Here is a 71,582-nt window from a genome sequence, read left to right on the forward strand (position 1 = left end):
TGAGCATCTACCGGGGTGCGGCAGAGGCGGCAGTGGTCGGAGGGGGTGAGACCACAGTGAACACGGTAGAGACAGCCTCATCCTCACGGTGGACCGTCCAGTGGAAGAGCCAGGCTTTAGTCAAACCATCTGCAAATACCTAATTGCAAAACCAAATATCTAGCTTAGAAAGTTGTGGTTAGGCAAAGGTTCTTCCAACAACTTTTTAGCAGCAGAACCCTTTGTTCAAATAAGGTCTTACACAGAAAGTGGGCATGGAAAATAGATCAGAGGAAAGCAGCTCGGGGGGCTCCGGGGGCGGGTATGTCCAGGACCCCAGGCCTTCTAGGAGCACGGCTGGCAACTGTGCTGGGGGGGGGAGGGGAGGAAATGTCTACAGGTGGCCGAGCGGTCCTGGCCCGGGTGGCACTCGGGGATCAGCGTTGTCATCCCTCTCTCTCTAGGGGAGAAGAGGGCGGCACTTCAGATGGTAGTGGGGGCAGGGGTGCTGGGTGCCAGGGCAGACTCAGCCCCGCAGCCCTGTGTCTCTCAGCTGGCCAAGGGTGCCCTGGAGGCTGTGAGTCGGGGTCACCGGGGGGCGGGGACGCATTGATGCAGGGGGACTCACGCTGGAAACCAGCTCCCTGCAGTGGCCGATTATCTGATGGAACGCTTCCTTCATCAGCGCTAATATCCATGTAGTGAAACAATGAAAGGGTTTCCTATCAGTTCCAAATAGGACGTGAAAAACTCTCAGTGCTAAGAGTAGAGGATGCTCGAATAGGGCAATGGGAAACGCCTGAGTCACCAGAGGGCTCTTTGATTCCAACGGCCAATCGGTGAAAGGAAAGAGAGAGAGAGAGTGGTTCATCAGTGGTCACGGGGAGGACAGGAAGGACGGTCTTTCACGTGGGACCCCCGAGGGACGACAGCGGAAGGAGCCCAGCTGTGAGACCGCCACCTGGAGAGCGGAACGGAGCCCCCAGCTTCACTGGCCCCCACCTGCGCTCCACAGCAGCTACGGGGTCCTCGTTTAAGGAGGAACTTCCAGGACATACTCGTCTCAGAGCACCGCTCACCCTGGAGCTGGACGGCCGCAGGGCTGACCGGGGCCAAGGAGGCCAGTCCGCCCACTGCCTCGTCCTGGGGCTCGGGGCAGTCCCCGGGGCCTGACCCGCAGCTCAGATTTTCTGCAGGAAAAACGGGAGAGTTCCTCAGGCCCGATTCCTGCCCAAACCTTTCGGAACCGACCTCCCAGCTCCCCCTGGCTGGACGCGGGCCGTCTTCTCCCCCGTCTCTAAGATGGCACTGGGCCATTTTTCCAGAAAAGGCGAAGTGTGTACCTGCCCAGCAGGGCAGAATGGCGGTTAGCTTCGTGGCTGCTGCGGGCACTCAGACCTGAGCTCCCAAAGTTAACTGTCTATTAAAGTCAAACTATAGGCCCGGCTAACAGCCTGGGAAGTGACAGGGGTGCCTGGCGTGGCTCGAGCCTACGGGAACCTCGGCCTTCACTTCGCTTCAAGGAGCTGGCCCCCTCTGGGGCTTGCGTGGCCCAAGGAAACGATGCAGGCCAGAGTCTTGCTTACGAAATGATTCTCTCTGGGGTCAGAAATTACTGTAATGAATGACTTTCCCTTCCTTGCTGGTGATGTTAGACTGTACCCACCTTTAAGCTTCCCAGTGAGGTGAGAATGTTTGAACCTGCCTGTGGCCATATCACCTGGGGGCCTGCCTACACCTAGGTGCCGGGGAGGAGCCAGCTCTGCTCTGCATCGACACCAGCTCGTAGGAGAAACATCTGGGTGATCTGCTGGCACGGGTCCAGGTCCTGTGCACAGGAGGGGCTTTCTGAGCGCACATCAGAGGAACCTGAGCCAAAGGGAGCTTATTCAACACGTGTCATCCAGGGTCCCCTTCCCAGGGAAATGGCATGTCGGGTGGAGGGAAGGCTCCTTGGGCTCCGTTCCAGATCAAGCTGGAGGCTCCTGAGAGAAAGGGGCCCAGCTCAGCTTCGGGCTTAGAACAATGCCGAGCGCTCAACATGGTGCAGGTGTGTGTGTGCTGGAAACTCATTCCCGAAGTCTCTGAGGTCAGGGGCCAGGGCCCAGCGGGCTGGCTGCCTTTATTGTCCACTGTCCTGGCCGGGACAGGAAGCACCCTCCGTTCCCGATTGCTCGGGTGGATAAGTTACAGTGGGGGCTCAGGCTCAGCATGCCAGCGCCTGCTTTCTCACCGAGAGGCCCACTTCCGGACTCGGGGGCCTTCAGGACGGGTCCCCCTCTGCACAGATACAGCCTCCCCAGACCCCCCCACCGGCTGCCCTCTCTGCCACGCTGGCCTGTGGGCCACCAGACCTGCTGGGCTGTGGCTGAGGCTGCTGTTGAGCCCCCCGTCCACGGGGGACAGTTCAGCCGCCTGGGGTACATGCCACACCGGCCCAGGAACGAACAAGGACCACCAAACCTCACAGACCACGTCCTCCCTTCTGCTGAGGACCCAGTCCCGTGCCTGGATCGGCTAGGTGACGCACACACGCTCCTCCCCTTTTCACTTGATGGAGATTGTGTGTCCCATTTTACAGACGAAGAAACTGAGGCTCAGAGAGGCCACTACCCAGGTCGTAAACGGAAGTGCTGGGGTTCGAGCGCAAGTCTGTCCAGGGCCCTGGGTTCTCCTGCAAACTCAGATGCCTCCAGGGTCCAGGCAAAGCACCCCATGGGGAGGTGCTGGCCGCGGGCAGGCACAGGGCAGTGGGTGAGGAGAGCCTGCTGCGACCCTGAAGCAAGGTAGGCCTGTGTGGCCAGACTTCTGTGTGGAACCTCCACGTTCCCATGTTAGTAACTGGCACTAAACACTGGGTAGGTCAGAGTAAGCCTGTGCGCCGTACCAGTGACAGCAGCGTGTACCTACTATATGCACCGTGGTCCCTCGGCCTCTCCATGCCCCCCTGCAGCTGGTTCCCTATCAGACACACAAGGAAACTGAGGCCAAAGAGGCAAACCAGCTGACCGCGGGCACCCGGCCAGTCCCGGTTTGCTCACTGCATTCCTGCCTGATCATATGGACATCACGTCCATCTAGAAACAGGGGCAAGTTTAGGGGTCCGGCAGAGGATGGGGACGCCGACCTGTTTCCGTAGGTCATTTTCCTGTTCCTGGGACTGGCCCTGAGGCCGGGACCCAGAGCCCACACTAACCGCCGGCTGGCACCACCAGGACTGGCCCAGCAGAAGCTCAGCTCCGACTCCAGTGGCCCGAGATGGCGCCAGGCTCCTGTTCTCTGCCCAGAGCCCCTGCCCCTGGCCCGGCCTCCCCCAGCCCGAGGCAGGGTGGGTGCAGCACCGCGGGCCCGGCCCCAGGCCCGGCCGCTCCCCTGAGTGACGGGCTGCCCTTTGTGGAGGGGGAGATCAGGCGCGAGTGAGGGGCCGCGCAGCCCTCCTGGATGACAGGGGCCGTCAGCCCTACACGCCACGCAGCCCGGAGCGAGGGAGTCTTGACAGGCCTGGAGGGGATCCAGGAGGGAGTGCGAGGGGGGTGCACCCCTCAGCACAAAGGCCAGGCCTGTCTTCACACGTGCGGGAGGATGGAGCCGGCTGGGGGTGCGGGAGTGGGGCTGGGGCGCATGAATAATTCGCTCTGAAAGAAGCATGTCACGGGCAGATAGCTCAGCCAGGCACTTCAAATAAAGGCGAGCAGCCACGGTGACGGGGGACATTCTTTCCCACCGATGCGCTGCTGGGACCTAAGTGCTGGGATGTCGTGAAAGAAAGGCGTCTTGAACCCTCCATGGTTAGTTTTATTAAAAAAAAGAAATGAGCGCCAGAGAGAAAGAATGAAAAATACCACCACGATGCAGGGATGAGCCTGCAGCCCTGAGAAAGGCCAGATAACAAGCGCGGCGCCTCCGTTCTGCCTTTGCGGGGACTCTGGCGGTTAGGGTTAGGCCCGCCCACCCCGGCGCCCTCCCCAACCCCCGGCCCAGACTTGCAGACCAGCCCCGGTGACCCCTCCCCTCCCGCTTCTCAAGGACCACCCGGGTCAACCACCCCACCTCCTTGCTCCCCCCTCCCCGGACACCGTCATGTGGGGCTCAGGTGTGACCCCGTCCGCCCAGCCGAGCCCTCACAGCAAGGGTCCTGTTGCATTCTGCTCCATGTCCCCCATCACAGCGCAGGGTCCTGCCCACAGTGGCCACCACTAAATGTCAACCGATGGGGACAATGACAGTGGTTTCTTTTTTCTTGGGAGAATGCGGAAACGAGGCTACAAATAACAATACTGGAGTGAAAAACCGACCCTCTCAGGGTCCATTCATAGAGGAACTAGAGCCCAACTGGGGACCCCTCTGGGGACCCTCAAGACTGAGGCAGACCTGTGTGTGTGTCCACGTGGATGGAAGGCGTGTGGGGGGCTTCTCCCCACACCATGGCCTGGGGCTACCTCTGCCGAGTCAGGATTTAGTGGCAGAAGGGGGCTGAGGGACTTGCACTTTTTATCATAGGCACTTGGGTATATTTTGATTTTTTACACGGAGTGTGTATTACTTTTGTAACTAAAAGTATATATTCTCAATCCCTGTGGTTTAGCAAGAGCTAAACCCTTTCCCAAGCTGGGTTCCAAGGCATTCTTTGCTGGCGGAAGAAAGAGGGGTCTGAAGATGGTGGCTTTGCATCCACCGTCCTCCAGCCGTGATGCCTGGCGGGGAGGCCGGGAGGCCAAGACCCTCGTCCTCAGGAGGCTCCAAGAAGCCATCCTTCTTCCTTGGTTTCCTCCCTCCCACTCCAGCCCTATGGGATCCCAGGTACGGGGAAGGGCCTGGGAGGAGGCCTGCAGGATGTCCAGTGCCCAGCGTCCAGCGCGAGCCCCTGACAAGAGCTCTTGTGGGAACCCAGCGGGCAGGGCCGTGAGGTTAGGGGTCCTTTTTATCGAAGTCTTGCTTTCACAAAGGACCTCGAGCTTAGACTTCTTTTACGTTAACTCCAGATTAGGTTCCACCTACAGAAGCCTTTTTGCTGGGGCGTTCATCTTTGTTATTTAAACAATTCATCACACTCTGTTCTCTCTTGTCTTCATTGTTAGTATTCTAGCAGGTCCCTCACTCCTGGAGGGAGCGGCCTTGGGACACAGCTCCCAGGGTTCCCAGAGGACACTTGCTGCTTGTACACAGGGGACCGTCGGGACTTAATGCTGTGCCCCTGAGGCCAGGCCCGGAGCCACCAGACAACCCCCCAGAGAGCCGGGAGAGATCCGAGCCCAAGTGTAGTGATACCGAATTCTCCTTTTGGGGGGAGGCTCATCCCCAAGCCACTGTCCCTTCCAAGGCCACCAGGCCGGCCCTGGATGTAGAAGGTGGGGCCCAGGGCGCCAGCAGCTGCACCGGGGCTGGGCCGTCCCTTCCCTGAGCGGTGGCTGCCCCCAAGAGGACAAACACGGGCGGCCAGGCATTTCCGGGGCAGGGGAAGCTGGCCGACGGGAGACGACGGGACGAAGGGCCCGAGGGCCGGACACACTGGGCTGTGAAAGGGACTGAGCAGGGGCCCTTCACCTCACTACGGCTGTTATGGGAAAAATTAAAACATGCCACCCTGTGATTATGCTCACACAAGGTAAGGAGAAGATGTACAGAAATACGTGTATATATATATATATTTGTTAATTTTTAATTTATTTTTGGCTGGGTTGGGTCTTCGTTGCAGTGCGCAGGCTTCTCATTGCGGTGACTTCTCTTGCTGCGGAGCACGGGCTCTAGGCACACGGGCTTCAGTAGTTGTGGCTCACGGGCTCTAGAGCGCAGGCTCAGTAGTTGTGGCGCATGAGCTTCGTTGCTCTGCGGCACGTGGGATCTTCCCGGACCCGGGCTCGAACCCACGTCCCCTGCATTGGCAGGCGGATTCTTAACCACTGCACCACCAGGGAAGTCCCAAAGTACGTGTATATTAACCTGGAGTCGCTCTAAGGAGTGAGTGCAACTGTGGAACACGAATCAGTGGAAACGCTGAGTGAGGAACAGCATCTTCTTTCATCCCTGTCACTGGGTTTCTGCAATTGTGTTCAACCTCGTTTTTGTTTTTGTTTGTCTTTAATTTTTAAACGGCTTTAATTTTTGAGCAGTTTTAGAGGCATAGCAAAATTGAGTGGGAAGTACAGAATTGTAACATGGCACATTTGTTACAATTGATGAACCCACGTTAACACATCATAAGCAGCCAGGGTCCATAGCGTACATGCAGGCTCATTCTTGGTGACGTACATCCTATGGGTTTTGATAAATGTATAAGGACACATGTTCACCATGACAGTATCATACAGAATAGTTTCATTGCCCTAAATTCCTCTGGGCTCCACCTGTTCATATTTCCCTCCCTGCAACCGCGGGCGGCTACTGACCTTTTCACTGTCTCTACAGTTTTGCATTTTCCAGAATGAAATATAGTTGAAATCACACAGTGTGCAGTCTTTTCTGATTGGCTTCTTTCACTAAAGAAGTGTAGGTTCACTGATTGTATCAAACACTCCACTCTCTTTTAGTGAAATGGACCACAGTTTATATATTCATTCACCTGCCGAAGGACATCTTGGTGGCTTCTATAATTATAAATAAAGCTGCTATAAACATACACATGCAGGGTTTTTGTGGACATAAATTTTCACCTCCTTTGGGTAAATACCAGGGAGCATGATTGCTGGATAGTATGGCAAGGGTATGTTTAGTTTTGTGAGAATCTGCCAAATCGTCTTCCAGAGTGGCTGCACCATCCTGCATCCCCACCAGCAATGAAGGAGAGTTCCTATTGCTCCACATCCTTGCCAGCATTTGGTGATGTCAGTGCTCTGGATTTTGACCACTCTGACAGGTGTGCAGTGGTGCCTCACTGTTGTTTTAATTTGCCTTTCCCTGATGACATATCAGGTGCAGCATCTTTCCATGTGCTTATTTGCCATCTGTAGGTCTTGTCTGGTGAGGTGCCTGTTCAAGCCGCTTGCCCGTTTTTAAGTTGGCTTGTTTGCCTTCTTATTGAGAAGAAGAGGGCTCTTATTGAGCCCTCTGTGTATTTTGGACAACAGCCCTTTACCAGACGTAAACCTTTTGTAAAGGTTTCCTCAGTCCGTGGCTTGTCTTCTCACCCTCTTGGTATTTGACCTCTTTCAGGGAAAATGTTGAAAGTTTGAGTTTGAGACCCACCCACATGCAGTATCAGTGGGATCCCCGCCCTCCTCATGCCCCGTGGTCCGTGAGAGGAGGGGAGGGGCCTGTGAGGAAAGATTAGTCCTCACGGGGAGGCACAGAGATTCCTCCCTTGTGGGGGACTGGACGCGGGGGAGAGTTGGGCCTGGAGGAAAAAGCTAAGTGTGAGGAAAGGGAAGTAAGAGGGTTGGGGGTATGAGGGGACACTTGGGATGGGCAGGGAGGCCGGGTGGGAAGCAGAGTCCCGGAGGCTGGAGTCCTGGAGACAGATCCACAGTGACTTTCCTCTGCCAGGCCGGGAGGACCCTGGAGCCGGGGTCCTATGCTGTCACTAGGGGGCCCTAGCGAGCTGCTCCGAAACCTTGTCAAGGTGCCCTTGTCAGCTGAGACGGAGTGGAGAGGCCATCCCTGGTACTTTCAAAGGTCAGAGCCTAAAAGGGCCCGTAACCAAATGCAAGGGTCAGATTTTGCTATGTTCACCCATGCCACGCATCCTGGGCATAAACCAGAATCCAAATTCAAACCATTCCTGAGGCCCGAGTTGGTGGGTAGCATTCCAGGGAGAACCTTCACGTAAATATTCCCTGACTTGACAAAACAGGCCGCTTTAAGGACGTCCACGAAACTGGTGGCATTTGATTTCCCTTCTCAAAACCCATATGACCAAAAATAATCAAAGAGGTAAACGTAACGCCAGGCTGGAGCCCAGCTGGTCTCTGCAGGCCTGAGCTGTTGCCAATTTCCCACAAATTCATCAGCTGTCAAAGCAGAACTGTGGCTCTATCTCCACCTCCCCAGGAAGAACAGAAGTCGTCACCAGGCCCTGATCATAAGATCTCAAATCGGAAATCTTAGCCAAATTTCCTCAGCTCCCAGGTACCGAGAAATAAGCCCAATAAGGAACCTAAATTCTGACAGTCCTGGTTCAGGACGACTTTTTCGAATCATTAGGCCCTGGAGGTCCTCACAGGACCTCAGGTTTGGTCCTGATCACCGGGTGGGAGGATGTAAGAAGGAGAAGCTGGAAAAAGTGAAGAGCAAAAAGGAAGTAAGATAAACACGGAAGAGCATCTGAGTCACCAACCTGCAGATGTCACGGGCAGGAAGCACACTGATACCCACCCCCCCGCCCCCGGACAACTGGGCAGAGACCCCTGGGCCTCCGGGCACCTGACCTCTGTGGGGACCTGTGCCCCCAGCAGCACCCGGAGCCCCGCCCCCAGTGCTCTCTCGGTGCCTGTCCTGTGCCCAGCATCCCATCACTGAAGCCTCTGATCTCCTCTGGGACGCACACAGAGACACAGGAGTCCGCCCACACGGACACAAATAAGAGACGGCTCAAACAAGTGACGGTGCCTACATCACAACGGAACGTGACACAGCTGTAAAAGAGAGGGAAGAAACTCATTATCGGTGGGTCTCCAAGAGACATCGTTCAGGGAAAAAAAATCAAGGTGCAGAACCCTGGTGTAAGAAGCGGGGAGACAGAAATAGTATTCAGCCGTAAAAAAGAAGGAAATTCTGCCATTTGCAACAACATGGACGGACCTCGAGGGCGTTATGATAAGTGAGATAAGCCAGAGAAAGACAAAAGCCTGTATGATCTCACTTATATGTAAAATGTTAAAAACAAACAAACAAACAGAAAACCTGAACTCATAGCAACAGAGACTGGTGGTTGCCAGAGGTGAGGGACGGGAGGGTGGGCAGACTGGGTGAAGGGGGCGAAAAGGGACAAACTCCCAGGTATAAGATGGGTCAGTCCTGGGAATGTAATGTGGAACACGGTGACCATAATTAATAATACTGGGCTGCATATCTGAAAGCTGCTAAGAGAGGAGAACGTAAAGAAAGATCCCAAGAAAAAAAAATCTGTAACTATGTGTGGGGATAGGTGTTAACTAGACTTACTGCGGTGATCGTTTCGTAAGATATACATATATTGAATCATTATGTTGCACACCTGAAATGAATATAATGTTGCATGTCAATTACATCTCAATTTAAAAAGAGGATCTAGGGGACTTCCCTGGTGGCGCGGTGGTTAAGAATCCACCTGCCAATGCAGGGGACACGGGTTCGAGCCCTGCTCCGGGATGATCCCACATGCCACAGAGCAACTAAGCCCCTGCATCACAACTGCTGAGCCTGCGCTCTAGAGCCCGTGAGCCACAACTACCAAGCCCGTGTGCCACAACTACCGAAGCCCACGTGCCTAGAGCCCGTGCTCCGCAACAAGAGAAGCCCGTACACCGCAAGGAAGAGTAGTGCCTGCTCGCTGCAACTAGAGAAAGCCCGTGCACAGCAATGAAGACCCAATGCAGCCAAAAATAAATAAATAAATAAACAAATTTATAAAAAATAAATAAATAAAATAAAATAAAAAGAGGACCTATAGACACATACGCTTGTTCCTAGGAGAGCTGTCTCTAGAACTCACCAGGGGCCAGTGATGCTGGCTGTCTCTGTAACTGGGACTGTAACTGGGGGACAGTGGGGGGAGGGGGTTTTCCACTGTGTGTTCTTTTGTACCTTTTGGATCTTAGGTCACATGAATGTGTTACCCTTTAAAACATATTTGGATTTTAAAAGGAAGGGAATGGAAAAGAGCTCCGTGGAGAGACATTGAGAGTGATACAGATTAATGATTAAATGAAAGCTGTTAACAGGGTGTCCAGGGTGCATCAACCTGTGTTTAAAAGAAAGAAGGAAAAAAAAAAAGAATATTCACAGATTTTCCTTCCTTTCGGAAAATCAAATTGATGGAGCAGGATCCTGTAGTCTTTGAGGGCGTCCCTCCCGCCGGTTCCTAGAGCCCCTTCCCTTTAAGGAGGAAACACCCAGAAAGACAAAACTGTTCACCTAAGAACATCACCAGCACGTCCCTTTACAGGAGAGGCCTCACTGGGGCCGCAGTTCCTAACCCTAAAGAACACTTCCTGGCCCACACACCCTCCATGTGTACACGTGCTCACCAATGCCACAGTCCCCACCACTCCCTGTTGCACCCTGACACTGAAGCTGAGACACTGTTTTCATCTCTAAAAGCCTTTACACAGTTGCTCTTCCTATGGTGGAGACACAGTTCGTGGTACCACATCTCCATCAAAAATTGGAAAATAGAAAGTACCATGGGTGTTACTTTACGGACATGAAGAATATGCACGTGGAGTCAACCTGCACACACCGTTCTGTTCCTTCTTACCACGTGCATCACCAGCTCGGCCAGAGCTGCCTCATCAGGTTGTCAAGATTGTGCACTGCTCATTCCAGGGGCCCGTCCAGTACAGTCTGCCCGGAGGGCAGCTCCTGGAGCCCACTACCTGCACGGCTGACACGGCAGAGGTCCAGGTCTCAGCCCCTATCCCCGGTCGTGTGCTTAGGACTGTCTCTCTGTGTGCTCTACACTCGCCCTCCGTGGTGCGCATCTGTCTCACGAGAAATCCCAAGGCGAGGCTGAGTCTGGCCATGTCGGTCTCTACTGGGCCCTCGCGCTTCCTGAAACGGCCTCAGATAACGCAGTGCAGATGATCATAGCGATAATGAGGCCTGCGACCTCGGCACTTCCCATCAGCCTCTGAAAAGTGATCTAAGATACAGCTTCTGATCCGTGACACCCCACACGCAGCCTCCACAAACGGGAATTCCCTTGTTTAAGGCTGGGCTTCGCATGAGAGCTGCCGGGAGCCACCTGGAAAACTTTTTTTAACTCATCCCCCTTGCCTTGTTCACCTATTTCTGGAAATCTAGCCTCAGACAGGCATAAAAAGAAAGAAAAAGAGGAGAGAGGGAGGGAGGGAAAGTTACATTCATGAAAACGTTCGTTGGGCAAAAACACGCCCAATGGTCACGGCGGGCATGTAGTTGTGCGGGCAAAGATTTTGTTTATTCATTTTGCTCCTATCTGAAAACTTTCTGCAATGTTATATAAGTTTGATAATTCAGACTAAATCGATGCAACCTTAGAACCTGATGTGTCTTAAGGACTCCAGGCCGCCCACGGTCCCCGAGGGCAGGACTCCGGAGCTGGATGGCCTAGGCCCCTGGCAGCTCCTCCGCTCCTGGGCCGAGCGTCTCCAGAAGGTCCCTGACATCTCTTTGGCTCGGTTTCCTTATTTTCAAATGGGCACAATACCAGTACCTACCTTGTAAGGTTGCTGCTAGCACCCAGTGCGTTAATAAAGGTGAAGGCACCGGCGCTAAATAAGTCCTTCTCAGCTGCTGTCAGCGGTGACAACAATGGGTTGTGTCGTCGTTCCCGACCCACCGGCTCTGCCCAAACCCCATCACCCCCCAGCACCAGCCTGGGCATCCTCCAGCCCCAGGGTGGCCCAAACACAACTCTCCCATGAAACGCCCGAAGCACTGGCCTCCAGCTCCAGGTGACTGCCCAGGAGGGAAGACCCGGTGCCGCAGGGCCGCCCTGCACCCCCTGCCGCCCCCTGCAGGGCCCTTTGCCTCCTCCCCACTCCCTGCACCACCTCCTCACCTCCCCACACCCTGCCTTCGACCAGCCCCCCCGCCCCCGTTCAGAGCGTCCTCTTCCTCAGCCTGTCCCCAACCTCATGACTTATGTTCACAGCAGCACTATTCACAATAACCAAGACATGGAAGCAACCTAAATGTCCATGGACCCAGAGATGATCATAGTAAGTGAAGTCAGTCACACAGAGAAAGACAAATAGCATATGACACCACTTATATGTGGAATCTAGAATACGATACGAAGGAACTTACTTGCAAAACAGAAACAGACTCACAGACGTAGAAAACAAACTTATGGTTACCACAGGGGAAAGCAGGGAAGGGATAAGTTAGGAGCTCGGGATGAACAGATACACACCACTATATACAAAATAGATAAGCAACAAGGACCTACCGTACAGCACAGGGAACTATATTCAGTACCTTATAATAACCTGTAATGGAAAAGAATCTGAAAAAGAATATATATATATAACTGAATCACTTTGCTGTAGACCTGAAACGAATACAACATTGTAAAACAACTATACTTCAATAAAAAGCTGTTTGTTTTGGAAAAAATACATCTATATAAGCGACATTCACATTTTCTCCAAAACAGAGGAAAGGAGTCAGATGCTGCAGGCTGTGTGGTACGCACACTCTGTTATTTGTGGAAAGATCCGCAGCCATGGATCTGAGCCCAAGATGTGCAGACCAGCTAGGCAAGCACTCAGAGGGCAGCAGTGGGCGTGGGGCGGTCGTCCCCAACAAGAAGATAGAAAAGGGGGTGGGCCTTAGCCTAGTCAGCCCTTGGGACTTGCCACAAGGACGGGACCTGGGTCTGCTGGGACCATCCTGACTTCAAATGCTGCCTCTGTCACTCTTGTCAGTGACCCAGACGTGGCCGGCTGGGACCCCAAGCTGGGCCTTGCCAACTGCATTGCCATAGTTTGGGCATGCGGCCACGTGGCCCCCATAGGCCCTGTCCTCCCCTCGGGCCCACGGAGGAGGGCAGGGCTGGCCCTGGGCCTGGCTCTGGACCTTTGCATCAACCCCCGGTGCTCCAGCCTAGCCTGGGCAGTGCTGCCTGGGAGAGTCTTGCTGAGCAAATGGCCCAGAATCCTGGACGCTGTGGGGAGCGTGTCCTGTGCCAGCCAAGCCTGGGCCTCTCTATCGCATCCCACCCAGACCAGGCCTCTTCACTCGTGGTTGGCGGGAAGCCTGCAGAGGAGATGGGACTGGCCCTCCAATCCCTGCCCTGCTCAGGCGCCCCTACTGGCAGAGGGGCCAAGACCTATCAGAGGACTCGGGGGAGCAGGAAGCAGAATGGGGACCCCTTGACCTGCCACTCTTCACTCCCATCAGTTGGGGCCAGAATAACAAAGAAGCTTCTTCTCAAGGGCGCAGTCTGGTGGGTGGACAGTGCTGGCGGAGCACTGAGCTGAGGAGGATTCTGAGGCACTGTCCGGGCTTGAAGGAAGGAGCACAGTGCTGATCTGTGGGCCACGTCTGCACGACATGGAGTGGGAAACCGGGAATGTACAGGCCATGCGTTTCCATCCCCAAAGCGGGGTCTCTCCATTTCCCCAAGTTGTAAGCATGATCTCAAGTCGGGGGGGTGGGGGACTTTAGCAGAATTATTGCTCCGGTGACTCCTGTTACTATTGTACTGTTACTACTACTGTCCTCACTCTCACCATAGCTCGTTGAGCAGGACTCCGAGGCAGGCACTTTACAGGCGCGTCCCCGTAACGGTCCTAAAAGTGTTAAGAGAATTAACGAGGGCTGGGGTCTTACTGCCTCTAAGTATCTATCCAACTGAGGGGTGAGCATCAGAACCCCATTTCCAGCTGCAGCAGTGGAGACTCACAGAGCACTTGCCGGGGTCCCACTGCAGCGGGGGGTGGATCGCAGAGTGGACCCCAAACCTGGCTGCTTCCCCTACTGCCTCTCCCCCGTCCACCCTTCCCATCCCAGGGCCTGGCCCCCGGCTGCCTCTCCTGAGCCCCTACCCTGGGCCTGAGCCCCCTGCAGACACGGGGGACGTCTGCCTGCAGGACCTCGGGTGCCACCGGGTGGGGGGGGGCGGGAGCAGCAAGATGGGCGGGGACTCGCCGCCCCTGCAGGCAGTGGACCGGGCCTCCCTGCATCCGTTACGGCCCCCGGCCCAGGCTCTGCCCACCACACAGCAGTGATAGATAGTTTGTGAAATACCCCGAGTTTGCGGTTGACCAGAATTCTGAAATAATTCCATTGAGACCGGAATTCATGCAATGTTCTGTATCCTGATGTGGTAAAGAAGGCAGCCCGCGGCGGGGGTGAGGGCATGTGAAGGCCAAGCACGGCGAGGCAGCCTCCAGGCCCTGCAGTAGGGGCTCCCGCCGCCCCCCTTCGCCCACGGGCTCCGGAAGGCCCATCTGCCAGGAGCAGAGCCCTGATAAGCACCACCTGACCAGGAGGCCCCAGGCAGAGAGATTAATGCACAAATTGCCAACAGCCTCCCGCTGCCCCCCACAGGGGAGCAGCGGCAGGTGGGGGGCACGCCGGGAGAGGAAAGCCGGACGGGGCCTCGGCCCAGCCTGCCCCACGTCTCAGCCTCGGCCTGGCTACCCGGCCTGCAGCACCAGCCCTGGCACCCCGAGTGGGACGAGGCCAAGGTGCGAGGCCGGGTGAGCATCACGGCAGCCCCGGTTCGCTGCCCAGCTGGCCCTCACTGCGCATGGGGAGGGGTGGGAGCCGGCAGACACCCCCTCGGCCTGGAAGCTTCCCGCGGCTGGGTTGACGCCTGAGCCTCCGTGCCCAGCACTGGGGCCTCAGGCCGACCGGGGCTCCACCAGGCCCTGCCAGCTCCTTGGCCAATGTGCTGGACGGGGATGGGGGCGTCTGCTTGGCTGGGTCCCCCTGCCAGTGCTGCAAAGCACCCCTCTACCTCAGCAGCTGGGCAGCGACCCCGGGCCCGGACTTGACAGGAGAAGGGCAGGCCCGGAGTGGCTCTGGGGTCACCACGGTCGGGGCCCCCCTCACAGCGGTCGATGGTTTCAGGCCAATGACACCTCCTCTCCTCGCCGGGAAACCAGAAGCCTGAGGGCAACCCAGTGGGTTTTCCGTAAAGCAAAACGCATTCATGCAACAGGCCTCCCTGTCCTCTGAGATTAGGAGTATCCCTCTCTTTAGGGAAAAAAAAGAATAAAACCTTTTCTCAGAAGAAAAGATGGTGCTAGCCATCAGACATGGCAAACCGAAGGCCCACTGGTATATTTAGTTTGCTACGTGGGTAACTGGGTTTCCGTCTTTAAATCTTTGAGTCCACTCTTAAGTTATATTTCCAGCTTTGTTTTGGAAGCTCTGAGCCCCAGGGCCCACCTCAAACTTTTAGGGAATATCTCCTGACTTTTTTGTGTGTGTGTGGTACGCGGGCCCCTCACCGCTGCAGCCTCTCCCACTGGGGAGCACAGGCTCCAGACACGCAGGCCCAGTGGCCACGGCCCACGGGCCCAGGCGCTCCGTGGCATGCAGGACCCTCCCGGACCGGGGCACGAACCCGCGCCCCCCCGCATCGGCAGGCGGACTCCCAACCACTGCGCCACCAGGGAAGCCCATCTCCTGACTTTTAAATGTGGATGATGAACTCAGCTTTCCATAGTGATAATAACATTTCACAAGAAAAGAAAGCACATCTGTGTCCAGCAACAAGGTGATTCACCAGATCCCAGGCTACACACAGCCAATCGGTGTCGTGAGGACGCAAAACCAGCCCTAGCAACGTCTTCTGAGCATCTTCTGAGCAGCCCTGGGCACCCACGTAAGGCAGCCCCCATCCCAGGCCTCGGGAGGTAGGCATGGAATGGTGGACAGAGACAGATCATTTAAGAGCCGTGAAACAGCGTGAACATTCTTGTGTGGACGTGGAGAGTTTCCTGGGGAATTTACAAGGAATCGCTAACAAAGTTTTCCCCTGGAAGGGAGGTTGGCCCCTGGGGGCTGGTAAGAAGGTGGGAGCTTTCACTTTTCTTTTCGACACTTCTGATCTGCCTAAATGTCTACCACGAGCGGGTATTACTTTTACAATTTTTAAAATACAGTATACGTTTTTTAATGAAGCTGAATGCAAACCAGTGCAGCGATACTGTTGTGACACTGTAACTCAGATGTACAGAAAGCCCAGCGAGGCAGTAACTGTCTCCATATAGGAGAGAGGAGGAGAGTGGCATTAAGCCTTCCCAGGGGCAATGCTGGCGGCTGGGTTTTAGAGAATGAATAGGAGTTTTTCCAGGCAGACAAGGAGGGAAGCTTCCTTGCAGGCCAAGGAAATCAGTGGCTATCAGCCACCAGATAAGGTTTCATGGAGTTTATGGAGGGGCAGGCTTCGGCGGGACCTTGGCAGATACAGAGGACTTGAATGAGAGCGGTCAGCGTGGTGGGCACAGACCAAGCATGGACACAGAGGGAGGAATGAGCCTGGCACATGTCAGGGGCTGTGGGCTCTAGCTGGGCTCCAGGAAGGCCATCTCCCAGACCACCTATTCCAGCACCGAGCCTCCAAGCTACCACAGGGCAGTTCCAGAGCAGGAACCACAGCCTGAGGACGTCCCTAGGTCCCCACAGGACCTGGCCCAGAGCTGCCACACGGAGTCCAGGAGGCTGCCTCAGGCACTCTGCCCACAGGTGTGTCCCGGGCTCTCAGGGGAGCCTGGGTCGGCAGCATTGGTTGTTGCAAAGGCCTGAGCAGTGTGGCATGACCAGCCCCCAACTGGGAGCCGGTCACTGGGCCCGAATCCCAATGGGACCCATACTCACTGAGCTGACTTTCCCTAACCTCCAGATTCCAGGTAGGACCCTCCGCCCGTGGGGGGCAGCTGTGAGGACCCAGGGGTATGAGGATCCGAGTTCCCACTGCAGGACCTCGCCTGGAACAGGCGCCCAGTAATAACTGCTGACACGTACCCGGCGCCCACCCCCTAAGGGCTCCACCACCATCGGCTCGTTCCATCTGCACAGAGGCTTGTGAGGCAGCTCCAGTGACAATCCTAGGTGACAGGTGCGGAACCAAGGCAGAGAGGGCTGCACACAGCTGGTGAGTGTGCGAGAGGACCCGGCGGTCGCCACCTCACCCGTCGGGCAGGCACCACGCTGCTTCACCCTCCAAAGTAGAATCCGGCACCCCCCACAGAGCTCCTCGGGGGCGGAGGGCACAGCCCCCGCCGGCGGCACAAAACGTGCGGCCCCTGCGCCCTGGGCTGCTCGGCCCTCCTGTGGGCACAAGCGTGGATTTCCTGGGCGGGGGCGCCCTCTGGAGGCCATGAGGTCACAGTCCCCGCCGGGTCTTAGGAGCAAAGAGAGGCGAGTCCAGCCCTTACCAGAACCTCGCTCACCACTCAGGGGTCAGGGTCCAGCCGCCCCACCTTGCAAAGGGGAAACCCAGGCCCTGAACACCGAGCAGTAACTCTGTCCAGAGCCACAGAACACGCCCCTGGAAGGACGACAGGAAGCCAGATGGGTGTCCAGTGGCCGGCCTGGGGGGTGAAGTGAGACTCCAGCGTTTATTGAGAGCCCACTGTACGCTCTACAACTATGGCCTCCATGACCCCTACCAAGGAAAAAATTATTCAAGGCCCTCGTTAAAGACAGTAAGGAAGACTGTTATCAACAGGCCCCTACCATGGGGTCTTGCAGTGGGAGAGTGATGGGGCCTGACCCTGAACACAACAAGGAAAAGGGAATTTACTGCCAAGGAGCAGCTGGGGGCAGTGGATCGAAAATGGCCAAGAGGAAGCACCGGGGGACCGGGTTTCTGGCTAAACCAACCTCACAGGATTCTCGCTGAAGGCGGGCCAGGTGATCAGACACCAGGTGAGGGGTGAGGAACCGATCAGATATCCAGGGTGGGGGAATTCCAGCTAAACTGACCTAGCAGGATTCTTGCTAAAACGGGACAGTGCAGAGAGGGACACAGAAGCCCGAAAGTCAGGGCCTAGGTGAGAAGAGGGTTCAGAGGACCCCAACTGGAATCTGGTCAAGGAGAGGGTCCCTGTCGCACCCACAGCGATCCTGGGAGTATCCCATCCTATGACTGAGACCCAAGGCTCCGAGGCCAGGCTCCCAGAGAACCGCCTCTCAGCTGCCCCTGTGTCCCCAGGGTGCAGGGGAGTGTGGCACACGACAAAAGGGACCAGTTCCCCTCTGCAATGGCAGCTAAGTTAGAGGGTGTTTGGTCAGCAGTCGACTCCCCCTTCACAGCGGTGCCAGGTGCTCCCACCCCCCAGTCTAAACGTTCCCATAAACAACAGACCCCACCCAGCACTTACTATTGGCCACTGCCCAGCCTGTCAACTCCTGTGAGCCTCATAGCAACAATGAGTCTCAGAGGTAGGAATGACTATTACCCCATTTTACAGATGGGGAAATCAAGGCACAGGGCAGTTGAGTACCTTGCCCTTGGTCACACAGCTAAGTGGTGGCAAAGCCAGCAATTCACCCCAGCAGCCTGCCTGGCGCCCTCTGCCATATCGCAGCCTCCTTACTCCGGTGGGTCTCTAGCCTAATTTAGTTTCAAATGAAAGCTTGTATCTGTACCCTAGTGGAAAGCCAGTTTCACTTGCCTAAATAAAAAGTAACTGTAAAGAGATACTGTGTTGCCAGGTGTGAGACTCACACTGCCCCAGGGTTTCTTCATGTCACTCGGGTGCTGCACCCCCAGACTCTCTTTCCCAACAGCGGGCATGGCTGCTCTCTGGGGACCCCGATACTTCAGAGCAGCCAGGAACTTTGCAACGGCGCCCCTGTCGTGGGTCAGGCAAGGCGCAGCTCCCAGCGCTGGGCGGGCAGCAGCACGTACCGGTCATTTTGCAAGTCCCTGCTGCCAGCCTGGCGCCTGACCTGCCTGATGGTCATGTGGCCCCAGAAGAACCACCTGTCCTCCCTGGGGTCCTGTTCTCACTGGAAATGGAAATGAGTGACACCCCCCCCCAGGTCTGCTGTAGGGACTCAACAGATACAAACTGCACAAAGCAAGGGGGACACGGCTGAGGAGGGGGCACACCGTGGCCATGCTGGCAGAGCCTGTGAGCTCCCCATCCCCTTCAGCCTCCTGTGGGCAGAGGGAAGATGGACCCAGCCTGAGAGCGGGAGCACATCACTGCAGGCTGAGTGGTCAAGAGGCAGAGGAAACACAGCAAGATACTCTGGGACAGAACATCCCAGATGTACACACGGCAACGTGGATCGACCCAAAAACCTGACACAAGTGAGACCAGCAAGAAACAGAGTGAGCTCTAGAGCCAAGTGGACACACACGCGCAGAGACACGCCACATACTTCACCAGGGTGCACGCATGCCTGCACCGTGGGCCCTGGGTAAGGCCATGTCTCCGGGTACCTGGGTCCACGTCTGTCAGATCAGAGCCCTGAGGCAGGGCTGCTGTCTGTGCCAGGTCCACAGGCAGTGACTCTGGGACCTGAGTAACAGGTGGGCTGCGCACCTAGAACCAAAGGACGGCCACGCTGGGACGGGCCTTAGAGACCAGCTCTGCCAGGACCTGCAATTCACAAGCCTGGAAAGGGCCCCAACACCCTCCCCCGACACACACACAAATAAGTCACAACTGCCCTGTCAAGACGCCTGCTTGCACACTTTTCACCCTCGTAACACAGGTATTATGTGGTCTGTAGCCTGAGTCAGGAAATGTGTGCAAAGGACCCAAGTGACTTGCAGAACCAAGACTCAACCCCAGACAGGTCTGAGGCTCCCCCTTCCAACTGGCCCAGCTGCTGCCCACAATTTGGCAAAACAAACAAAGCCCCGTGTCTCCTACCTCCTCAACAGAGGCTGGGCCAGCATCCATCCCAGAGTCAGGGCAGGAGGACCCCCAGACGTGGGCTTGTGCAGGAAGACTTCAGGCCGGGGAGGGGAAGGCACTTGCCCAAGGAGAGGCAGCGGGGGGCACCCCGAGGGAAGACTTAGAGGCAGGAGGTTCTGCCGCCACCAGGGCCTGGCTGGGTGGAGCACAGCAGACGCCCGCAGGACGCAGCAGGACTTGGGGGGTTCACTGAGCCCTAGCGCCAACCCTGCCGCCGCCTTCTCCATGCCTGCTTCCTCCTCCCAGCGAGCCTCCCTAAGCCTGCAGGCTAACCCCACTGATCACATCACCCTATTTTATTTCCTCAGTGGCACTGCCCGCAGTGATTTATTTTCTAGTTTCTTGTCCTCCTGAAAGTCACACAGGACTTTGCCTACTTGCTGTATCCCCAGTGTCTAGAACTGTGCCTGAGAGAGAGTAAAGATATGTGTGAAACGCATCAATTGCAGCCTCGACGTGCTGCCTCTTCAGCCCCGCAGAGAGAGAGCTCCCGGGCTAGGGCAGCAAGCAGTCGCTGCACCTCAGAGAGCAGGGCCGATTGGTGTAAGGTAGGGGCCTCCCAGCCACCTGGGGAATCGGGAAGGTCACCTGGGAGGCAAAGCTGGACGGGGTCTCCCCCGCTTTCCTCCACGGAGCGGGGGGGAGGCACAGCCAACTGCTCAGAGATCGCCCTTGAAATCCCCGTTCAGTCCTCAATCCCGTCCAGTCCTGCTGTTCGGGACTCCTTCTCTTGACCGGCGCCTTCTCTCCTGGATCTGCGACCCTTCCCATGACCTCCTTCCTTCCCTCCAGCATTGAAAGGGGCTCCTGTCTTTCTCATCTTATCTTTATTTTTTTTTTTTTTTGCGGTACGCGGGCCTCTCACCGCTGTGGCCTCTCCCGTTGCGAAGCACAGGCTCCGGACGCGCAGGCTCAGCGGCCACGGCTCACGGGCTCAGCCGCTCCGCGGCACGTGGGACCTTCCCAGACCGGGGCACGAACCCGTGTCCCCTGCATCGGCAGGCGGACTCTCAACCACTGCGCCACCAGGGAAGCTCTGTCTTTCTCATCTTAAAACATACCTTTCTGGATTCCACCTCCTGAAGGAAAGGCAAAAAGGGGGCTGGAGTCTGGGCTCCTCCCTCCCCACCATCCCCACCTGCAACTCCTCCAGGCCCTTTGACCACTCCTCTTAACTGGGTCCCATTCGGCCTGCTCTTCCCCACGGCCAATACCGTGGCCTTCTGTTCACTTCTCTTTCCCTGCAGTTGGTTCTGGGCCTGTCACAGTGACCATGGAACCAGCGACGGCAGGGATGCTGGGAATGTAAACAGCTGGGTCGGGGGCACCACGAGGGCTCGGCCATGGGAGGGAGAGGCCGCCCTTCCTCTGGCTCAGGTCAGGCCCAGGCCGCAGGCTCCATCTTCCCTCCGTGTCACCTCCAGGCAGGTGACGGGTGGGTCCCCAGGTCCGGGTCCCGGTCTCTGGCCACTGGGCTCCAGTCTGGCCCCGCCATCGGGGCAGCAGCCGGCGTAGTGAGGCCGCGGGCCGGGCGCGGGGGCCTTTCCTGTCTGGGCCGCGGCCCCAACCGCTGGCAGCGCTTCCGGCGGGGCTGCGGCCGGGCTGCACTATCAGCTCGGCGCCAGATGCCCGGCCAGGATACTTGTGGTGAAACTGTGAGGGCGCACTTGGCCCTCTGGGGTTTCTCCGTGTCAGCCTCCAAGACAAATGGAGGGGGAGACTGACACCCGGCCCTCTTCTTCAGCCACCTTTTCCTCCCTCTGACCATCCGCGGCCGTGGGCAGCTCGAGGGCCGTCCGTGGAGGAGGCAGGCTGGACGATGGGGCTGGACAGCGGGGCTGGAAAATGGGCTGGACAGCGGGGTTGGATGATGAGCTGGACGGTGGGGTCGGGTGATGGGCTGGACGGCAGGCTGGCCTGGGTGCCTAGACCGCACGTGGCCCAGGAGCGCCCACTCCCCACTGTGGGCCCAGGGAGGAGGCTGGTCCTCGACCAGTGAACGTGTCCGTGTCTGGGGCACCTGGCCGTGCACCACGGGCCAGGCCAGTCCACCCTCGCCCCGGGCTTAGGAGGGGGAACCAGGCCCCGCTGGCCACTGGGGAATCCAGGACCAGGTAGGAACAGGGGGGCCCGCACCCCAGAGCTGGGGATGTGCAGAGCTGGGGCAGCGGGCGCGCAGGCCTAGCCCGGGCCCCGCTGGGGTGATGGACGAGGCCCGGGCTCCGGCCGGCCCAGCGCAAGTCTGGTCCAGGCCGGGCGGCGACTCCCGGCCCCCGCCCCTAGGTGGCACCACCGCTAGAGCCCTCGGCTTCACCGTGGGTGCGGCCTTGCGCATGCGCGGCTCCCCTAGCCGCGTCTCCCCGGCGGGCCCTCTGCGCCTGCGCACCCGGCGCAGCCCGTGTAGAATCGGCGGGTTTCCGGGAGTCGCGAGGGCGCCGCGCAGCTTGCTCCGCGGCCTGCGCGCGGCCCGCCGGCCCAGCAGAGGGCGCCCGCCGGCACGACCCTCGGTTTCTGCCCCCGGTTCTTCCCTTCCCTGCTCCGAAGTGTGGGATTTATCCGAACTAAGCGGGCGGGGAGGCTGGAGGAGAAGCTTGCCTAACAGCCGGCCGAGGCGGCCCGCGCCTGAGGGGAGCCCGCCCTGCAGCCCGGGACCCCGGCCGAGCGCAGCCCCGCCTGCGGCCTCGAGAGCGGTACCCGAGGACCCGGCGCGGCCAGAAGCTCTTCGGAGGAGCCAGCATTAAGGCCGAGGGAGCGGCCGCGAGGTACCGTCACCTGTTCCCTCCCGAGGGCTAACCGAACACCGCCCGTCGGTCTCCCAGGCTCCCCGAGACCACAGTGCCGGTGGGACCGGGAGTCGTGCAGCCCCGCTCTGGAGCGAGCGTCTTCCGTACCCTCCCCGCCGCCCGCCTCAAGCCCTCACACCGTCCTCCATCATTTCCTCTTCAGCCTCCCCCTCCCGCCGGACACTCGGCGACGGCAGTTAACACACCTGAACCCGCCCATCCTCAACCTGTCAGTTGCACCGGGAAGCCTCCCCGCGGTCCCGCGCCCGTCCCCACCGCCCAGCCACGCAGCTCTGCAGTCACCCCCTCAACGACCCGCTCCGAAACCCCACAGCCTCCTCTTGGTCGACCCGAGACACACACTGCCCGAGTCCACGCAGTCCTGCGCTCCCTTGCCGCACCCGCCGCAGCGTCGTGCTCCAGGCGGCCCCGGCACCCTGGGGCCCTAATACTCAGTCCTGGGTCTCCACCACCCCTACCCTTCCCCGGCAGCGGACCCGCAGCCTCCAGCTCGCCGTTTCCGCAGCCGTCTCCACGCCGAATATCCAGCTCCCACGGACGGTCCCACCGGGCGGCTCAGGCACACCCCCCCTCACCAGGTCTGAAACAGAATTCATCACCGTCTTCCTCGAAACTGGCCTCGTGCACACTTCCCCCCATTAGGTGAATGGCACAGCCATCCTGCCACCCTTCCCACCAAGATGTAAGGCACCCACTGGGTGTCACACGCTGATCTGAACATCTAGCTGATACCACAACGGAGAGCGTATCAGACGAGACCTCTGCCTTAGCAGGGCTGGTCCAGTGATCACACGCGTCCCGACCGCGCTGGACGATGTGGAGGACGGGTACAGGGTAGCAAACAGGATGGGTCCCAGAGGTCGTGGAAGGCTTCCCGGGGGCAGTACCTAAGCTGTTCCCGGAAGGACCAGCAGGACTTCACTAGGTGAGGATAAGGCGTCCACCGTAGGCGGAGAGGAGAGTGGACTGGAGGGAGCTGATCACTCCGCAGCCGATTCCCCCACAGAAGTCTCTCCACTCCATCCGTGTCCCTACATCACCAGCCTGGCCCACGCCTTCATCTTCTGCCTGGGTCACAACAGGCTCGCAGGCCTTCTCCCACATCTGCTTATAGCCTTCAGTTCATTCTCAGCCAAAATCAAAGCTAAGCATGTCTCTCACACACGGGTCAATCTTCCCTTGACTTCAGGGTCAAGCCAAAAGCCTGGGCAGACTTATAAAGCCCTGTCTTGTCTGGGCTCTTCCAGCTCTGCAGCCCTGTGTCATACACTTTATACCCCACTCTCTGGATTCCCTTCAGGTCCTCAAGCCCCAGGGCCTTGGCACACGCTATGCCACTTTCTCGGGGAAGCTTTCCCCAACTCCCATCCCCATCCAGTGCTCCCCTGTATTTACCATCAGAGGACCCTGTCCCTCTTCCTTACAGGGTTCTATCAGTTTGTGACTATGAGTCTGTGCTGATCACGTGACTGTTCTCCGCAAGAGCCATCTCTGCTCTGCTCATTGTTTCCTTAGTGCCCAGAAAAGCCCATGACACAAGCACTCTGACACCCCACCACTCTGTTGTGGGATCTTACCTAGGCCACTTTACCTTTGTGGCATCAGTGTTCTAATATGTAAAATGTAACCAACACTTGCCATGCAGACTTGCTCTCAGGAGCGAATCCATTATTTAATGGATAAAAAGCACCTGATAGAAGTACTATCCTCAAAGTTAAGAAATAAGTTACGAGAGACTTTCAACAGAACAGAAGAGATGCTCACCGTTCCAGCTTTATTTTCATTTGGTCACACATGCTTTAAAAAACATACACACACGCCTGTAAAATACCCAAACATCAGGAGTCAGAAGGGCATAAAACAGGGGGCTTACAGGTGGAAAGAATATCCTAGGCTTCAGAACAAACAACCAACTCACAAATTTCTTTGTTCAAAACACAAAAATATTCTGTTTTTAATGACATTTAAGTTTTTTTGGTTTTGTTTTTTTTTAAAGGAACATTTTAGGGACAAAAACTAAGCTTCTTGTATTGCCTGAGGCAGGGCCTGGCTTTTCTTCCTTGAAGGCCTTTTGCAAAATACAGAACCAGCATTTGCTGGCCTTGATGTTCTCCACTCCCACCCTGCCCTCTGGAAGTGCAGGGCTACAGGGCATCCAGGATGTGGTCGATCTTGGTGACCAGCTCCTGTCGCTTTCCCGAGATGAGCTTCTCGTTCTCGATGTACGTGTCTTTCTTGAGCTTGCCAGCCACCAGCCGCTCGGCCTCCACTGCCGACTTCAGTACCAGCTCCTTGACCTGCGCGTCCAGCTTCTGCATTTCGCTCACCTGGCCGAGGCAAGAGCAGGGCAGGGCTCGAGTGTCCTCCGCGGCCCCGCCCCACAGACCCACCACCTCCCGGGGCAGAGGGGCTGCTGTGGAGGGAGAGGCCAGCTTCACCCCCTGTAAGGCCTGTTCCTGCAAGCTCTGGGCCCTGTGAGCCAGGCCCTTCACCACCCCCGGCCCCAGATGTAGAGAGACTGTAAGGATCGAGTGTGGAAACACCGACACCGCCCGGCACAGTGCCGGACACATGCAGGCACTCAGTGAACGTTTGTTCTCTTCCCTCCCACGGCCAAACTTGGCCAGGGACTTGGTCGGGCAGAGGGCCAACGGCAGCGGGCGGGCGACTCCTGTTATCACCACCTGGGTGTCAGGCTGAGGCCTTTTATAGCCACATTGATTCAACACTCAACAAATACTTGTAAGCCATGAAGCCAGGCACGACTCTACGCTCTGGAAAACAGCAGTAACGACAGATGTGGCATCTCACCCTCGGGAAGCTGACGCACAATAAATACTTAAGCACACGAATACATGGTTTCACAAAGGGGCGGGTGTGCGGAAGAAAACAGCACAGGGTGCGGAGAGGGAGCAGGAGTGGGTGGGGGTGCGTGGAGAGGGTGGTCGGGGGCTCAGAAGGGCACCCCGGGGGCTTTCAGCCTCATTTACAAGCGCCAAGAACTCATGCAGCACGTCCTAGGCAGGGTTCCTGGTGCTTCACATGCACTAACTCATTTCACATGACCGCTGTGAGCTCAGTAAGGATTAACAGTTCCCCCATTTTAGAGATGAGGAAACTGAGGCACACAAGTTAGGTAACCTGCTCAGGTTCAGAAAGTCTGAATCAGAGCCTGGATTCAAACCCACAATTCTAAGTCTGCGTGCTTCTCCCTGCAGCCCGAGCAACCTGGAGCCTCGTCCAGTCTGGCCTCCAGGAGAGGAAGCAGCTGCTCTCAACACCAGTGCTGTGGAGGCCAGCAGCGCTTCCTCCAAATCCAGCTCACAACCAAAAGCTGAGATCTCGTTCCACCCCAAGGGTCGACACCACGCGACGCGGCCATAACTGGGCACGCCCACCCCACAGGCCAGCGGCGAGCAAGCCATGTTGGGCAAGGCAGGAACGAGCCGGGTGACTCGGCGGCGGCAGGCACTTACTCTGTCGCACAGGTCGGAGCCCTCCGTCTTCAGCCTGGACTGCAGCAGCGCCACCTCGCTGGCCAAGGCCTTGTGCTCCGTTTCCAGGCTCTTCTTGCCACTGTTGAGGGTGGACACGTCCCGGGACTGTTTGTACCTATTGACTGTCTCGTCAAAGTGACGGTAGAGACCTAGTCTCTTGTTGACCAGGGTCAAGACCTGCTCTGTGATGCAGGCCACCTTCATCCTGGCTTCTGCAGCCGGATCCTGGGGGAGAGACACCGCGTGTGATGACATCAGCCCTGAGCCCACTTCGACCTTCTCCTCCCAAGGAGCACCCACCACTATAGCACACGAACGAGAAAAGCCGCCATCTTGGAAAGTCAGAGAATCACACTCTTGCCGACACTGACCCTGGAACAGTTCAGCAACGGGCAGGACGGGACAGGAAGATGAAGCAGACGTTCACATCCAAGTCCAGCAGGACAGACAGACTGGTATAAAAGGGATACTAAAGCCAGGGTGCACCGTGAGAGGGGTATGAGGTGCTGAGAGAGGAGAAATTCCATCTCGGGCCGGGGAAGACTTCCAGGGCCTAAAGGATGAAGCCCAATCTCCTTAGCCAGCCACGGCCCTTCAGACACGACCCCATGTACTCCCCAGAATCCCTCACCAGTGGGCTACTGCAGAAGCCCTAACCGGGCATGCTCAAAGGCTGACTCTGGCCTGCAGAAGGTCGATTTGGCCCACAATTAGTTTTTTTTCCTCAATAAATTTTCAAAGCTTTAAAACAGAGATGTATACACAGGAAATCGGTTGAATAAACCATGACCCATCCATACAGGAGAATCCTCTGCAGCTATAAAAAAATAAGTAACAAGGAAGAAAGCTCTCTACGAACTGACATGAGTGATTTTCAGGATACGTTAGTTAAGTGAAAAAAACAGTGAAAAATAGATATGCTGTTGCTACCTTTTGTGTACAAAAGAAGAAAATAAGAATTAAATATCGGCCTATTTTTGCAAAATAAACAAATCAGAAAGGCTACCTAGGGAACTGATGAAATTGTTCCCTACAAGGCAGGGTGGGACAGGATGGAGGAAACCACACCATTTTCAAGTTCTCAATTTAGAACTTTGTTAATGTTTTACAGTATCACAACCAACATTAAATATTACCAATGATGGAGGAAGAAACCAGAATAAAATTCAAGCATAAATGAACCTAACTACCTTTCAAATGAGTAACATGGGAAAGAAGAACAGAGCAACTACCTTGGGATCACAGTACTCTGACACTATAGTCTCAATCTAAAGACAAAAAGAGGGCTTCCTGGGCTTCCCTGGTGGCGCAGTGGTTGAGAGTCCGCCTGCCGATGCAGGGGACGCGGGTTCGTGCCCTGGTCCGGGAAGATCCCACATGCCGCGGAGTGGCTGGGCCCGTGAGCCATGGCCGCTGATCCTGCGCGTCCGGAGCCTGTGCTCCGCAACGGGAGAGGCCACAACAGTGAGAAGCCCACGTACCGCAAAAAAAAAAAAAAAAAAAAAAAAAAAGAGGGCTTCCCTAGTGGCACAGTGGTTGAGGATCCACCTGCCAATGCAGGGGACATGGGTTTGATCCCCAACATCGGAAGTTCCCACATGCCACGGAGCAGCTAAGCCCATGCACCACAACTACTGAGCCCACACTCTAGAGCCTGCGAGCCACAACTACTGAGCCCGTGTGCCACAACTACTGAAGCCCAGGAGCCTAGAGCCCGTGCTCCACAACAAGAGAAGCCACCACAATGAGAAGCCCACGCACCTCAAAGAAGAGTAGCCCCCGCTCGCCACAACCAGAGAAAGCCTGGACACAGCAACGAAGACCCAATGCAGCCAAAAATAAATAAATAAATAAATTTATTTTAAAAAATAAAGACAAAAAGAACTGCCAAGAAACCTGGCGCTCTACTGGTAAGTTTGGTGTTTGTAGTGGTACGAGTGCAGCAACTGTGGAACTGTTTTGTTTTGTTTACAGACTTCAGCAAATAAACAAACACACTGATGTTGGGATCCAGGCAAAGAACTCTGCGGTGTTAGACTGGAATAACTCATATTTCAAATACCACATGTATTTATCTCCCGGCTCTGTCTGCTGAAAGGGCTGAGGAGCAGAGATGCTCCAAAAGCAGCAATCACAAGCAGCTGCCAGATCATGGTCTCCAGGTACCATTCTGCACTGAAAGGAACCGGAGCTCCTTGGAGAAAGTACAAGATATGCCAGAAACGTATTGCTGCACACCACAATAAGGAAGTGCTCAAAAATACGATGTAGACAGAAAGACAGTCAAGCCTGGGACACTTGAGCATCAAAAGGAACAGCACAGTGGGCAGTAATCCAATAAAATAACACATGAATCCAAACGAATAATGAACCAATCAACCAACAAGAAAAGCTTTTCCTTATAGTAGAAAACCACCTAGTAAGGTAAAAGGCACCATAGTTTTTCAGCCACCACAACTATCAGATTCAGATAAGAATTAGTAATAAATACTGTAACTAACGGGTGAATATATATGATATTTATATAGCCTCAAACAGATTATATATTAATTGCAAAGAGAAAAATAGTAACTTTACAGTGAATAAACCAAGAAAGGCACCAACTCAACCAAGGAGAGTCAGTATCACCAACCCCGGACCAAATGACATCAGGTACCTCCCAACGCGATGCACTGCAGACACAGCACCACTTTATAATGCTCTTGCCAAAAATGCATAATCTGAATTTTCAAGGAGAAACATAAGAAAGCTAAATTACATACAAAGGCTGAGGAGTGTCCCAGATTAAAGCAGACTAAGGAAATACGACAACTAAATGCAATGCATCATCCTTAACTGAATTCTGAAGTATGAAAAATAATGGCTATAGAAGTTACCCTTGGGGTGATCAGCAAAATTTGAGCCTGGACTGGGTGCTGGTTGTTATTAGAGCAACGTCACATTCCCGACTTCGATCACTGTGCTCTGGCTGTGTGAAACAGGGCCCTTGGGGTCAGGCTGTGCACACGCGTTAAGTATTCAAGGGAGGTGGGCAACTTAAACGGCTCAGGAAGGGTACGTACGACAGCGAGGCCAAATGTTAACCTCTCCGTCCAGGTGAAGAGTGCACAAGAGTTCGTTTTACTATTCTTGCAAAATGTCTAAATGCAGAATTATTTTAAAACTCGGGATTTTTTAAATTAATAAAACCAAAGTAATTTTTATAGCTTAGAAAATGGGGATATGTCACAGTAAAACCTAGACTCAGCCCTTCTGCGTGACAAGGCCAGCAGCTACCCCGGGGCAGCCTCACTGGTCTACGGAACCAGCCAGACCAACGTCCTTGCTCATTAGTACCAACTGCCACCCACAGGCCCCAGCGAAAGCCTGCCATGCTGTCCCACAAGCTGCTCCCTCCAGCCAAAGGCCCCGCCCCACCTCTTCTGCCAGTCACTTCCCCGGGAGCCTTTCTGGGCACACGCTCTGCCCACCGCCTCTGCCCATGGAACTGGCCGCCAGCAGCAACCTGTCTCCTTCAACAGCGCATGTCTGTGACCATAGCAACAAAAGGAGGGGTCTCTAGGGTAACGGTCAGCTGAGGCCACGGGCAGGGCAGAGGCGTATGTCGCGTGGCCGGGCGCTGGGAAAGCGAGTCAAGCGCACTCTGCAGGCAGCTGAGTTGGGTACCTTTGTGATGGAGAAGTCCAGCCTGACGTAGACGATGACGGTGAAGAACAGGACGTAGAAGGCAGCCACCACCAGCAGGGGCTCCTGCAGCATGAGCACCTTGTTGAAGGTGTAGTGCACCTGGGGGGAGCCAGGAACACACGCTGACACACAGGTCCCCCGGGACTCGGAAACCTGGGGGCGAAGGGGCCTCGCCAGGCCTACAACTGTCCGGGCTGCCCCCGCCGTCTGCCCCACCCCCGCCCCCAGAGGCGGCTGTGCCCAAACCACTCCAGGCAAGGAGGAGAGGGTGGCAAGCCCCTGACCCTGCAGCCACTCTCCAGGGAGGAGGCCTGGGAGGCAGGGCTGTGGAGCGCGTACCACCATGTCCTGAATGTGCTGTTCCACCAGGTTTTTCTTGTGGGCCACAATCACGGGACGGCCAAACGTGTCCAGGTAGGTGTAGTGCAGCTCATCAGGGGCTCGGCTGATCTCGTAGGGACTGTCCACTTGGATGTTCCTAGATGCCGACGGGAGGAAACTGAGCCTCAGACAAACGGCACTGACCCGCCAGGTTCACAGTGAGGATCCAAGGCCCAAGGGGTCTTCCAGGGTCACGAGTTCTACTCCACTCTGCTCCCCTCCCACCACAGGGAACACCCAACCCCCTGAGACCGCGGACCCACTGTCAGAAAGCCCTGAGTATGAGAATGTTCTGTCGCCCATGCCAAGGGCAGGTGGCCCTGTGAGCGTCCACTGGCTTCTGCCAACTGGACTCCTAGAGACGCCGTGGCTCTGTCCTTCCCCAAGCCTGGTTCTTCAACTTAGGCCAACATTTGATGAGATCCCTTACCCTTCCACATTCCTTCCTTTCTGCTTAAACTGGCCAAAGCCAGCTCCCTCTGTTTATAACCATGGAACCTGATGTACCATCTGAGACCACCCTCCCCCCCCACCTTCTGAACCTGGTGTGACACGCCCAGGACAAGACAAAGCCGCCTCCACTATCCCTCCCCTTCCTAGGAGCACAGCCCAAGGCCACCCAGCTGCCTCAACTCTGCGGTTCTTTCCTTTTGCCAGTCACCTCATCGGGCTCAGGCCATCACTCTGGCCTGCTGTGAATCCTGCCCCTGTCATAGAAAGGGCTGTGTTGGGATAGCTCATAAGCGAATCTTGTGCCCTCACTGAGTCAAATGTCTCAGTTTAAACTCCAACGGAAGCCCCTCTGCGCCCTAGAACCCTACGTCCCCCTGAGGTGCCAAGAGGGGCACCACCAGGAAGGGAGACAGGAAGGGAGGTCAGACTCACTTGGCCCCCTCTGGCAGGATGATCTTCACAGTCAGAGAGTCTATCACTTGTTCATCAAACACGTGGTCCACAAGCCTCATCTTCAATGCATACTGGTCTCCTGGAGGGTCAAGCAGACACAGCTGTGACTGGTTTTGTGCGTGTCTTTCTTGTAAGTAAAGTACTAGAATCTAGGCCCTGAATGTCACAAAAGGAGACACCAGCCACCACCGACTGTGTGCCTTCAGTGAAAACACATCAGCTGAGTCTTGCTGAAAGGATCGACCTGAGTCTGATCAGGCTCCAGAGACAGCTGTCAATGGACTAGAAATACGGAAGACAGAGGAATGTGCTGCCCTGCACTCTGACCCGCAATCAGCAAAATCCAGACCATGGGCTACACGACAAATAAGGTCAAGTTCTTCAACAGATAAACCATGAGGAAAACAGATGGAGGAGGAAACTATGGATTACTAGAGGCTGACAAGACAAATCAACTTTTTTGAAAAACGCAGAACTAGAGTATCTAGAGACATACAAGTGGGTGACAGATCGATGAAGAAATTCAAGAGAGTGGCTCCCAAAAGGGAGGACGGTGATCACTGTTGTGGGGAAAAGAGGAGGTACGTGAGGGCCTTCCGAGCGGCTGGCAAATTTCAATTTCTTGACCTGAGTGATGGCTACAAGGTGTTCCTCTTATAATTTACTGAGCTTTACATTAGTTGTGTGTGATTTACTCTACTTTATTTTGCATTAAAAAGGTTTTAAAAAGAAAGACTTGGGGCTTCCCTGGTGGTGCAGTGGTTGAGAATCTGCCTGTCAGTGCAGGGGACATGGGTTCGAGCCCTGGTCTGGGGGGATCCCACATGCCACGGAGCAGCTAGCCCCGTGAGCCACAATTGCTGAGCCTGAGCATCTGGAGCCTGTGCTCCGCAACAAGAGAGGCCGCGATAATGAGAGGCCCGCGCACCGGGATGAGGAGTGGCCCCCGCTTGCCGCAACTAGAGGAAGCCCTCGCACAGAAACGAAGACCCAACACAGCCATAAATAAATAAATAAAATTTTAAAAAAAAAGCAAAAGAAATCTGAATGAAGTATGGTCTTAAAAAAAAAAAAGAATAAATAGCCTTAAAAAAAAAAAAAAAGAAAGACTTGGAAATATGATAAAATGTTTATAATCAGTAGTTCTGGGTGCTTGTGTAAAAGTGTTTATTATTCTCTGAATTTTTTATTTTTTAAATATTTCAAATGTAAAGAATTTAAGCAGTTCCTTCTTATGCTAGAACTGGGGGTAAGAAGCTTTTTACTGTCCTATGTGAACTGATTACCATATGCAGGTATCACTTTTACAACAGTAATTTATACCCACCCATGAAAAGTTGTTGCTGATATCCCAGCCTTCCTAAGAATGACAAGAGAATACCCTCTCCCCATCTAAAAGGACTGGCAATTATCTCACACTCACACACACACACACACGACACAACACAAAACAAACCCACAGGAAATTAAAGAAAAAGACAGTCTTTCCCTTTTCAACTCTCTAACAATTGAAAACTGACCCAAATTATACAGGTACTCATAGCTTGGGAGGTTGTAGCCGACGATGTAATGGGTCTTCCACCCGCCAAAAAGAGGAAAGCGAGGCCGGATTTCCATCTCTACAGAGTCATCCAAAATAAGAAGGTGGCTGGTGGAAACATTGCCAATCTCATCCCGATAATAAACATCCTGTGCAGCAGCAGGAAGGATGGTCTGCAAGAGAGTGAGTATACCTTCTGAAGACTCCAGAAGCTGACGCAGAGGAAGTGATCCTAAGTCCAGAAAAGACTTCCTGCACCAAGCTCTTCATCACATAACTACTTAATAGTCTCCAAACTGTGAACAACCTGAGGAAAGTCTAACTTCCCCCCAAAGGCTTCAAAATATCTAGATGCCTCATCTGCTTCTCAATCAAGGTTGGTACGTAGCCAAATTCTTCTAAACAGTAAATAACAGACTCATAAATACCTTTGCAAATGCTAAAGACTTAATACAAAGGTAAAAATGATCTGTTATTTTGCAGGAAAGCAAACTAAAGATGGAGGAAATCACATGAAATCGCTAGGTGGTTTATGGTTTACTTATGAAAGGGGTTTCCACCTAATATTTTTAACTAATTTTTTAAAATCTTTACTTATTTTTAATTATTTATTTCCAAATCTGTAAGCATATTTTGATAATCGAGAGGAAAATGTAATGCCTTTGTTCGCACAGTGAGCGCTTCTGTAATACGTGAAAATGCTTCTAGGATTTCATTTATAAGACAGAAAAAGATACAAAACTGTATATGCAATATGATCAAATGTTTTTTAAAAACAGTATCATAAAAGAAAAAGGAAATATATAAAAGAGTGTCAGCAAAACTAGTGCCTGGGTTTGTTTTTCCTTTTTCCATTATTCAAATTTTCTTTAAAAAACATGACTTACTTATACAAATGGGGGCTTTTATTTTTTTGGGCCTTGATGCTAGTTCCCCAACCAGGGATTGAACCTGGGCCACAGCAGTGAAAATGCCAAGTCCTAACCACTGGACCGACAGGGAATTCCTGGGGGCGATTTTTTTTTTAACATTCTGTTGGTTCTAACACCGTCACTCAACTACCTGAACACCAGTCAATCCCAACGACTGTCCATAATTGGCTACTTTCAAAAAGCAAAAGAAAGGACAGATGTGATAGTCATAGTTTCCCCGATGTCCAAGTCCAACAGTCCATACCTTAAAAGAACGGATGGAGGAGACTCCACTATCTGGCTGTCTCTGGTAATCATAGCGCGAAAAAGGCCCCTTCAGCACAGCCCCCGTGTGCTTCAGGTCAACGTTTTCCTCCACAGCAATGTTACCCCAGTGGGAGACCTCGATGACTCGGGTCATGCTGGTGATGGTCAGGAAAGGGCTGTTGTTCTCAGAATGTACTTTAAAAGTGTCCTGGAGAGGAAGGAAACAAGCAGCTCAAAGTCTGGTGACAGAGGAATCAACACTAGCTTAAAGCAAATTGATTGGAATCAACCTATGCATCAGTACCAGGACGGTTAAACTGTGACACATCTAATGTATGCAACAGAATGGTTAAACTGTGCTGTCTCTAATGTAATGACATGGAAATATTCACGATATATTATTAATGGGAAAGATAGAATACACAACGCTGTTTTAGGTTCCAACGTAAACATCATTTGTTTTACAAACAAAATTGTCTATACTTCTTATTTTAGAGAGACTATGTGAGAAAAAGAAAACAGAACCTGAACTGAGACACATGAGAATCTCAACACAGATAGGAAACAGAATTACAGATTATTTCTACTCTCTCCTTGTAGTTCTTGTTTTCCAAATTTCTGCAAATGAGCTTTTTAAATTGATCTTTTTAAACCAATTTTTACAGTTTTAAAATAAAATAAAATCTTAAGCTGTAAATAAAGAAAAACTGTAACTAGGAAAGAAATATAAGATCTAATGAAGACATAACCTCTCACCAGTGAGCTAACAAATAACTCATAACTGAGGGAGACACGTAGCATTACTGGATTGTTCTAACCTGAAGAAAATTCATCTGGAAAAGTTCACAGAAGAGACTTTTTAAGATAACATTTATGGAGTTGACATGTATGTATGTATCAGGCACTCTTTATGAGCTCTGAATAAGCACATAATTTCATTTAATCCTCAAAACATCACAATGAAGTAATTACTACTTATCCCCAATTTTACAAATAAAAAACCCAGAGGCCCAGCAGTTACTATTAAGAAATCTTTCTGGTCACAGATACAAAGAACAGATTGGTGGTTGCCAGAGGCATGGGTGGGAGAAATGGGTGAACTGTTTTGTTTCTTTTTAATTTAAATAAACTGAATAACAAATTTTTTTAAAAGTAAAATTACAAAAAGACCAGAAAAACATCAAATTAAAAAGCTTTTGTACAGCTAAGGAAACTACCAACAAAATGAAAAGGTTGCCTACTGAATGGAAGAAGATATTTGCAAATGATACAGCCAATAGGGGATTAACATCCAAACTGTACAAAGAACTCCTACAACCTGACATCAAAAAACAAAGGACCCAATTTACAAATGGGTGGAGGATCTGAATAGACATTTTTCCAAGGAAGCTATTCAGAGAGCCAACAGGCAAATGAAAAGATGCTCAACATCGCTAATCATCAGGCGAATGCAAATCAAAACCACAATGAGCTACTATCACTTCACACCTGTCAGAATGGCTATTATCAAAAGATAATAAATAACAAGTGTTAGTGAGGATGTAGAGAAAAAGGAAACCTCATGCACTGTTGCGGGGCATGTAAACTGGGGCAGCCACAACAGAAAACAGTATGGAGATTCCTTAAAAAATTAAAAATACAACTACCATATGACCCAGCAATTCTACTCCTGGTATTTATCCAAACAAAATGAAAAACACTCATTAGAAAAGTTGTATGCACCTCAAAGTTCATAGCAGCATCATTTACAACAGCCAAGATACAGAAGCAACCTAAGTGCCCATCAATAGATGAATGGATAAAGAAGATGTGAGATACATACACACACACACACACACACACACACACACAGTGGAACACTACTCAGTCATAAAAAAGAATGGAATCTTGCCATTTGTGACAACATGGATGGATCTAGAGGGTACTATGCTAAATGAAATAAATCAGAAAAAGACAAATACTGTATGATTTCACTTATATGTGGAATCTAGAAAACAAATGAACAAAATAGAAACAGAGTTATAGAGAACAGACAGGTGGTTGCCAGAGGTGGCGGGGGGTCAGGGAAGGAGAGAAATAGGTGAGGCACATTAAGAGGTACAACCTTCCAGTTGCAAAATAAATGAGACAAGTGTGAAATGTACAGTGTGGGGAAGTCAATAACTATGTAATATCTTTGTATGGTGACATATCGTAACTGCGCTTATTGTGGTGCTCGTTTTGAAATGTACAGAAATACTGAATCAATATATTGTATAACAGGAACTAACACAGTGTTGTAGGTTAATGACACTTTGAAAACCAAAAACCAAGCAAACAAACTCATAGAGAAAGATATCAGATTTGTGGCCCCCAGAGGCAGAGGCCGGACGGAGGGAGAATTGGAGGAAGTGGTCAAAAGGTCCAAACTTCCAGCTGTAACATAAATAAGTACTAGGGATGTGACGTACAACATGATAAATATAATTAGCACTGCTGTACATTACATATGAAAGCTAAAAGAGTAAATCCTAAGAGTTCTTATCACAAGGAAAAAATTTTTTTCTATTTCCTTAACTTTTTTTTTTTTAATTTCACAGCCCCTCGTCGCATATAATTTATATATGAAGCACCAAAACTGGAGCCAAGGTCTGAACAGGTACCTATTTCTTTAATTTTGTGTCTGTATGAGATGATGAATGTGCACTAAGCTCCCTGTGACAATCATTTCATGATATAAGTCAAATCATGATGCTGTACTCCTTGAACTTACTCAGTGCTATATGTCAATTTAATCTCATTAAAAGTGGAAGAAAAAAAAAAGGACAAAAGGACCAGAAAAACACGTTTCTTTCCCAAAAGTCCAAGAAGTAGACAAGATAAGGTTATTTTACTTCGTTATTTTATTATAATTGTAGTTAACAGCATTTAATGCCAATACCGGCACAGGTATGGGGAAACTGGCAGTTTCATAGCGCTGGTGCCATAATAAATTGGCTAAATTTTCTGAAAAAGCATTTGGCAATACAGCAAGAGATTTTTAAATGTTCATACGCTTTGATTTGAAAACCTGTACTTCAAAAACTCTATCCTGAGAGTACAGAGCAAAGAAAAGATAGAGAAAGGACAGCTGAGCATTGTAGCAATAGCCTGACAACCACTGAATCTCAGCGACAGATGGCTGTTGTTTACCATACTCTATACTTCTGTGTGTTTGAAACGTCCCATAATAACAACATCTTTTTTAAGCCTTCATCACTCCCTCTGCCTTTAAGGCCCACGCCCTAGGCTCAGCAACACCACCAGCCGCTAACCCCAGCCACCAGGGCCAGCAGAGCTCACATTTTCCCATCCCCGCGCCTTTGTCGCCTCTGCCCAGAATGCCTTGTTTCCTGCTCCCCCAAGTCCCACCTCCTTTAAAAAGTCCTCCTCAAGCCCCAGCCTGTATCTGAACTCCCAGAATGAGGACAGTGAGCCCCACGGAGTCACTTCTCGGCAGGTTAAAACTGTGGGGATGATCTGACATAGTGCTTTGGATTCCCACCCAAGCCCCTCCATGCGTAGTCACCCCCGCAGGAGATATGCTCTGCAGCGGACAGGGGTGGCCTGGACTCCACAAGGGCCCACCTGACTGTAGGCAGGGACATCGCGGAAAGGTCCGTAATCCAGGAGGTCCTCGGAGCGCGTGGGGTTCCCCAGCTTGGTGAAGCTCTCCACGTTTCGGGAGGCGAGTTTCACACGCATGGTCTGTGTCTTGGTCGGGTAGGGAGAGTAGAAATAATGGTTCCCCTCAAACACCACAAACTGTTTCTCCGACTGGGTGATCTGGGTTGGATATGGCTGAAGCACATGGGTATAAACGGCTTCCACAATGACTGAAATCTTGGCCCCGGGATCAAGAGCGACTGGGAGCTTGACGGTGAAGAATCTCCCGCTAGAGCAAGAATGAGGAGAAACAAGAGAGATCAAGAAACTGAAAAGAGAGCAGCAGCTTAAAGTCACAGCAAAATTTTGTACCAAGATAAAAGCAGTTACTTCTAAGAGATTACCTTCAACCTATTAATTTAAGCCTTTTTAAAAAAATTTATTTATTTTATATTTGGCTGGGTTGGGTCTTTGTTGCTGCACGCGGGCTTTCTCTAGTTGCAGCGAGCGGGGGCTACTCTTCGTTGCAGTGCGCGGCCTTCTCATTGCGGTGGCTTCTCTTGTTGCGGAGCACGGGCTTTAGGCGCGCGGGCTTCAGTAGTTGTGGCGCACGGGCTCAGTAGTTGTGGCTTGCGGGCTCAGTAGTTGTGGCGCACGGGCTTAGTTGTTCCGCAGCATGCGGTATCTTCCTGGAGCAGGGCTTGAACCCGTGTCCCCTGCATTAGCAGGCGGATTCTTAACCACTGCGCCACCAGGGAAGCCCCTTCCTGCTTTTTAACGTGTGTTTGAAAACTATCCTTAGTAAAGTGTTTTAAAATAAATAACAAGTGCCAGGCCCCCTGCTAGGTACTGAGGTTAAAGCAGAGAAGAAGGCAAGTTCAAACCCAGGCTTCATGTTCAAAGAGCTCAGTCTACCTCCCGCGAAAAAGCATCACTTTTGGGCTTCCCTGGTGGCACAGTGGTTAATCTGCCTGCCAACACAAGAGACACGGGTTCGAGCCCTGGTCCGGGAAGATCCCACATGCCGCGGAGCAACTAAGCCTTTGCGCCACAACTACTGAGCCTGCGCTCTAGAGCCCGCGTGCCACAACTACTGAAGCCCGCACACCGTAGAGCCTGTGCTCCGCAACAAGGGAAGCCACCGCAATGAGAAGCCCGTGCACCACAACGAAGAGCAGCCCCCGCTCACCGCAACTAGAGAAAGCCCGCACAGCAACAAAGACCCAATGCAGCCAAAAATTAAAAAAAAAAAAATAATAATAATAATAAAATAAAATAAAAGGCATCACTTTCAGTGCCCTGAAGGCTGGCGAAGAGGTGTGGTAAGGCTGTCTACCCCTTGGAAACAGGACGGTAGCCAAGCAGTGATGGGAGGGTGTCAGCTGAGGCAAACTGCCTGCAGGTCTCACCCACCAGTTTCCCATCTATTGGCTGGGGATCCCTACCCCCATAGATTAGAGACCTGATCTGGCACGGAAGTAGCTACTTTCCTGTTGTGAAACACACTGCCACTCTCAGGGCAGTCCAATTTCAGCACTAGGACTCAGAAAAGACATCATAAATGGGTCCAGAATGCAGGAAACCTGTCGCCTGCTACCACACACTCTGTTAACTGAGACAGCCTCTAACATGCTGGGCCCATTCTAAGCGGCTCTCCTAGTTATGACTCCAGCCCTGAGGTGATAACCTACAACCAGACAAGGCAAGATAGACATAGATATTCTGACTGTTACCTTACCTTTTACCCTTAATTTTGGTTTCTCGTACTTCCAGATTGTTCTCTTCCTCATCCTCTCCCTTCACCTGTAAAAGGACAAAGGAAGTTATTCTTTTTTGTCTTTTAGTCTCTAAATTTTGAGTCAACAATTAACTAACTGCCGCAGAAGTCCACATTAAAACATTCAAACCACCAGAACTTTGCAAAGATTGAATTCTGGTTTCAGTAACAATTTTTCAAGTGAAATACAAGAACACTGTCAAAAGACCTACTTTTGCACTGAATAAGCTGTATGATATGCTCTAGAAAATCATAATATTTTCCTGAATGATCAAATACACGCATACAAATTAAAATTACGCTTCCAAATACAGTTTACACTTCCAAATAGAAAGGCCAGAAAGGTTTCTTTCTGGACGTTTTCTTCTTCATTTACATTCCAATATGGCTATGCATAGAAAAACTCCCAGTATTATTTTTATTTTTTCATTTTTCATTTTGGCTGCGTTGGCTCTTCGTTGCTACGCAAGGGCTTTCTCTAGTTGTGGCGAGCAGGGGCTACTCTTCGTTGCGGTGCGCGGGCTTCTCATTGCAGTGGCTTCTCTTGCTGCGACATGCAGGCCCTAGAGTGTGCGGTGCGGGCTTCAGTAGTTGCGGCGCATGGGCTCAGTAGTTGTGGCTCAAGGGCTGTAGAGCACAGGCTCAGTAGTTGTGGCACACGAGCTTAGTTGCTCCATGACATGTGGGATATTCCTGGACCAGGGCTCGAACCCGTGTCCCCTGCACTGGCAGGTGGATTCTTAACCACTGCACCACCAAGGAAGTCCCTATTTATTGTTGTAGAAGAAAAGTCTCATGCATAACCAAAACTGATTTTACTTGCGCAAAAGAAGTTAACAGTGGCAAAAGCAATGGCCACTGTGTGGCACACTCTTTTATTATCCTTCATTGCAACCAGCTGTGCAACCAGGAAAAGGATGCCAACTCCGGCAGCCTGCAGGGTCTTTCTGAGAAAGAGTAGGCAACTTGAATGAGACTGTGGAACAGATTCTAAGGAAAAAACTTACTTACACACACAGCACTGATCTCTTTGCCAACCCAACCTCCACCAAAAGAAAAAAAATTTAAGACCACCTTTGAAGACTGGAGCAGTGCTTCCCAATAGGGTATACAAAGCTATAATGAGAAAGCTATTTGTAATATTTCAAAAAGCCTAAAAGTTATCATACAATCATCCTCAACAAAGTTGTACAGCCTAATAAAAACAACAAATTTCACTACTTTTACTAGACTCCTATCACAGTGGGAACATTCTAGTATACTTGTGCTTATCAGGAACTCTCATCGCTCAGTTATATGTTGATTTGCCTTAAGAAATATTTATTATCACTTCTAAATATTTACTAGATTCAATGTGTAATCTAATAAAAGGTTAGAGAAACAAAATATTTCAAATATAGGATCCACATGAAAGCAAAAATAGTACGATGAGTCTCTGGTAGTAAAAAGACAAGGAACCACTGGCTCCTAGTCGATTATCATCACGGCCTCCTCTACCAGTTCCTAAAGTTCTACATGTAGTGTTGAAGATAATTCACTGAAACAATTTCTAGCGACCTCACCAAAGCCTCCCAGTCAGTTGTTGGAAAATACACATCTTCCTGGTTAAGTTTATCATCCAGTTACGTTTCCCATTGGGACAGGGGTACAAGGGAGCACACACACCCGTTTCACTCATCTCACTCTTGGACTAAAAATCAAAAAATGGTTCTGAATAAATCTGGTGATGGGACTACAGGTTTTATACCCCAACAGAACCCTACCTCACACCATCTAGGCCAGAAGAGGCAATGTCGTACAGTGAAGAACACACACACACACAAAGCGTGAAACAAACTAACCGGACTCTTTATTCTAAGACATCATGTAGGAGGTTAAACAACTTAACCTCCCAGACTACAGTCCTCACCAGGAGAAACAGTACACCTCGAAGGGCTCTTACGAGAGTTAAATGAGAATGTACTTAAAATACCTACCACAATACCCGACACAGGTAAATGCTCAATAAGACACCAGTACCATAACCCAGCTTGTAAGCGCTCTCCGGCATGATGGCCAGATAGCTTCTGCTGTCGTCTTGTTATACTGTGGCAACCTCACTAGATGATAACTAGCTTTTATAAAAGAATGGGATTTAACATTCAGAACATTCAAATGAAGTTTTAATTCATCCTTCCACAAACCTTTAAGTAAAACTGCGTGTTTCATCATGGACAAAGCATGAGAAGGAAACAGGAGTCATTTCAGAAGCATGATCTCCATAAAGGCAACTTTATAGCTCCCAATTCAGCAGTCAGGTATGCTAAGAAGAAATACGACACTGGAATGACTATTCTCCAAACCAGTAACTGGGTAATCACTTACTGGATGGTGTTTAAGGAAAACAGTAATAGAAGGCAAACCTCTGTATACGTATATTCCCTCTATTCCCAAAGCCAACACTGAGAGGCGTAAAAATGATCACGGAAATGCATGGCAGAACAGAAGCAAAGTTGGGAGGCATTTATTGCGTTACGGTAAGAATGAGAACCGGCCGGGGAGAGGGAGAGAACTGGACTTTCCCCTTCTGTACTGTATTACTTGCACGAGCTTTTAAACTAACTTTAAGGAAAAGGAAATTTTTTGAAGCCGCCGTTCGTAACCGTAAGAAGTGCGTTATATTAACAGCGGTTTCAAACGATTCCAAACTTGGAAGCAGGGGAGCTGCTCCATTTGCGATCGCACTGGACGGAGCCCACCTCCCTGGCGAATCCGCTCTCCGGCCGCACCACCGCGCGGCGCCCCGCAGGCCACGGGCCCAGCCGCCCACGCCGCCGGCCGGGGCTGACGTGTCCGGGGCGGGGACGGGCGCCGGTCCTCCCGGCCGGCCCGTGTCCCCGGGCCCCGCTCACCTGCACGCCGAGGTACGCCAGCTGGGCCTCCAGCTCGGGCTCCAGAGCCAGCAGGAAGGAGGCGACGCGGGGCGAGGAGCTACCGCCCGCGTGCGCCAGGACCACCTCGGCCGTCACCTTGGCCAAGTGGCTGCTCAGGTCCACGGTGCGCTTCACGTCCTCGTTGATCAGCGGCGGCGCATCCGCGGAGGCGCGGCCCGGCGCCGGGGCCCAGGCCCCGATCAGCAGCAGCAGCGGCAGCAGGCGAGCTGCGGGCGCCTCCATGGCCGTGAATGAGCTGGGCCGCGGGTGGCCCACCCGCTCACGCACCCCGTGTCCGCCACGGCGCAGCCGCCCATTGGGCCCGCCGGCGCCCCAAGATGGCGGCGCCCAGGAGCGAGGACCCCGTCTCCATGGCAACGGGCGGCCCGCCAGGCGCCTGCTTGCGCGCCCTGGCCGGTCTCAGGTCCCTGGAAGCGCCCTGGCCGCCCCACCGCTCTCCCACAGAGGTAACACTGACAAAGATAAGGGACGAGCACAGGCTGCGTCTGTCCACAAGAAGTGATGATGAGTGAACGGTATGTTACTTTTTAGCTTAGAAAGTACTGCCCCCAAATTCTCCGTTAAACATGAAGCCATTTTCATTCTCTTTATTAATTCATCCTTTCACTACTTCAAGAAACATTTATTGAGCTTTAAGTTGCATACCCATCCGAAAGAGAGGCAGTGAGACATCCTTTTAATAGAGAACATACTTTTGATGTGGAAGAATGAGAGGGAAGATGTCTTGTAGACGGTGAGCAGTCTGGGCCACAGAACTCCACAATCCTTTTGAGGAACTTGCATTAGTTCCGTTTGGGGGAATGAGACCCAATCTAGGCCAGACTCGCTCTCCCAGAAGCTGGAATCTGAAGGCAGCAACTACACCTGAAAACTGCAGAACTGATTCATGTGCGCTGGGAGGCCTGCAGAGCTGGCCAGGGTCCCGCTCTGATCCCCAGCTTCTCTGTGATGGGTTCGTGCCCCGGCCCGGGAAGATCCCACATGCCGCGGAGCTGCTGGTCCCGTGAGCCGTGGCCGCTGAGCCTGCGCGTCCGGAGCCTGTGCTCCGCAACGGGAGAGGCCACAACAGTGAGAGGCCCGCGTACCGCAAAATAAAAAAAAAAAAAAAAAGGAGGAAGGAACTCATTCCACGAGGCATCATTACCCTGATTTCAAAACCAAAGACATCACAAGTGAAATCAAACTACAGACCAATGTGGGGTTTTTTGTTTTCTTCGATAAATTGATTTTATTTATTTTTGCTGCGTTGGGTCTTCATTGCTGCACGCGGGCTTTCTCTAGTTGCGGCGAGTGGGAGCTACTGTTTGTTGTGGTGCGCGGGTTTCTCACTGCAGTGGCTTCTTTTGTTGCTGAGCATGGGCTGTAGGCACGCGGGCTTCAGTAGTTGTGGCTCGCGGGCTCTAGAGCGCAGGCTCAGTAGTTCTGGCGCACGGGCTTAGTTGTTTTGCGGCATGTGCATCTTCGCGGACCAGGGCTCGAACCTGTGTCCCCTGCATTGGCAGGCGGATTCTTAACCACTGTGCCACCAGGGAAGCCCCCAGACCAATGTGTTTTATGAATATATGTGCAAATATTCTCAACAACATATTAGCAAAGCAAATCCAGCAACATATAAAAAGAATTATATACCATGATCAAGTGGGCTTTCCCAAGAATAGGAGCTTGGTTTAACATCCAAAAGTCAATTAAAGTAATACACTATAATAATAAAATAAAAATGAAAGAGAAATGAAGATTCCCAGATAAACAAAAATTGAGAGAATTTGTTGCTAGCAGACCTGCATTCCAAGAAATAATAAAGGGAATCGTTCAGGCTAAAATGAAATGACACTAGACAGTAACTCAATTCCAAACGGCGGGGGCGGGGGGAAGAGTACCAATCAAGGTAACTACGTGGGTAAATATAAAAGACAATATAAAGTACTTTTTGTTTGTAGGGTTTTTTTTTCTTTCTTTCTTTCTTTTTAATTCTGATTTAAAAAATAAACTGCATAGAGAATTCCCTGGCGGTCCAGTCGTTAGGACTCAGCGCTTTCACTGTGGGGCCCAGGTTTGATCCCTGGTTAGGAAACTAGGATCTCACAAGCCGAGGGGCACAGCCAAAAAAAAAAAAGACTACATAAATCATTAATTATACACATTATGTAGATACAAGTGCAAAGGCCTGATGTTCCTGTTTGCTTTGGTTTGTATTGTCCAGCATGAATGCCACTCATAACAGTAAGGACGATATTTGACAATTTCAGTGTTCAACAGAAAAATAGGGTGAGGTTTCCTTCCTTCATTTCTTCCATGACAAGGCAATAATACCTGTGCATTTGCACACCTGGCTTAACAAATCTTGTCTATTTCCCAAGGACAGAAACGGCATCTTCCCTGGGTCCTGGACTCTTGCCCAGGAGTGTGATGAGGATGAGGATGAAAACTCTCAGACTTGCCCTTAACTACAGTGCTGCCATTAAGGTGCTAACTGATCACCTATGTGGGAACTGATACCAGATACAGAGGTTATTTTTGCACTTTAAAGAGAGGTCTCCTGAAACCCTGGAATGCATCCAAACAGCAAGCTACCCTGATGGAATGGGAGGTGGTCTGATTGGTGGATTGAAGCAGGTAGAGCAGGTAGTTATCTAAAGAGTCCTCAAATCACTGTATTTGCACTTATGACATAGACTATAAGTGCTACGCATCTTGGAAGTGTGAATCCCAAAGACATCTAGGAGCCCTACAAGGGAGGCCAGGCTGCCAGACTCCTGCGACACAGCCAGGGCTGCCTCCGGGGCACTGCCCAACAAGTCAGGTCCCTGAGGGCTGAGAGAGCTGATAGCCAGGTCTACCAGAACAAAGTCAGGTCCCTGAGGGCTGAGAGAGCTGATAGCCAGGTCTACCAGAACACCAGCCCGTGGGGACCCATCACCAGCCACAGATAAGGGACAACTTCTGGGTAGGCCTGGGGATGGTGCTTCCCTGGCCCGTGCCGTCTGCTTCACGGACCCCCTGGACACCCTCCAACGTGTCGCTGGCCTCGTTCAAATGAGCAGGTATGTTCATGCCGCGTCTGCTCCGCTGGGGGCCCTCTGCAGAAGCTTCCTCAGCTCCCGTCATTAATGTCCCCACCCCGTGCACCACGCTGCCCCCACTGTCCTTTATCACTTCAACGCTTCCTGCCCAGGAGGATCCTCCAGGAGACCTGTGCAGACCCCGGGCGGCCCAGGGGCCATCCTGCACGGGGTTGTTAGAACTATGGAGAAGAAACGGACGTTAAGAACCAGGTACTGTCATCCGAAAACTCAGTCCTCGCAATAACCCCCCGATTAAGTCATGTTACCCATTTTACAAAAAGGGGGGACGGATCTCCAGGCCATCTTCACCGGGGTTTAGCAGAGTGGGCAAGGAGGGCGCGTGTTCTCACCCGTAAATGGTAACAACAGCACGGGCCTCCCAGGAGGGGGCGAGGTAACAGACCACGCAGACCCTCAACCCACGAGATCCCCGCCCGCAGCCCCGCACCATCGCCGTTGCGCACGCTCGGGTGCCACCCCAAGCCGCGACCCTGCTCGGCGCTCACGTCAACACCCCACCCCCAGGAGACCCGGAAGCAGAATTCCCCGCAGGTCAAAGCTGGCGGCGCTACTGCGGCGCCGCCGCCAGAGGGCGCTCACGCCACCTTTGTTGGCTCGCGCCTCACGGGTCAAGTCAGCGGCCGGTCCCGGAAATGGAGGGCTTCGCCGTACAAGATGTACAACATGGCGGCTTCCTGTGTGGCGGTACGGCACGCTGAGAGGCTGGCCTGTTTCTGGGACACGCGGGGATTGTAGCAGTCTCCTCGCGAAAGACGGCTCCGGCGGAGTTTCCCGGCGTCTTTGTCGTCGGGTAGGTGGCCGAAAGCAAGAGATGGCGGCCCCCACTCTGCATGGCCGGAAGTAGAGGCAAGCGTGCGGCGTGGCCCGTGGCCCGGCCGCCGGCGCAGGACGCTCGTGGTCTGCCGCGGTGGGGCGGCCTTTGGGGCTCCCGGCCCTTCCCGAGCTCGGCTTTGGGCCGACAGTGCCCCGCGGCCACGTTAGGGGTTCCCTCTCGGCCGTTTAGGGCGGGGCGCCGGTGCCCTCAGCTGCCTCGCGTGGACGCGAAGGCTGGCCTTCTTGCCTTGACCACGAAACCAGGAATAACCAGGTGACATGAGTTAGTCTCTCCTTTCAGAGGAGTGACCTGCGGTCGCTAGAAACCGCAAGACGGTTCCTACAGTAACGTGGACCCAACCCCAGGAGACACTAAGTGAAAAAACCAAAGCGCGCAAAAACGTGTGAGGATGTGCATTGTTGGCGGGTTTTGGGTGTTTTTTAAAAAGGCCCACGAGGGTAGAGATGCCCACGAGCTCGCACAGGCAGAGTTCCAGCCGAAGGGCTGAAACGGGCGGTGAGGAAGGCAGCAGAGATGGGAGGACGGGGACGGGGCGGGGGAAATAAGTTTGGGGATATTTGAGTGTGTGATCTAAATACACAAAGTCTTTTTATGAGGTTATCACATCATAAAGCGAGAAGGCAACGTTAAAAAAAAAGTAGGTTTTTTCAGCTGGAACCACGGTGGTTAATAGATTCATGAGATTGAATTTGTGAGGATAAAATTTTAAAGGTCAGTACTGTAGTATCAGTACTTGCTGCAAAGGTTTCGAACCGATGAGACGACCTGAGTCTTGAAAGCGAGATTTTTGTGTTTTTTTTGTTTTTGAGGCGGGGGAGGAGGAGCCGGGCAAACAGAAGGCGCTCAAGACCCGTTTGTTGAATTAATGAATGAATAAATGCCTTTTTGCTACAAGCACACATATTTTCAGTAGGTTCAGTTGCTGGTATATGTTCCTGTGTTTTTAGAGTTAGTACCATGGAACACAATGGCAGCCTTGACTTAGAAACTGAAGCAAGTTCTGCCTTAAAATCATCCCGAAATGTCTTCTTAATGTTTAAAAAATAAAGTAGTAGCAGTTTCAGAACTGGTATTGGTTTTGGGAATCACATATTTCAATATGAGAGCAACGTCCTCCTTCCTGAAGCGACTGACCATTCTTGAGCTTTCCCAGTGTGCCGGTGCTGGACAAGTGGGCACCCTTGCACGTACCACTCGGGCCTATGGTATACACATAATGCCATAGCTCTGGTGATGGAACTAGATCGAGTTAGCCAAGTTCCTAAGCTGTGCTAAATGCTCAGGAAAGAGCATTTACTATTTGGGGACAACCCTGAGTTGCTTGATACATTTTTGCCTCTGGGACCTTATAGGGGCTTTAAAAATATGTTAGTTGCCCTATGGATCTTACTTTTATTTTTATCATCTTAGAGGCCATATAATGCAAAGAATTTAGCTCCGTATTGTGTATTGTTGAGTAAGTTACTTAACCTTTCCAGACTTCAATCTCCTCATGAGTAAGACGAGAATCACAAAACCTCTTTCATAGGGTCACCGTGAAAATGATTAGAGACAATGTATGTAAAGCACCTTGTGCAGGGCATACAGCAGGCATTCAGTAGTGGTTTCTAGTTCTGCAGTATTTCAACCTCAGGGTTAAGGAACTAATACTGCACTCAGAAGCAGGAGAATTTCTCTGCAGGGTAAGGAGCAGGCGGCCACAGGGTGACAGTTAACACAGGAAGCCTGCAAGGAGAAGTGGGGGCCAGCAGGTCTGCTGGCTTCAGGGCCCCCGGCTTCCCGTCTCCAGTGGGAGAATGCGGATATGGTCTGCAGGCCGTTTGCGGAGATGCCTCCTTGCTCACAGCCACCTGCACTCTTCAGCTCACAGGCACCTCTTCGGAGCGTCTTCCAGTGCCTTTCAGAGGCCTCAGCCTCCGTTTCTGCGGCTCATTGCTCATATTTCATTGCTCATTTAATATGGAACACGTACCACGTATGTTTAAAATTTTTCTTTTAGTTTAATAGTGGCAAGGTACACATAATGTAGAACTCAGCATCTTAATATTTTTAAGTGTACATTTCAGTGGCGTTAAGTACATTCACACTGTTGTGTAAGCAATCTCCAGAAGTCTTTTCATTTTACAGAAAGATGAAACTCTGTACCCATTAAATAATACCTCTCCATTTTTTCCTCCCCTGAGTCCCTGGCAGTCTGTCTCTGTGAAGTTGACTACTCCAGGGACCTCATATAAGAGGAGTCATAGAGTATATTTCTGTGACGGGCTTATTTCACTGAGCATGATGTCCTTAAGGCTCACCCACTGTAGCGTGTGTCAGAATTTCCTTCTCTCTAAAGGCAGATTAATATTCTCGTGTGTGTCTAGCACTGAAGGGGAGCAGAATACACCCCCCAAAATGTGCCACCTTGTCATGTGAATTATTTTGAGCCAAAGGCTATCAAGACCCAGCAGTTTCAGGAAAAATTTTTACCTCTTCTTTATCAGCCTAAAAGAATTTAAATAGGGGGCCAGCCCCTAAAGAAAGCAGTTACCAGATATGACTTATTTACGTTAAAGACTAACTGTGGCAGGGCAGACATCTAATCACCAGACATCCGCTCTTCTCAGGTGCTGTGAATGGCCCTCCTCCCCTCTGCAGCCCCAGCTTCTATCCGTTTCCTAGTTCAGGGATGCAAGCCTCAATTGCCTGACTGCCTTTGGGTCTCATTTTTATGGGGCTCCCATACCTATGAAGTTAAATCTGTTTTTCCCCTGTTAATCTGCCTAATGTCAGTTTAACCATTAGACCAGCCAAAGAACCTAGAAGGGCAGAAAGAAAATTTTTCCACCCTGACACCACATTTTGTTTCTTCATCTGTCAGTGGACACCTGGGTTGTGTCTACCTTTTGGCTGTTGTGAATAATGCTGCTGTGAACATGGGTGCGTACGTACTTTAACATGAAGTAATATCTGATAGGATTATAGAGACTAGAGTGTGTTTTTATATAGTTGCATTTGACGAAGTAATTCTGAATCCAAAAAAATGCACTATTAAGCTGTTTACAAGGTCATTAGAAGATTTAAAAGACGTAGTTAGTCATTGTGCATCATGGGTCATGACGTGGCCCAGTGATAGGACACAGGTTTAAGGTACTGTGATGATCGTGGATTCCCTTCTGCCCTGCCAGTGGGTTTGGGGGATTTTGTGGATAATCTTATTTAGAGATGGCATCGAAAACCTAAGGAATAGGTGCACAAAGATAGGAATCAAAGACCTTTAACAAAGGATTGTGAAGTGAAATATTGGATGCCCCAAACTAAGGCCTAATGTATTCATGTGTGAGGTATGGATAATGAGAGTGTTCATCTCAGGGTATGTTTTGGGGACAGTAGAGTCACGTGGATAAAGGGCTCACCTGGCCATTAAAAGGGAGCAGTATATCTGGGTGAAGGGTACACAGGGATTCACAGGGGTTCTTTTTACTACCCTTGCAACTTTTTTGTAAGTTTATATTAAAATAAGTTGAAAAAAACAAAGACATCAAAATAGCATGTAAAGTGAAACACAACTTTGAGGAAAAATTTATGTGCACAAAAAAGACATGATATTTTTATGTTAAAATTGCTAATCGTGGTTATCTCTGGGTGGTAGAATTACATATTTCCCCCTCCCTTGGTGTTTTCTTGAATTTACCAAGTTTTTTTTTTTGTCACTGTTATTGTTGTTTTGTGCATGTATCAGTTTAATAACTATGGAGAGAAAAACATTAGTATGTAGTTAAATAAAAATCTGGAGTCTAGTAGTTATCTAATACTTGTCAGTAGAAACGTCTGAGACCTTGCATGAAATTGAGTACCATGCAAATGGCCCCTGGCTTCTATGAAAGACCATAGCATCAGGGCAAGGATGGGGGCCCTGCGACTCCTGGTCTCACTGTTGGGTGGGTCCTTTTTCCAAGGTTGATGACATCACACTTCAGAACCAGATCAGACGCTTAGAATATCAGCAGCTCAAGGTCTGAAAGATGCTCACAGTCATGGAATCCACTTCCCGCTGCTCTGGACCTCTCCCCCGCTTCTCCAGCACCCGGTCTCTGCTTGCACTGCTCAAGGATCAGAGTGCTCCCTGACCAGGGGGCCTGTTCCTTTCTTGGACGGCTCTGACTGTGACAAGGTCTTCCTTATTTGTCGTCCAAATCTGACCCCTGCTCTGTTCCTCAGAGATGGTCAGAATGTGTTTGTGCCCCACCCAAGACCAGCAGTGAGGGACTCTGAAGTGTCCACCCTGAAGTCTTAGGACCTTTTTTTTTTCTTTAAAATTTATCATTTATTTATTTACTTTTGGCTGTGTTGGGTCTTTGTTGCTGTGCGTGGGCTTTCTCTAGTTGTGGCGAGCGGGGGCTGCTCTTCGTGGAGGTGTGCAGGCTTCACACTGCGGTGGCTTCTCTTGTTGCGGAGCACGGGCTCTAGAGCGCGGGCTCAGTAGTTGTGATGCATGGGCTTAGTTGCTCTGCGGCATGAGGGATCTTCCCAGACCAGGGCTCGAACCTGTGTCCCCTGCATTGACAGGCGGATTCTTAACCACTGCGCCACCAGGGAAGTCCCTGACCTGTCCTTTTCTAGCCCAGCTCTTTTCCCCAAGCTCCAGACCCACACGTCCTGCTCTCTCCTGGTTCTCTGTGTTTGTCTATCCCACCGGCACCTCACACTCAACATCTCCAAAGTGTGACTCTTCTCTCCTTTCTCACCCAGGACCCAAGAATAATGCATGTTACTTGTCTCTGCTACAAGTGATGCACAAATTAGGTCTTCATTTTTCTCTTTTGTAAAAGTTTAGATTTCTGCTAGAGTGGCTGCCCCATGGGACCATCAAGGACCCAGACTCCTATCTTTTGATAGAAAACCCAACCCATAGTGCCTTAGCTGAACATAGATTTCCCTTTTCTCATGGAGCAAGAAGTTCTAAGAAGTACAGTCGACCCATGAAGCCATCAGAGGCCGAAGCTACTTTTGTCCTTTTGCTCACTCATCCTTACCCTGTGGTTTTCATCCTCATGCTTGTCACCTCAGGGTCACAAGATGACTCCAGGCAGGATGAAGGGGAAGGGAAGGTGGCAAAGTATACTCGCTGGCTCAGTCAGCTTTCTTGTTAAGAGCTGCTCAGGAAGCCCCACCCAGCAGCTTCCCCCTCGTTGCCTGGAGTCCTGTCACCTGGCCACCTCTAGCTGCAGGGCCTGCTGAGAAACAGAGTTCTTTAGCTGGGCCCATTGTTGCCCTGAACAAATCAGGCTTACATTCTAGGAACCAAGGGGAGACTGGACATGTGAGCAGTGGTGTCTGTCACAATAAAGCTTCCTTGGGGCCTCCGTGGTGGAGCAGTGGTTAAGAATCCGCCTGCCAGTGCAGGGGACACGGGTTGGAGCCCTGGTCCAGGAAGATCCCACATGTTGCGGAACAACTAAGCCCGTGTGCCACAGCTACTGAGCCTGCGCTCTAGAGCCCATGAGCCACAACTACTGAGCCTGCGTGCCACAACTACTGAAGCCCGTGCGCCTAGAGCCCGTGCTCCGCAGCAAGAGAGGCCACCGCGATGAGAAGCCCACGCACCACAACGAAGAGTAGCCCCCGCTCGCCGCAACTAGAGAAAGCCCGCGCACAGCAATGAAGACCCAACACAGCCATGAATGAATGAATGAATGAATGAACAAGCAAACAAACACTTTAAAAAAAGCTTCCTTAAGCAACAGTAACTGTGTTGCCTAACTGCAGGATTTCTCAGAGCCTCTGAAATTCCAGGGAGAGCACTGTGCGTCCACAGAACCTTTTTTACAGTGGTCATGTCTCAGGAATTGTTTCATGGTACGTGTTTCAGGAAACACAAAACGAGCCATAGTCTCTCTTTAAATCTTTAAAAGAAAAGTTGGGGACTTCCCTGGCAGTCCAGTGGTTGGGACCCCATACTTTCACTGCCAAGGACATGGGTTTGATCCCTGGTCGGGGAACTAATCCCACAAGCCGTGTGGCGCGGCCATAAACAAAAAAGTTATATCTGAATTCAGGATGGATTTGTTAAATGTATCTTTTTTACTATCATGTAGTAAGAGTGGCGGTTTTAATGACTTTGATGGTAAATGCATCATTTCAGTTTCCTAATCTAGAAAGCTTCTGGTTATTTTCAGTATTCCTTTCTCTTTCATGGTACTTAGGTTTCTTCCCTGGAATCTTGCAACAGAATCCTCACCCTTAACGTGTTGAAGTATTTCCTTCTAGTCTTTTTTCTGTGCATGGGTATATGTTTTTTTTTGTTTGTTTGTTTGTTTGGGCTGTGTTGGGTTTTCGTTGCTTCACGCAGGTTTTCTCTAGTTGCAGCGAGCAGGGGCTACTCTTCGTTGTGGTGCGCAGGCTTCTCGTTACAGTGGCTTCTCTCGTTGTGGAGCACAGGCTCTAGGCACGCGAGCTTCAGTAGTTGTGGCACACGGGCTCAGTAGTTGTGGTGCACGGGCTCAGTAGTTTTGGCTTGTAGGCTCTAGAGTGCAGGCTCAGTAGTTGTGGCGCACGGGCTTAGTTGCTTCGCGTCATGTGGGATCTTCTGGGACCAGGGCTCGAACCTGTGTCCCTGCATTGGCAGGCAGATTCTTAACCACTGCACCATCAGGGAAGTCCCGGGTATATGTATTTTTATCAGTAGTTGAAATTATATGCATATATGCAGCAGTAAGAGCAGTGTTTGTTTCCCATTCCCCATTCTAGGATGAGGAATACACTGAGATGAGTAAGAGAGGGAGGTCTTTGGTCACGGTCGTAGCCTCTTTTGGTTGGCACTCCTCACTACCCCCGAGGCACTCCTTTCTCCTCACCGAGGCGCACTGGTGAGAAAGCTCAGAGTTAAGAAATAGATACAGCTGCTGTGACAGAGATGCAGGATAACCGTGACTTTGTTAAGGTGAAAGTGTGTCTCCACATAAAAGTCCAATCTTGGTGGCTCCAGTGGCCAAAGCATGATGGGTCAAAGTCAGAGTGGTGGTCATGGTCTTGTAGGTGGCAAAAGGATTACAAAGACAAGAAAAAGAAATATGACCCTCCTGTACCTATACAGTGGGAAAAAGGAAAAGGAAATGGGGACCAGGTGCTGCCAGCAAACTGTCCCCGGTGACCCCTCACACTCAGTGCCAGTTAAAATTATTCAAGTTGGATAATAAGACTATGTTCTCTGGTGGAAGAACTCATTAGAATTCAGAGAAGAGTGAAGCCTTTAGAGGAAAAGCAAGAGGAGGAGAGATCAAAGGTGGGTGATGTGAGGGGACGGCAGTGTCGGCAGGAAGCACGGAAACGGTGGTTGTTGACCATCCCACCGTTGCATCTGCTCCTGTCAGCTCAGAGCAGCGTGACAGCTTCCTTTCACTTGTAGACAAGGTGCTGCGGAAACCGGGCTGCTTGGTCCTGCTCACCCACAGGTGCGTGCCGTGGTAGGTGTGCTGATGGGTGACACGGAGCCCCAGGTCACAGTGGTGAAGGTGGGAAAGGTCCCCCAGCAGACCTACACTGATACTTGGGGGTGGACAGCCGAATCCAGGAGGTTAAGGAGTCTGCAGCGCTTCCTCTCTCTCATCCTGCATATTAAGAGGAGATGAGTGTGAACTCGTTCTGTGTGGCCAGCCCAACACAGGTGAGACCTCACCAGCCAAAGCAGTAAGAGTACATCAAACCTCGCCACTTTCTGGAGGGCAGTTGGCTCTGAACTTACTTAGAAGCACCTAGTGATGGGCCAAACTCATCCAGGAATTGTTTCAAGTGGCTGAAGAATATGCACCATCCATCCTCCTCATGGATGAAAGTGATGCCATAGGGACAAGAAGATGTGACTCAAATGCCGGTGGTGAGAGAGAAATTCAGAAAACAAAGTTGGATCTGTTGAACCAGCTGCATGGATTTGATTCAAGGGGAGATGTGAAAGTTATCATGGCCACAAACTGAATAGAAACTTTTGATCCGGCCTTGATGAGACCAGGCCAGGTGAACAAGGGGGTCGAGCTCCTCTGTCTGAGTAAAGAACTGAGGAGCACTATTCATACAACAGAATGAAGCTGGCCGATGATGTAATCCCAGACCACCTGACTGTTGCCGAAGGTAACCTGTCTGGTGCCGACATCAAGGCACTCTATACCAAAGCGAGTCTGGTGACCTTGAGAGGACATAGAAGGAAAGTAACAAATGAAGACTTTTTTTAAATCGGAAGAAAATTTTCTTTATAAAAAAGAAGGCAGGGGCTTCCCTGGTGGCGCAGTGGTTAAGAATCTGCCTGCCAATGCAAGGGACATGGGTTCGAGCCCTGGCCTGGGAAGATCCCACATGCCACGGAGCAACTAAGACCATGCGCCACAACTACTGAGCCTGCGCTCTAGAGCCCACGAGCCACAAGTGCTGAGCCCACATGCCACAACTACTGAAGCCTGCGCACCTAGAGCCCATGCTCTGCAGCAAGAGAAGCCACGACATTGAGAAGCCCGCGCACTGCAACGAAGAGTAGCGTCTGCTCACTGCAACTAGGGAAAGCCCGTGCACAGCAACAAAGACCCAACGCAGCCAAAGAGAGAGAGAGAGAGAGAGAGAGAGATAGATAAGGCGGGGACTTCCCTGGCAGACCAGTGGTTAAGACTTCGCCTTCCAGTGCAGGGGGTGCAGGTTTGATCCCTGGTTGGGGAGCTAAGATCCCACATGCCTCATGACCAAAAAACCAAAACATAAAATAAAAATTGTAACAAATTCAATAAAGGATTTTTAAAAAATGGTCCACATCAAAAAAAAAAACTTAAAAAAATAAAATAACATAAACAAGAAGGCACCCCTGAGGGCTGTCTCTCTAGTGAACCATGGTTGCCTTCGAGGAACTGGCTGGGAGTCCTCCTGGGAGGGAAAAGGTTGGGGAGGTTGCCCAGAGGAATCCATGTTCCCATTGATCTTTTTCAGCAAAGCACCCTGGGTGTCTTATCGAGCATGGTGGTCAGGATGCCTGTTGAGCTGCCTTCATCTGTTGGTCACATTCAGTGCTCTCTTTCCAATAAAGTGTGCTCTTCCTCACAAGGAAAAAAGAAGCCCAAGCTTTCTCAACAGCACCGTTTCCCAAAATCACCAGGCACCCAAGTTCCACCTGTCTTGTTGCTTGGTCATCTCTAAGGAGTTGCCATCATCTAAATAGTCTAAAACTGGTTGCCACACATTTGGTTGCAGCCGGTGGAAGGAGGGAGGGATAAAGGGGGTGCACCCTGATTTTAAGGACCTTATGTAGAAAGCTCTCATCCACTGACCACCGCTTAAAGCTTTATTCTGATCATCCATGTGTTCTTGACCTTTGCCTTCCTAGAGTTTATAGTCTCCTGGGGAACCCAAGGAACAATGATAGCAGTGATACATGCTAATAAGAAAACAGACTCGGGGCTGGGGTAGAGATGAAGGTGGTCGGGAGCAACCTCCCTGAGAAGGAGTCGTGCCATCAGGGATCTCCCGGAAGAGGGAGCAGCGAGCACAGATGCCCTGCGGTGGTAATGTGCTCGGCACGTGGGAGGGGCAGCACGGTGTGGCCAGTGCACCTAGAGTTGTGTGAAATCAGAGGAGTGTAAATCACATCAGGTGGAGCCCCGTAGGCGAGGATAAGGTAATCATTCTTAATTTGAGTGAGAGGAAAACCTCTGCAGATTTGTGAGCAGGCATGATGGCATTGACATTTTAAAGATCGCTTTGATTTAACAAGTTACGAACTCTGCATACTGTGGATCCAACACCTAAATGTAAGAACTAAAACCGTAAAACTGTTAGAACAAAATATAGGGCAAAAGCTTCGTGACATGGGGTTTGGCAGTGATTTTGTGGATGTGACACGAAAGACACAGGCAATGACAGAAAAAATCGGACTTCATCAAAATTTAAAATGTTTGTGCATCAAAGAATACAATAAACAGAGTAAAAAGGCAATGTATAGAGTGGGAAAAAATATTTGCAAATCACATATCTGATAAGGAATTAATACCCAGAATATATAAAGAACTAGTAAAATTCAGCAGTACCAAACAACCCAATTCAAAAATGGGTTAGAGTTGCACAAAAATATGAATGTATTTAATGCCACTGGTACACTGAAAAATAGTTAATTTTGTTATGAATATTTTACCACAATTTAAAAAATGAATTTTAAATAGAATGCCCAAAGGACTTGAAAAGATATTTCACCAGAGGAGTTATCCAAATGGCCAATAAACGCATGAAAAGATGCTCAACGTCACTGATCATTAAGGAATAGAAATCAAAACCACAATAAGGTAACACTTCACACCCATTAGGAATCATCAAAAAAGCAGAAATTGGAACCCTTATACACTTCTAGTGGGAATGTAAAATGGTGTGGCTGCTGTGGAAAACAGTATGGAGGTTCCTTTAAAGAAAAAAAACATAGAATCTCCATATGATCCAGCAATTCCATTTCTGGGCATATTCCCAAAAGAACTGGAAGCAGGTACTCAAACAGGTATTTGTACAACAATGTTCACAACGGTATTTTTTTCTTATATAAATTTATTTTTCTTTTTGGCTGTGTTGGGTCTTCGTTGCTGTGCGCGGGCTTTCTCTAGTTGCGGCGAGCGGGGGCTACTCTTCGTTGCGGTGCGCGGGCTTCTCATTGCGGTGGCTTCTCTTGTGGAGCACAGGCTCTAGGTGCATGGGCTTCAGTAGTTGTGGCTCGTGGGCTCTAGAGCGCAGGCTCAGTAGTTGTGGCTTGTGGGCTCTAGAGCGCAGGCTCAGTAGTTGTGGCTTGTGGGCTCTAGAGCACAGGGTCAATAGTTGTGGCGCATGGGCTCTAGAGCACAGGCTCAGTAGTTGTGGCTTGCGGGCTCTAGAGCACAGGCTCAGTAGTTGTGGCGCACAGGCTCAGTTGCTCCGCGGCATGTGGGATCTTCCCGGACCAGGGCTCGAACCTGTGTCCCCTGCATTGGCAGGAGGATTCTAACCACTGCTCCACCAGGGAAGCCCCACACAGCAGTATTATTCACAGTAGCCAAAAGGTGGAAACACTGCAAATATCCTTCAGTGGACAATGAATGGAAAACAAAATGCTGCCTATCCATACCTACAATTGAATATTATTCATCTGTAAAAAGCAAGGAAATTCTGACATACTCTACAACATAGATGAACTTTGAGGTGATTACGTTAAGTGAAGTAAGCCAAAAGGACAAAAGACAAATATTGTGTGATGCCATCTTTTATGAGATCTCTAGAGGAGCCTTAGAGATGGAAGTAGAGCAGTGGCCCCAGGGGCTGGGGGTGGGGCGGGGGTTGAGGAGTTTGTGTTTAACGGGGACAGTTTCCGTGCAGGATGATGACGAAGTTATGCAACGGGTGGTGGCAATGGTCGCACGACAGTGAGAATGTACTTAGTATCACTGACCGGTGCACTTAGACATGGTTAAGATGGCCTTTTTATGTATATTTTACCACTATAAAAATTCAGTTTAATTTTTTAAATTTAAATCTGCTTACTCAAATTACCATATGGTCATTTAAAAAATGGGAAGAACTTTGACATACTGTTAAGGAAAAGAAGTTGAATGCCAGGAAAATCAAAGGCTGCCCAAGAAAGGAGATGTAACCATAGTACACTGCTTGGTCGTGCAGGTAATATTTCTATCATGCTAATCATACGAGCACTATTTGTTGAGAGAGTCCACCTGTCACCTCAGCAAGGAAGACAATTATGGTTACAGAACAACATGACACATTATCAGTTTGGCAGTGTAAAGTTGTAAAGTTATAGTTAACAGAAGTAGACAGGTGGCAGGGTGAGGGAAGGAAAAGGTACAGAGCTGGAGCTCAGATACGGCCGGAGTGGAAATTAAAGAAGGACAACAATTAGTAATGAAAACCCTTGGAAACAGTGGAGGAGGGTGTAAGTGAATTAAATCCTCACGCAAAGCAGGAAGTCAATGTACCATTCATATACCCACAAATAGTAGGATAAGTGTGTTATTTAGAGCTATAGGGGTAAGCACCAGCAAAACAAACAGTTAAGAGTGACTGCTCTGAGGAGCAGCCTTGGGGTCAGGAAGGGATGGAGTAGTTGGCTTTTATTTAAGCCCTTCAGTACTATTAATGTTTAACCATATGCATATATTGCTTTGATTAAAAAAAACTTTAAAAACTATTTTAAAAATCAAATTGTAGGGTAACATGTAATCTATGACCCTGTTTTAAAAAAGAGACTAAACCCCAGCAAACCATGCATCTGTGTATAGATGATTATCTGAGCCCAGAGAAATACGTGAAAGATTGTGCTTGTGTCTGGGAGGTGGCAGCAAAGGGTGTGGGAGAAACCTTCACCTGTCCTCCATGATCTGTTTTCTGACTTGACCATGGATTATTTACGGAAATTTTTTGCCTTTATCATTTTTTCTCCTCTAAACCATTTGAGAGTGAATTGAAAATATCTTTGTGTTTAACCTCTAACTTCAGGGTTTATTTCCTAAATTCAGAGGCATTCTGGTACAAAACCAGAGTACAACTATCAAAATCTGGAAATTCAGCATTGATACAATCCTGTTATCTAATTTACAGCCCGTATTCAGGTTCTTCCATTGTCCCAATAATGTCCTCTTTATGGTGGTGGTGGTGGTGATGTTTTCCTGGTCTAAGATCCATTCCAGGACAATGCATTGCATTTTGTTTTCATGTTCCTTAAGTCTCTTGATCTGGAACAGTTTCTTAGCCTTTCTTTGTCTTTTCGACCTTGAGGTTTTTTAAGAGCATAGGCCAGTTATTTTGTAGACTGTCCCTCAGTTTGGGTCTGCCTGATGTTTCCTTCTTATTACATCCAGGCTTTGCATTTTTGACAGAAATACTATATGTGATATTGGGTCCGTCTCCGTTCATCTTGTCAAGAGGTCCATGGCATTGCTTTATGCCCATGTTGCCAATGTTAAAAGAGATGATTTGGTTACAGTGGCAGTGCACCAGTCTTTCTCTTTCTGACTTACTTCACCTAGTATGATAATCTCTAGTTGCATCCATGTTGCTGCAAATGGCATTATTCTGTTCTTTTTGATGGCTGAGTAGTATTCCATTGTCTGTATGTACTACATCATTTATTTATTTATTTATTTGGCTGTGCTGCGTGGCATGTGAGATCTTAGTTCCCCAACCAGGGATTGAACCCGTGCCCCCTGCAGTGGAAGTGCAGAGTCTTAACCACTGGACTGCCAGGGGAGTCCCGACCACATCTTTATTCATTCATCTGTCAGTGGGCATTTAGGTTGTTTATAAATTTTATTTTTTTAATAGGTTATTTATTTTTATTTATTTTTAAAATTTTATTTATTTTATTTTTTTGCACCTGGACAGGGACTTGAACACTGGGCCCTCAGATTAAAAGTCTGATGCTCTAGGAGACTTCCCTGGTGGTCCAGTGGCTAAGACTTCATGCTCCCAATGCAGGGGGCCCAGGTTCAATCCCTTGTCAGGGAACTAGATCCCACATACTGAAGCTAAGAGTTCACATGCCACAACTAAAAAAGAAGATCCCACACTTAGCAACAAAGATCCCACGTGCTGCAACTAAGACCCAGCACATCCAAATAAATAAATAAATATTCAGGGCCTCCCTGGTGGCGCAGTGGTTGAGAGTCCGCCTGCCGATGCAGGGGATGCGGGTTCGTGCCCCGGTCTGGGAGGATCCCATATGCCGCGGGGCGGCTGGGCCCGTGAGCCATGGCTGCTGAGCCTGTGCGTCCGGAGCCTGTGCTCCGCAACGGGAGAGGCCACAGCAGTGAGAGGCCCGCGTACCACAAAAAAAAAAAAAAAAAAAAAAAAAAAAATATTCAAAAAAAAAAAAGTCTGATGCTCTAGGGGAGTTCCCTGGTGGTCCAGTGGTTAGGACTCGGTGCTTTCACTGCCATGGCCCCAGATTCAGTCCCTGGTGGGGGAACTAAGATCGCACAAGCCACGTGGCTGGCCAATTAAAAAAAAAAGTCTGTTGCCCTACCGACTGAGCTACCCAGGCATTCTCCCAACGTGTATTTTTAAGCTAGGCTGAAATGACAAGGAAGCACTTTAGAAGAGGGTTTGGTAAAGGCCAGCGTCTGGAACCCACTGTCCTTCCTGGTCACCTGGTTCCCCAGGCCCCTCGGTCATCACTTGCCATCACTCCTCCTCTATCCCATCCATTTCTGCCCTGGATATCTTCAGAGGCAGTGTGGGCCCTGTGCCCAGTTCTTCAAACCTGAGGCCTAGGAGATGCTAAGGCAGTGGTTCTCAAACTGTTGTCTTTTGTTTTTAGGTCACACCATGCGGCTTTAGTTCCCCTAATAGGGATCGAAGCCAGGCCCCCTGCAGTGGAAGCACAGAGTCCTAACCACTGGACCACCAGGGAATTCCCCCTCAAACTGTGTTTAGAATGTAAAACAGATGAAGTGGAAGTTGTTTGGGCTGCAGAAGAGCAGTGAGCTGCAGCCGTGCCCAGAAGACCTTCGCCTTCCTTGTTGGTTGGCTTCTGAGGCCCCCAGCTGGTGCCCTGGGACAGCATTGGAGCCTCGGGCACAGGACGCACACCGACGGCCACTGGCCCCTCAGGAGGGCTGGCTAGAACAGCTCTGACCCTGAGACCTGGGCCACACGAATCATCGGCTTTTGAGAAGGGACTCTCAGCCTGTGCCCAGGCAGCATCCCAACCCCCCAACACCATGCCAGCTGCACTTTCTCGTTTGTTTTCCTGGCATATCAACTTCAGCCCAGAGAGGAGGCCAAGGAGAAGCATGAGAGACCCAGTGAGGGCCCCTCCCTCCTCTCTGCCCTGAACCAGAAGGCAGCTGCTTCCTTCCAGCCTGCACCCTGGAGGAGGCAGCCTGCTCGGATGTCCAGGCCACACCTCCTGAGCTCTCCCTGCAGCACACCAGCCCCATCAGAGGGGAGCTGGGAACCTGGTGGATGACCACAGCCGCCAGGAGGAAGTGGACTGGAAGAGTTCTTCACTTCTCCAAAGTTATGCTTACTGGTGGCTTTCGGAGTCTGTATAAGGTGGGGGTGGGAGTGGGGTGAAGACCATACCATCCAAGAATGAATACCAACTTTGTTACTGACCACTAGCAGCCATGTGACGCTGACAGGTCATTTCAATTTTCTGATCCTCACTCTCCATCCTAAAGTGGAGGCAAAAATTAAGCAACTCCTACTGTTGTCACAGGGACCAAATGTCATCTGGTAGTGGGGTTTCCAAATCTTAGGAATTGGCATGCCACCTGCATGATTTTGGCCATATCTTCATGCCAGTTTTACTATTACTTACCTAATTATCCCCCCAGTTGGCTTGCCTTTTAAACATGTCCTGAAGAAATACTGCTCATGAAATTGGGTTTGTTTCACATGTTATATTTTCCTACTCTACCTTAAAATAAGTAGACAATGATTAAAATTTAAAATGTTGGGGGCTTCCCTGGTGGCGCAGTGGTTGAGAGTCCGTCTGCCGATGCAGGGGACACGGGTTCATGCCCCGGTCTGGGAAGATCCCACATGCCGTGGAGCGGCTGGGCCCATGAGCCATGGCCTCTGAGCCTGTGCGTCCGGAGCCTGTGCTCCGCAACGGGAGAGGCCACGACAGTGAGAGGCCCGTGTACCACAAAAAAAAAAAAGAATAAGGGTGAACACTACAGATTCAATGCAATGCCTTTCAAATTACCAATGGCATTTTTTACAGAACTAGAACAAAAAATCTTAAAATTTTTATGGAGACACAAAACACCCCGAATAACCAAAGCAGTCTTGAGGGAAAAATACGGAGCTGGAGGAATCAGACTCCCTGACTTCAGACTATACTACAAAGCTACAGTAATCAAGACAATATGGTCCTGCTGCAAAAACAGAAATATAGATCAGTGGAACAGGATAGAAAGCTCAGAGATAAACCCACACACCTATGGTCAACTAATCTATGACAAAGGAGGCAAGGATATACAACGGAGAAAAGACAATCTCTTCAATAAGTGGTGCTGGGAAAACTGGACAGCTACATGTAAAAGAATGAAATTAGAACACTCCCTAACTCCATATACAAAAATAAACTCCGAATGCTTAGAGACCTAAATGTAAGACTGGACACGATAAAACTCTTAGAGGAAAACATAGGAAGAACACTCTTTGACATAAATGACAGCAAGATCTTTTTTGATCCACCTCCTAGAGTAATGGAAATAAAAACAAAAATAAACAAATGGGGGCTTCCCTGGTGGCGCAGTGGTTGAGAGTCCGCCTGCCGATGCAGAGGACACGGGTTCGTGCCCCGGTCTGGGAAGATCCCACATGCCGCGGAGAGGCTGGGCCCGTGAGCCATGGCCGCTGAGACTGCGCATCCGGAGCCTGTGCTCCGCAACGGGAGAAGCCACAGCAGTGAGAGGCCCGCATACAGCAAAAAAAAACAAAAAAAAAACAAATGGGACCTAATGAAACTTAAAAGCTTTTGCACAGCAAAGGAAACTACAAACAAGACGAAAAGACAACCCTCAGAATGGGAGAAAATATTTACAAACAAATCAATGGACAAAGGATTAATCTCCAAAATATATAAACAGCTCATGCAGCTCAATCTTAAAAAAAAAGATAACCCAATAAAAAAATGGGCAGAAGACCTGAGTAGACATTTCTCCAAAGAAGACATACAGATGGCCAAGAAGCACATGAAAAGCTGCTCAACATCACTAATTATTAGAGAAATGCAAATCAAAACTACAATGAGATGTATCACCTCATACCAGTTAGAATGGACATCATCAGAAAATCTACAAACAACAAATGCTGGAGAGGGTGTGGAGAAAAGGGAACCCTCTTGCACTGTTGGTGGCAATGTAAATTGATACAGCCACTATGGAGAACCGTATGTAGGTTCCTTAAAAAACTGAAAATAGAATTACCATATGACCCAGCAATCCCACTACTGGGCATATATCCAGAGAAAACCATAATTCAAAACGACACGTGGGGCTTCCCTGGTGGCTCAGTGGTTGAGAATCTGCCTGCCAATGCAGGGGAAAGGGTTCGAGCCCTGGTCTGGGAAGATCCCACATGCCGTGGAGCAACTAAGCCTGTGTGCCACAACTACTGAGCCTGCGCGTCTGGAGCTTGTGCTCCGCAACAAGAGAGTCCGCGACAATGAGAGACCCGCGCACTGCAATGAAGAGTGGCCCCCGCTCGCTGCAACTGGAGAAAGCCCTCGCACAGAAACGAGGACTCAACACAGCTAAAAATAAATAAATAAAAATTAAAAAAAAACCCAACATACTGGGAAAAAAAAAAAAAGACACATGCACCCCAGTGTTCATTGCAGCACTATTTACAATAAATAGCCAGGCCATGGAAGCAACCTAAATGCCCATCGACAGACGAATGGACAAAGAAGATGTGGTACATATATACAGTAGGATATTACTCAGCCATAAAAAAGAACAAAATTGGGTCATTTGTAGAGACTTGGATGGATCTAGAGACTGTCATACAGAGTGAAGTAAACAAATATCGTATATTAACGCTTATATGTGGAACCTAGAAAAACGGTACAGATGAACTGGTTTGCAGGGCAGAAATAGAGGCACAGATGTAGAGAACAAACGTATGGACACCCAGGGGGGAAAGTGGCGGGGTGGTGGTGGTAGGATGAATTGGAAGATTGGGGTTGACACGTATACACTGATATGGATAAAATGGGTAACTAATAAGAACCTGCTGGGCTTCCCTTGTGGCGCAGTGGTTGAGAGTCCGCCTGCCGATGCAGGGGACACGGGTTCGTGCCCCGGTCCGGGAAGATCCCACATGCCGCGGAGTGGCTGGGCCCATGAGCCATGGCCACCGAGCCTGCGCGTCCGGAGCCTGTGCTCCGCAACGGGAGAGGCCACAACAGTGAGAGGCCCATGTACTGCAAAAAAAAAAAAAAAACCTGCTGTATAAAAAAATAAATAAAATTCAAAAAAAAAAAGAATAAGGGTGAACAGTGAGTGTTATGACATTTTAGCTTGCCCTAGACTCATCCTCTGTTCTCCAGGTCCACAGTAGCCTTTAGAAATAACAGCCTGCATTTCTGGTGCCGCATGGCAGCTACCAGAGGAAGAAGAATGGAACTAGAACTCTTTAAAGACACGTTCTCAAATGGATGCCATTATTTGATCAGTCTGGTGGTTCCCTGGAAGCCCTCAGTTGCAAGGCTGCCTTGGAGCTCACTCAGTGTGAAAGTCTTCTCTCTAGGGGACATTTTTAAAAAAACAATTACAGGCAACTTTTTAAACTATGTGATTGTTAGAGGCAGCAGATAAGAGTTGGGTCAAACAGTAGACCTGGAAAAAAAAAAAAACTTAAAAGTTTAGGGAATAGAGTTCCATAAGGGCTTTGGAAGCTTTGACGCATTACGGGAAGTCTGGGTGGTCGTGCACACGTGTGGGTCTGTGTGCCCAGGGATGTGCACTTGCTCAGAAAAGAACTGAGAAAGCCCTAAACTCTCACCTTAGTTGACCTTGAAGCATTGCCCACTCAGGAAATTAAGTCTAAGATGGAGTTGTAAACTGCCTGTCTGCACCCTGAAAGCCTGTCCTAGCCACACTCACAGCCCCTTGACAAAGAATGGGAGATTTATTTGTTCCAGGCATTTAAAGAAATCTCTGCCCTATCAGCTGAGCATTAACTTAACGGAAACTTCAGTGACCTTATGTGACAAAGAATACAGACACTATAGAATTAGTTCAGGGTAGTTACTTAACAACTACTACGACAAGCAGTAATGACAACAGACCTTGGGGACAGAGAAAATTTTATTTCTAGAGCTGTACATTCAATTATTTAAAATGTCCAGTTTTCACCAAAAATTATGAGAACACTTCCCAACTCATTTTCTGAAGTCAGAATTACCCTGACACCAAAACCAGACAAAGACATCACAAGAAAAGAAAACTACTGGCCAGTATGTTTTGTGATCGTAGATACAGAAGTGCTGAACAAAATACTAGCAAACTGAATCCAGTAGCATATAAAAAGGATTATACACCATGACCAACTGGGATTTATCTCAGGATGCAAAGCTGGTTGAACATATGAAAATCAATTAATGTAATATACCATATTAATTGAACAAAATGGGAAAAAAACACATGAGCATCTCAGTAGATGTAGAAAAAGCATTTGACAAAATGCAATACTCTATGATTTTTAAAAACCACTTAACAAAATAAGGACAGAAGAGCACTTCCTCAAATGGATAAAGGGCATCTAAGAAAAATCCATGGCTAACATCATTTAATGGTGAAAGAATAAGTTTGCCCTGAGATTAGGAATAAGACAAGGATGTCTGCTTTCATTACTTCTTTTCAGCATTGTTCTGGAAGTTCTCGCCAGGGCATTTAGGCAAGAAAATGACATAAAAGGCATTCAGATTGGAAAGAAAGATGACACAATCTTACATATAGAAACTCTTAAGGAATACATACACACACACACAACACACAGTGCTAATAAACAAGCTTAGCAAGGTTACTAGATACAAGATAAATATACAAAAAAGTTCTATATCTGTGCACTAGCAATGAAGAATCTGAAAATGAAATTAAGAAAATTCCATTTGTAATAGATTGAAAAGGATACAATACTTAGGAATAAATTTAACAAAAATGCAAGATTTATACAGTGAAAAGTTCAAGACATTATTGAAAGAAATTAAAGAAGATCTAAATAAATGGAAACACACCTTGCATTCATAGATTGGAAGACATAATATTGTGAAGATAGTAATCCACTCCAAACTGATCTATAGATACAATGCAATTTGTATCAAAACCCAACTGCCCTTTTTTTTTTTTTTTTTGGCAGACACTGACAAGCTGATCCTAATCTCTTGGAAATGCAGGGGACCCAGAATAGTCAAAACAACCTTGGAAAATAAGGACAAAGTTGGAGGACCTCACACTCCCCAATTTCAGAACTACTGCATAGTAACAGTAATCCAGACAATGTGGTACTGGCATCAGGATAGACGTAGATTAATGGAACAGATTAGAGAGTCCAGAAATAAACCCATATATCTACAGGCAATTGATTTCACTTAGGGTGACAAGCTCATTGAATGGGATCAGAATATTCTCTTCAACCAATGGTACTGGGACCACTGCAAAAGAATGAAGTTGGATCTCTAACGATACCATATACAGAAGTTAATTCAAATTGATCAAAGACCCAAATGTAACCGCTAAAACTGTAAAACTTTTAGAAGAAAACGTGGGAATTCCCTGGCAGTCCAGTGGTTGGGACTCCACGCTTTCACTGCTGAGGGCCCAGGTTCAGTCCCTGGTGGGGTGACTGGGATCCTGCAAGCTTCGCGGCCAAGAAAACAAGAAAACGTAGATGTCAATATTTACAACCTTAGAGTACACAATGGTTTCTTAGCTATGACATCTAAACCGCAAGCAACCAAGGAAAACAATTAGTGGGACTTCATCAAATTTTAAAACTTTCGGGCTTCCCTGGTGGCGCAGTGGTTGAGAGTCCGCCTGCCGATGCAGGGGAAGCGGGTTCGTGCCCCGGTCTGGGAGGATCCCACATGCCGCGGAGCGGCTGGGCCCGTGAGCCATGGCCGCTGAGCCTGCGCGTCCGGAGCCTGTGCTCCGCAATGGGAGAGGCCACAACAGTGAGAGGCCCGCGTACCACAAAAAAAAAAAAAAAAAAAAAAAAAAAAAAAATTTTAAAACTTTCATGTGTCAAAAAACACTGTCCAGAAAGTGAAAAAATCCACAGAATGGAAGAAAATATTAGCAAATCATATATCTGCTAAGGATGTATTACCCAGAATATATAAAAAACACAATAATAAGACAACCCAATTGAAAAATGGACAAAGGATTTGAATGGGCGTTTCTCCAGAGAAGGTATACAGAAGTTCAATAAGCACATGAAAATATATAAACTTCATCAGTCACTAGGAAAACGCAAGTCAAGTCCACAATGAGAAACTACTTCACACCCATAGGATGAGTACAGGAAAAGAAAAATGGGCAATGACAAGTGTTGTCCAGGATATCAGGAAATCAGAACTCTCATACACTGCTGATGGGCATGTAAAATGATGCAGCAGCTTTGGAAAGTAGTTTGGCAGTTCCTCAAAAAATTATACGTAGAGTTACTGTATGACCAGCCAGGTTTATACACAAGAGAGTTGAAAACATAGGTTCACAAAAATGTGTACGTGAGTATTAATAGCAGCGTGATTCCTAATAGCCAAAAAAGAGAACAAATATCCATCAACTGATGAATGGATAAACAAAATGTGTCTCTCCATACAGTGGAATCTTTCTTGGCCATAGAGAGGAATGAGCACTGATGACACACTACAACACGGAAGAACCTTGAAAACATTATTGCCCAGAAGCTAAAACACAAGGCCGCATATATATGCAACTCATATGTATCCATATATGTAATATCCAGATACTGCATATATGCATTTATATGCAGTATTCAGAATAGGCAAATCCATAGAGACAGAAAGTAGATCACTGGTCTCCGGGGCTGGGAAAGAGGGAATGGGGAGTGGCTACAAACAGCATGGAGTTTCTTTATGGGGTGAAAATGCCCTGGAGTAAGTGGTGCTATTTCCACAACCCTGTGAATATACTAAAAACCACTGAGTTGTACACTTTAAAATTGGTGAATGTAAGTTTTGTGGAATATGAACTATATCTCAAATAAACAAAAAACAAGTAGGTTACAAAATAATGTTTCATGTAAGTGGTAGGAAGGCAGCCTCTAAAATGCCCCCCAGTGATTTTCATCCCCTTGTGTATCCCTTGGTCTTTGTTGCGGGCCAGATTTAGGGACTCACTTGTAGCAAACAACATAGCAGAAGTGGTGGAATGTCGCTTTTGATACTAAGTTCTAAAAAGATGGAGCTTCTCCATCACCCTTCCTCTCACACGCAGCCCTCGCTCTGGGGAAGTGGCTCCAGGCCCTGAGCGGCTCTGTGGAGCTCCCGGGTGGGGAGGAACTGCTGCCTCAGACAAGCCAGTGCAGACCTACGCCTGCCAACAGCCGCGAGAGTAAGCATCCAGGTGGGTCCTTCCCCCGTCAAGCCTCGAGGTGACTGTAGCTTCAGCCAGCACGTCAGCTGCAGCCACATACACGCAGCCAAGTTACCCCTGGATTCCCAACCCTCAGAAACCATGAGATAATAAAGGCTTGTCGTTTTCAGCTGCTAAGTTTTAAGGTGATTTTGATATTTTCTGAAGGTAACTACTGCAGTGTGTTATATCAAACATAGACAAGAGACACAAATGATGTGTACCACATATTGTTTTACCAGTTGTCTCTAGGTGGGATGATTGTTGGTGCCTCATTTTCCTATTCACAGATGCCTGATTTTTCTAAAATGTTCAGTAATGAACATATGTTGTTTACATAATCAGAAAGTGAAAGTGATAGCTGATTTTAGGATGCTTAGGAACCATTTGGTAACATAAGTGCATTTGGTATAACATTAGGTAAAATAGGCAGTATAAAAATGGTCCATAGGGGGCTTCCCTGGTGGCGCAGTGGTTGAGAGTCCGCCTGCCGATGCAGGGGAAGCGGGTTCGTGCCCCGGTCTGGGAGGATCCCACATGCCGCGGAGCGGCTGGGCCCGTGAGCCATGGCCGCTGAGCCTGCGCGTCCGGAGCCTGTGCTCCGCAATGGGAGAGGCCACAACAGTGAGAGGCCCGCGTACCACAAAAAAAAAAAAAAAAAAAAAAAAAAAAAAAAAGTCCATAGGGAATTTCCTGGCAGTCCAGTGGTTAGAACTCCGTGCTCTCATTGCCAGTGGCCTGGGTTCCATCCCTGATCGGGGAACTAAAATCTCACAAGCCACGCGGTGCAGCCAAAAAAAAAAAAGTGTATACTGATATTATTGCATAAAAATTCCATCTGCATCTGGACAAAGCCTGGAAAGGAAAACTCAAAAGAGTTAGTTCTTTGGAGTCTCTGTTTTGAGTATCAAATTAATTGTTATCACGATGTTTAATTATTGAGTTCCATTCAGTGGAAACATTGAAAGTAAGGAAAGATCCCTGAGGCAGAGTGGAGGCCAGGCCCCAGTAGGAGGGTGGAATCGTGGTGGGTGCTGTATGGGATGCAAGGTCAGGCGTTGGAATGGAACAACGGATGAACCCAGGAGAGGAATAGGACACCACATGGGTGGATCCTGGTGCCTGGTTTAATGAAAGGGCAGAGAGAGAGAGAGATGATCCAGATAACTGTCCCACACTTGAGATACCTCCAGAGAACACGGAGAAGGGAAATGAGGCTACTCTCCCAGCATTATTAATAACAGGTTTCCCCCACGATCCGAAAGGAAAGCGTTCCTAAGAAAGCTTTCATAAGCCAAATGGCATCAAGCGAAGGAGCAGTTACCTTAGGACACATCTTGCTCACAGATGCACAGAATAAATCAGGATAAGATGCTTGCAGACACAGTTTAAAGCTTGTGGTGGTTTGACGCTGAGCTGCTGAGTGTGGCTCCTGGGGGAAGGAGCTTGGCGGGGCCACCCCTGCTGCTGAGAACGTGAGCTGCCTCTGTGACAGCTTGCTGCAGAACACATGGTGAACACTATTTCTGCTTTTTGCCTTTTTTCGTAAAAGTGAAAATCCTCTTTAGAGATCTTTTGGTTAGTGAAAACAGGTACTAACATAGGTCTTTTCGTAAAAGCGAAGTGGCATAAAGCGAACTTTCAAAAGGTGGGGAATACCTGTGTTAGGTTATTTTGAAAGTTTTACGTAACAGTTTGTGTTCTATTTGCCTTGTTTCTTCCAAGAATGGAATACAGTCCTGGCCTTTTAGGTTGCTCACTGGTGCAGTCAATGGGAGAGAAGTGTCTAAACGGTGTGATGATGGCCATTAATATTCAAATACTGTCCAGATATTCAATGCTGTTCATTAATGCTCAGATCATCCTCCTTTCAGAGTCATAGTAAGATCATGCTTCCCTGCCTCATGGAAGTTGTTGTGACCAGGTGACAGGCTTTGTCTAAGGAAACATGGATGGAGGCATCGTGTTTTACACGTGGGCAGAGGCCTTGCAGGGGCAGAGCAGGAGTTTCCGCATTCGCGCCCCGGAACAAACACAGCAGCGGGCGGTCTGCAGTGCTGGAGGCTGGCGCCATCGCCCGGGTTCCTGCGTGAGGACGAAATTAAAAAACAGTCTGGTGGTGGATACACGGACCTACACAGGGGATTCAGTTATATAGCACATAGCATGCACGCGCATGGGCGCGCACACGCACACACACACGCAGAAAGCACAAGGAAGACTGAGGAGCTCTGAATACAACCAGTGTCAGTGCCCTCGCACTGAAGAGCTATAGCTTTGCAAAAATGTCACCCTTGGGGGACATTCAGTAAAGTGTTCAAGCCATGTATCTGGATTATTTCTTACACCTACATGTGGATCTAGAATTAGCTCCAAAAGAGAAAAGTGACAAAATTATTCCTTTTCCAGTTATTTTCCAATCTTTCTGAATACCTCAAGGAGAAATTCTAAGTATGATAGCAGTGCGTATGTGGCATTTCTCTGACACTTGCAAATACACATTTTGAACAAAGAGCAGGCTTCCTTCAGCAGACAGTATCTAGTTATAATTCAATAATGCTTATTTTCATTATGCTTATTTTGCCAGTTATCTTCTATATATGTCAAGAGAGACTCATTATCCCCTTATGATGGTGATACAAAGTTTTTCTTTCTTTCTTTTCTTTTCTTTTTTTTTTTTTTTTTTTTACAGTACGCGGGCCTCTCACTGTTGTGGCCTCTCCCGTTGTGGAGCACAGGCTCCGAACGTGCAGGCTCAGCGGCCATGGCTCACGAGCCTAGCCACTCCGCGGCATGTGGGATATTCCCGGACCGGGGCATGAACCCGTGTCCCCTGCATCGGCAGGCGGACTCTCAACCACTGCGCCACCAGGGAAGCCCCAAACGTTTTCTTAAAAAAAAAAAAAGTTTAAAAAATTTCTAAGTCAACTCTCTTTCCATAAATAGCAGTATTGATGGCATGGGAAGATGGTATGCAAACAATGGAATTTGAGGGAACACAGACCCCCGGGAAAAAAATGTAAAATTAAAACAAAAAAATTTAGTGTTAGTTGGTTGAAGAATCTCAATGTCTTGTAATATAAGTATGAAATATGCTCTGGGTAGCAGAATTCTTAATGACATTAAATATTTTTGAAGTGTAACATACATAGGAAAAAGCATTCAAATAATAAGTAAGTGTATAACTCAATAAAATTCTCCCCAAGTGGAGTATAAATGCCATGCAATTCCAGTCTTTACTCTAGCAGAGTTTTTTGGGGTGGAAATTGACAAGTTGATTCTAAAATTTACATGGAAATGCAAAAGGCCAACAACAGCCAAGACCATCCAGGAGAGGAGGAAGGAAGTTGGAGGACGTACACTGCCAGCTATCAGGATCTATAATGTAAGTACAGTGATTAATCTAGTGTGGGACTGCCATAAAGATGGGCAAACAGATCAGTGGAACAGGACAGTCTAGAAATAGAGCCATAAATACCCAGTCATCCGATTTATGGCCAAGGTGACCCTGGAGGGCAGTGGGGAAAGGGCCATCTTGTGGACAGATCTTTCAGGTCCCAGCTGCTCCGTGAGCACTGCCGTCTCTGTTGGGCCTGCATCCCGCACAGGCCATGTGTGAGTTGTCCGCAGAGCCCTCTGGGGCCGTCCCACAGCTCGGGTCTGTGATGAGGGAGGGCTGACTCAGGTTTGAACTCTTCCTGCCCCTCTGGCTCATCCTCTTCAGGTGCCCTGTCCCTGGGCAGCCCTCCTGGC

The 71,582-nt window shown here is 50.0% G+C and overlaps 1 protein-coding gene across 1 annotated transcript; it reads right to left on the minus strand.

The window, feature by feature from the left end:
- Nucleotides 1-24,051: 24,051 nt before the first annotated feature.
- Nucleotides 24,052-42,060, minus strand: RPN1 (ribophorin I). Its single transcript, XM_079713529.1, has 10 exons — nt 41,773-42,060; nt 38,843-38,907; nt 37,087-37,393; nt 33,479-33,688; nt 32,283-32,475; nt 30,742-30,841; nt 29,815-29,953; nt 29,455-29,574; nt 25,768-26,013; nt 24,052-24,618 (listed from the first exon to the last, which is right to left on the minus strand). The coding sequence occupies exons 1-10, from the start codon at nt 42,034-42,036 to the stop codon at nt 24,436-24,438; spliced, it is 1,827 nt and encodes a 608-aa protein (XP_079569655.1). The 5' UTR covers nt 42,037-42,060; the 3' UTR covers nt 24,052-24,435.
- Nucleotides 42,061-71,582: the final 29,522 nt, after the last annotated feature.

Source organism: Hyperoodon ampullatus, assembly GCF_949752795.1.
Source record: "Hyperoodon ampullatus genome assembly, chromosome: 10".
Classification (NCBI taxonomy): Eukaryota; Metazoa; Chordata; class Mammalia; order Artiodactyla; family Ziphiidae; genus Hyperoodon; species Hyperoodon ampullatus.

Excerpts from the sequence above, each read along its gene's own strand:
- RPN1 (XM_079713529.1), bottom strand. The coding sequence starts at position 42,036 with ATGGAGGCGCCCGCAGCTCGCCTGCTGCCGCTGCTGCTGCTGATCGGG. Across the intron at positions 37,394-38,842 it reads ACCAAAATTAAGGGTAAAAG|CGGGAGATTCTTCACCGTCA; the intron begins GTAAGGTAACAG and ends TTCTTGCTCTAG. Across the intron at positions 26,014-29,454 it reads TGGACTTCTCCATCACAAAG|GATCCGGCTGCAGAAGCCAG; the intron begins GTACCCAACTCA and ends TCTCTCCCCCAG.